A 72,089-nucleotide genomic window follows, 5' to 3' on the forward strand; every position below is an offset into this window, starting at 1 on the left:
GGCACAAAAGGGTAGTTGAGAAGTTTGGCAATTTGCTGAAGAACAACGGGAAAGCCTCTAATGCCATCAGAGTTCAGGAGAACAAAGTCAAACTTTCACCCTGGGAGCAGATGAAGGGGAGGGAACGTGGTGAGGTTAGGTGCTTCTAGAAATTAAAATTTCAATGCTTTACTTTTTGATTTTCTCTCCTCCAGGGGAGATGAGGCTATCCATTATTTCCTCTTTCTTTGCTGTGGGACCTCAACTGCTGGTAGCTATAAAAACCCTCCCCATGTGGCCCACAATGACAACAATCCTGGCTTTGTGCCTACAGCCCAGCAATGACAGGCAGCAGTAGACCTGTAAACCTTGTGAATTCCTCTGAATTATGGCCAACTAGTTACTGTGGTACTGCCATCAGCAGGAATCCTGAGGGGTTTGTTGGGTTTGAATATAAATCCTTATACTGGTATGTCTCATTTCTTCTGTATTCCTACCATCACACCTCGCACACCTCTAGGGATGTAACAGATGCTCAACAAATGAGTGACAGATACAAGGCTATTGTTGCTGAAAACTGCTGCAGCCTGGACAGAGCTCACACAATTTTACTTCCCCTTTACAAAATAAAATACCAGTAGCCTAGAAGGGTGGCTGGTGGGGAGAAGTATCTATTTAATGTGGTAGTAATAGTGCTAAAATGAACAATTCTCAACAAAACAAAACGAAATGAAAACCAAACGGCATTTTAACCAAAAGGCCAGAAATGACTCTGTAGACAAGAAGGGATGGTTTTGCTTCTAGGGAGCAGCTGTTCACTTCACAACTCATTTCCATTCCCCTGACTCTGCATCTCTGAGGGTGAACAACTTATTTTGAGGAGTCAGGCTTCTAATAACATGTGGAACATATTGATGAAATGGGTTTGGTTGGATTAGGGCTTAGTTTAGTTGTCTTCTATCCTCAAGTTCCCTAATCCTTCATTAGTCCACCTTGGAGCATCATTCCCTCTCAATTTCCTTTCCTTCCAACCTTCAAGTTCAAAGCCTTTTGATTAATAGAAATCTAACAAAATTTAAGGCAATGTCTGACCACTATCTTTTCTCTTGGAAAAAAAACATTTCTTTCACAAAAACTTTCCTAAGTTAGAGAGGATTCTACAAAGGTGATTTAGAGCTCTACTTGTTTAGAATCACATAAATGAATGTGCTTATTTAGACATTAGGTTTTTCAAGGCCATTCGTAACTATATAATCAGTTTGGACTACAGAGATTAGCAAGTAGTAAGAAGAGGACTGAGGGGCAATTCTTTTTCCCTCCTGCTTTCAGAGAATCCCACTTTTCTTGCTATAGAACAGAGGAGAGGAAATTTATCTCACTAGAAGCCAAAGGGACAAAGTACGAAGCATCCTCACCTCGGCTCTCGAGGGTGCTGTGCAGACGTTGCTCAGCTGTTTCCAGAAGCTGCTTGCAAGTTTTCCATAGTTGGCACTGGGTGCAGGCTAGGTCAAATGCAGCCATAGCTGGGGGGCTGAGGTCTTCCAGAATGTCCCTCAAGGGAGCAGTGGGTTCCATTTGCATGCTGCTTATCCAGAAGTCCTCCTGAAGGATGGGGATGGGGTCTCTAGACATGCTAAGCAGTTTGTCAGTCACATCGGAAATAGAGTAAAATATCATACCTAGACACAAACACCAAAGACTGCAGAGAAGGTTAGTGGGAAAAGCTGCAGGAGTGGAAGGAGTTCGGGGTTCGGCTTCCAGCCCCGGGGGCAGCGGAGGTGGGGCAGCTACAGCTGTTGTTACTTCCGGCTCCAGGCCCACCTGGTGGGAGGAATTAAGTGGCGGATCAGAGCAGGAGTGCAACAGCCTGCTGAAGATCTAAGCCCAGCCTGGACTGGGGGTTCTTGGGGAAGGAGGAGTGCGGCTCTGACAGAGCTGGCACCTCCCCCCCAAACGTAGAACATAGAACTCATTAGTCTACAAGCAGTCATACTCCACTGAAAAACTCAAGGGTCAAGTCAGTTGGTTGGGAATATGGCCAGGCAGCGAAAACGCGCCCAGATTCAGTCTCAGACTTTGGATTCTTTCTTTGGTGACAAAGAAGACCAAAACATACAGCCTAAAGAAGACAACAAAGTCATAGAGCCTACAACAAAAGCCTCCAAGAAAAACATGAACTGGCCCAAAAGGAGCAGTAAAATAAAAAATATAGGACATTGAAATGAGCATCATTAACCAATTACCATTTGGTAAGCACCTACTATGGGTGAGGCAACATGATACAGATACAAAGACAAAAAAGGAACAGTCCTTGTCTTTAAATAGCTTACATTCTACTGCAGAGAAACAACATGTACAGACAGAAGAAACATACAGATATTAAGTATAAGGTAGTTTTCTTCTCTGAGGGAAAGGCACTAAGAGTTCGGAAGGGGGAGACAAAGAAGGTAGGAGATTGTGCTTGAGGTGAACCTAGAAAGGAGCTGGGGATTCTAAAACACAGACGTGAGAAGGGAGAGCACTCCAGGCAGGAGGACATACTCCCACCATAACAAAACCCAGCTATAGAAAGGCAGGGAGACAACTGTAGAAATATCGTGTGGGAGGAACAGCAAGGAGGACATTGTGTGAAGGAGAGAACTGTGGACTAAGGCTGCTAAGGTATGTTAACGTCAGGTTGTGAAGTCAAGGGTAAGAGGTGCCTACTTTCCCAGAAAGCAAGTGACAGGGTCAGACCTGTGGCTTAGTGTGTTGGTAAGTAAAATGGGCTCTTAGCAATTAGTTCAACCAAGTGCCCTTGAATAGTTTGGCTTTTGTTCCCTTTGAGTAATTCATTGAGACTTACGAGGTGCTAAGCCCCAGGCCCAAACCCCTATTAGGTGTAAAACCTTTGTGGGTGTGGATTGGTAACTAAGGTGAGGCCCAAGGTGGGGCTAACTCGGGTGAGGGCCTAGTTTACACATGAGTTTGAGTGATAGGTTTGGGACATCAGAGGCTCTTAGACCACATGGGTTTAAGTCACCTCTTTGTGACGATTTTAGGTCACGTGGGTGAGTCGCATGTCACCTCTGACCCTGAGAAAGATATAAAACCAGGGGTTGGCTTTCTCTTCTTTGGAGCTCTTACCCACAGCAGTGGTGGCGCGCGTGACTCTGGGCCAGCCCTCCTTATGAGCTCCCGGGCTGAACCTAGATGTTGGTATCTATGAATCTGTATTTGGTCTGTCTGTCCATGTTTGTAATTTGTTTAGGGCTCTCATTGGTGTGCTGATGTGGAGACTCCCAGCAGCTGTAGCTAAGGGCCCTCCAGCTTGTAACCCGGATGTTGGGACTTTGTTAAACTCTGGTAACTATGTATTGGGATTTGAATCAGACAAGGTCTGTCTGTTGATGTTTGTGATTTGTTTGTATTTGTTCCGAAGTTCAGGGTGCTGGCTTTTTCCCCTGAACTAAGTGAGTTGTATTTGTATGCTGAATTAAAGTAAACTTGTCAACCCCTTAGTTGCTTTCCTTACTAAAGCAGATCAAAAGAACCTATGCTTTTGCAATGTGTTAGCAGCTTTCTGGGTGCTGGTTTTTGGTGGATCTTACACCCCCACAGAAGCTGCTAGCCAGATTGTTGAAACACTTAGGGCTAAGGCTCTGGTGGCTGGGGGAGGGGGTGGCAGCTGGGGGTCGGGGGCAGACTTGAGGCAGGCTGACCAATGAGGAGGCTACTGCAACAGTTCAGGTCAGATGTATCAAACACCTTGCAGTCAGCAACACTCCTGAGTGCAGCCCAACCAAATGGGAAATATTTAACAAAATAAATTAAGGTAAAATAAGACACAGATGTTAATGTGTGGCTTTCTAACTCAATGTGTGGACCACATGTAGGGTTTAGTTGCCTCATTTCTACCAGTTTAGTTGCCTCATTCTACCAATGGTCTAGGTGAGAGACCATAAGGGCCTGAACTAGGGCGGTGGCCATACATATGAGTGGGAGAGATGTGACGATTACACTGCTGTCATTACTGTTATTAACAAAGTTATTATCATCAGACTGACAGGGCATTCTTTGCAGGTTAGTAGATAAACACATCTCATCCATTGGTGTGAAGAAAAAGTAAGGCACCATGGTTATAATTAAGGCAGACCAAGAGAAATCCTTAAAAGAGGTCAAGAAGAGCTGTATTTTCATATGGGATCTAAAAAAGAAATCAATCAGCCAACAAACACATTAGGAGTGTATCATGCTAAGGTCTGGGGGATACAAAGAAAAGCACAAACTGCTAAAAACAGACCCTGCCCTCGAAGAGGGAGAGGCAGTATATAAATAAATAGACACACACATGATACACAGAGCAGGAAGGTGACTTCAGAGGTAATGGCCATGTTGGTAGGCAACAGAGAAAGAACCACTGGATCAGAAGAAATTAAAGATTATTGAGAGAGCGGGGAAGATGTTGTAGGCATCCTGTGCTGGAGAAGGCCAGAGGGATGTATATACAGGGGTTGGCTGATGAAAGGAGAAGGGTAACCCCTCCTTGTCAAGTCAAATAAAGATACTCTTGGAATCCGGGACCGTACTTCTACTAGACCGAACACCGCTACGTGTAAGTAGGTATATAAAAGAAGGAGGTGTGTGAAGAGATAGGGGAACAGGGGACCTGTTCAAGAAGCAATTAAAAGAGGGTCTTTTTTACATTGGAACCCAGGTTGGAGGAGACAGCTCACTCTCAGTGGGTGGCACCAGCACTTGATAATACTCTCTTCTCTAACAGCTAAACAAAATGATGTTCTTCATAAAGCCTGAACAACTACGTTGGGAAGGAAGCAAAACACTCAGGCATATACAGAAGTACTGGGACTTCCACCAACAAAATGGAGAAGGAGGATAAAAGGGTTTCTCTTTTAAGTTTAGACACAGGAAATAAGCTAAAGGGAGTGTCTAAAATGGTAGGTATTTGAAATATATTATAGGGGAGATGGAAAAGATCTGAATTCCATAGTTTTCCTCTTCCCCAAGAAAGATATTATTCTTGGGCAGGAGTTCTTAATCTAGGGGGTCCATGAATTTGTTTAATATTTTGATAACTATATCTCAATATAATTGGTTTTTTTATAATGCTATGTATCTTATTTATGCATTTAAAAACATTCTTATCCTTCACAACATGACAAATGCGGAAATGTGTTTATGTGATTGCGCATGTATAACCTGTATCATATTGCTGGGCCTTCTTGGGGAGGGGAGATGGGAGGGAGAAAAAAATTGGGAACTCAAAATTTTAAAAACAGTGAATGATAAAGACTATCTTTATATATAATTGGAAAAAATAAAATACTATTAAAAAAAACCATTCTCCTGAGAAGAGGTCCATAAGCTTCATTAAACTGCCAAAGTGTTTCATGTTCTTGAGGTTTTCTTCTCACTACCAGTGGCATGCAACATTTGCTACTTCACCTCCCCTAAACAGAAAAAGGATATCCTCACCTGCCGCAGCAGCACTGCCAATGGCCTGCAGGGCTGATCAACCACTGCTGGTTCGTAGAACAGTGGTACTGCCCCCATCTGAGATGCTGTTTTCAATCTTGTGCTCTACTTGGGCCAACTCTTGGATCATTTCTTGGTAGCGCTCCATAAACATGAGCTCACCACAGCTGGGAGAGGACTTTAGGTCAAAGATGAACACCACCTGTCACAGGGGAATAAGAGGATGGATTATTTCTATGGCTGCACTCAGGAAATTCATAAATTTGTATGGAATTTAGATCAATTGTCATGACAATTTCCTGACAGATCAGGTCCTTGAGGTCTGGGCAGCCCTGGATGTAAGAGCAGATCAGAGAGTGTTGATGCAGCTCAGCGTCATGGAGGACTCAGAAGAAATAGGCTTGAGTTCTGTCTGATCCTTACCACCTGTTTGACACTAACTTTGGGACAACAGGCAAGTCATTTAAGTTTGAATGAGCTTCAGTTTCTTTATCTGAAAAATGGAGATAAAAATATTTCCACTAATTCACATGGATGCCTTTTTATTAAGAAAAATGCTTTGTAAACTATAAAGTGTGACACAAAAGGGAGCTGTTATGATTGGCATGCAAAAGGAAGGAAGGGTAGCTGAAACATATTCAAGGGAAAAGGGACATGGGACTTCCCGTGGGTGGTGGGGAGGCTATTTGGATTAGGATTATTGTTAATGTCATTAGAGATGAGATACAAAAACGAGAATATAAAGGAGCATAAAGATGGCTCCCATCATCTGGGATTTTTCCCAGTGGTATTACTATTAGATGGACAGTCGGCAATGCTTTGTAGCCCCTGAACAACTAAACTGCTGTCTAAACCGAAGGAAGTAAAATGCTCACCCACATGCTAAAGATAAGAAGACAACACTGTGTGTCACGACAGAAGCTACAACTCAACCTGTTTAAACAAGAGGTTGACTTTGGAAAATAGGTAGACAAAAGTAAAAAGATCGATTCTGACTGTATCATTTTAGTTGTCGTGGCACACTGGACAGAGGACCAACCTCAGAGTCAGGAACAGTGGAAGTAAGTTCAGCTTCTATGCAGTTTTTGTAACAAAAATGCTGAAAAGAACCTTGAAACTGTAGCAGCCAGAAAACTCAATTTCCTTTCAAAATAGATAGATGGCAGCCCAGAACAGCAATTTAGAGCATAAGCTCATTTACAGTAGTATCACCCCAAAAACCAACAAAGTAGGGGAAAACACAAGTCTGCCAAGAGCTTGGTATAAGAGCCAACTAAATCCCATTATTCTGTGAGCCATCTGGTCAGAAAAACTGAAGGACAAAAGCAAACAAACTCAAACTGGAATAGATCTCTTAACCTTCCTGTCATGATTTATTCACAGTGATAAGAGAACTACCACATTTATATACTAGGTGGTGTATTTGTATTTGTATCTGTATATTAGGTGGTGACCTAATGCGCTAGGTGCAGGACTTAGGAAAATAAAGTCAGTAACAGTGGCTGGACCTGTCTTTGTACCTACAGTAGTACTTGGCAGATAGTGCACTCTTGATAATTGCTTACTGATAGATAAATTTGATTTTTGCCTGGTACCAGAACAGGAGAAGGGAACGCACAAGACAAGCTTTGCACAGATGATTTTCTATAGAACACATCTTAAAAGTAATGTAAGTGACAGAGAATATAAAGATATTTGTTGATTTTAAAAAAGTATTTGATTTGGTGGAAAAAAATTCATCCTTAAAAGCTCTCTGCAAACAAGGCATTTTCCATATAGGTTAAACTTATACAGAACTCCACAAAAATGACTCCAGAGCTCACTTTGCTCTATGACTCTCTGAATACTGACACAAAGAGGGATAAAAATCAGGGAGATATAAGATACCCTCTGGTTTTCACCAGTATCATAGTAGAATGCTTTATGCTGAGCCTAAGCTGGATTCCAAATGAATGCTAAGGTTCTCCAAAGTGCTATCTAAACAAGCCTCCTCCTTCTCCTCTGACTCCATACTCAATAAATGATCTCTTCATCTTAGTTTGTTTTTTCCAACCAGCTCTCCTAAGTAATAGATGTGCCCTTTGGCTGACACAATAATCTCGCATTGTACGTTTCTTTGTACTTCTCATAGCGTTTTCAATAGCACCAAGATAAGCGATCTGTGTCAGCCTTTGCATCATGGAACCCAGTACTGAGAAGGACCTGAGGGAATCATTTAGTCCAGGGGTCAGAAAACTCTCTAGCCAACAGTCTGTGAGCCAAATGGTTTATACATTTTAAATAAAATTTTATTATATTCAAATTATTTTTACATTTTAAAATAAAGTTTTATTTTAATAAATGTAAAAAAATTAATGTAAAAACTATTCTTAACTCTGGACCTTACAATAAACAGGCATTGCCCCTGGGCAGTAGTTTCCTGACTTCTGATGTGGTCTCATTTTAAGCTCAGAAAAATAGAGTTGACCCATGTGGTAGTAGTAATAAGTAGATTTAAATCTGTTTCCTCTGACTCCAAATCCTGTGAACCTTCCATCATATCCTTTGTGCCCTGAAAAACCTCAGCCTTTGCATGCAATTTGACATCACAAAAAACCTGCATAGTATTAGACATATGCCCCTCGTTGCATACTCTGTGTGCTGTGGCCTAGGAGGCTGCCTGCCATACATAGTTCTGGTCAAGGTCTGGCCTTCCCATATATGTGACTATATGATCCTTGGGATGATTCATGAGTTAGACAATGTAAAAGCCATGTCACCTCTGTAGAAAGGAGGCACTAAAATACTTTTCAAAGATCACAAGAGCAAACTGAGGTATTCTCATTCTTGGGCCAGTACTCCATCACACACCTGCAGAAATACTCTGGTCACTTGAAAATCATAATCCTCTTTGCTTCAAAAACAAATAAAACAAAATTGGTATTTTGGTAGATCAGGTTTTTTGTGAATCCATTTTTGGGGGGGGGGGTCTGGTCACCCCTTGAAATAGTTTAAGAAGGCTGCAAAGCCTGGAATTTAAACTGTGGCATGCCACCTTTCAAAGGAGCAGTCACTTTTTTAGTAACGGACTGAAACAGCCATTCAGGCCTTTTGTTTGCCCAAAGAAACAGCCTAGATCAAAGCTGTTGCCACTGGGGGGTGGGGGCAGTGAGTTTCTCTCTCTCACCTGATATGCTTCCACAAATTTCTCTGGGAGAATACAAGATGCAAGAAGTGACTCAGGCTGAGACAGCATCATAGGGATAAGCAGGTTTTGCGGTTGGGGTTGTCGCTGGACCTCTAGCTCGCTGTGCCCAGACATAGTACTCAGACTTCCCTCTATAAGGAACACAGGATAAGGGGAAAATAAGGGGCGCACATGACTTGCACTGCAAAGTCTTCAAATCACTTTCATCAGAGTACCCCATGGAGAAACCTGGAGATAGTGCCTGACCTCTCCTCTGGAGGAAGGACTATCTCCACCTCTAGATTCCTTTAGCGAGTGACAGGCACTGAGAAACCTCTGTTTATCTCGACTGAAAGTGAGCAGGCCTGACAGGGAAGCCTCTGAAAGGCTTTCTATAGAGCTAGTCTTCACTTTTCCCTCTAACTTTGCCTGGAACACGGTAAGCATGATCTCATAGTTCTCAAGCCAATATTCACACGGAGTCAGGCTGTGGGACCCCAGTTCTTTCACCACAATGAAGGAATACCTTCTCCCAGGACAAAGGTGGGGAACAGGACCCGCCCGATCAATACCTGAGGTGCTCGTGCTTAGTTCACTACTTGTACTTTCTAGTAATAGGCTGGAGACTCTGTCCCAGCCATCTAAAGGCATTAGAAAGAAGATGAAAAAAAATCTACCATCAATTTCTTGTAGCATAGGAAATGTCAAGTCCTCTCATTAATAGGAACTTGTGAAGTCTGAGAGTGGAATGCATCCATACAGCAGGCAACTGCTGCCACACATACACACATACATAAAAGCGAGCATCCGTACAGCAATACCAGCTTTAGCGAGTAACAGAGAGAAAGGACCTCAGAGGCAGCTGGCATCTCAGTGCTAGTGGTTCAGTGTGTTTTCCTCAGGAGATAAACACTGAATAAGGAAGATAACATGGAATAAAGCTATAAAGATAAGCTGGAACCTAACTAGGCTATGAGAAGATGTTTGTATTTTATTCTATAGGAAAAAATCTGCTAAAGATTTCAGGGTAGTGGTCTAACATGTTTATTAATTACGAAGATTAAATTAACAAGCCATTAAACACCAAGAACTTTGCTAGGTGAAAGGGACACAGAGAATAAAGAAAAAAACACCTATTTCCAAGAAACATTTTACAAGGGGAATGTTTACTCATTAGTATACATAAGCATATATGCAATTAAATTACATACAGAGTAAACAGGGGGTGGGGATCAGTAGATAGGGTACTAGTCAACTTAGCCACTTTGCCTTGATACACTTGAGAAGGAAATGGAAATCACTCCAGCATCTTTGCCAAGAAAACCCCATTGACCGTATGGTCCCTGGGGTCACACAGAGTCGGACACAACTGAACAACACCACGAAATAAATATAAAATTCATAAAGGGTGGTCGGGGGAAAGTCGCTAGCAGTCAGGAGTAATTGTGAAAGGTTTCTTGTAGAACAATATGCTTGGATTGCATCTTGAAAGAAGAGGGGTATCCTAGGAGACTGAAGAGTTAATGCTTTGCTTTCATGAGATGGCTATTACAAAGTACAATAATATAAGATGGAATGTCAAGCATTAGGAACTGATAAAAGAAAAAACCCAATTTAGCTGGACCAAGAGAGTGCAAGGAGAATAGTGTATGATGAAGCTATAAAGATAAGTTGGGGGCAGGTACATAGGGCATTTAAAAGTTAAAATGTGGTTAATGACCTGAAAGAATATTGAAAGGTATAGGAATGAGAAGAATGCATTTAGTAAGTTACTCATTAAAAAAAGAAAACAGGATGGAATATGAAGATATAATAAGAAGAGGTTATGGTCCATTCAGAGTTTGACATCCACAAAGTGGAATATTTATAGTTAAAGGTGAATTCCAGAGTGAGACCATCCCCATACACGTTGGAGGTGGAAAGGAGTAGATAATGGAACTGAACCTAAGGAACTAGGAGGCTGGGTTATTTAAGGAAGCATCAACCTGAATGGTGAAATCCAATAAAATAAGGGCATGGGCAGAAGTTGGGAAAGAGAAACATAGTGAGCCAGGTGCTGAACTCCTAGAGAAAGAAAATTACCTGGGGGCAGGTAGAAAACACCAAAATCTGCATGGGATGAAAGCTTCTCTTAAAAATGAATTTCTTAAAAGAAAATGCTGGATTATGGCAGTAAAGTATCTAGAAGTGACAGGTTAAGGGCAAAAAGTATTTCATCATGTAAGATACATTTGAGGAAGATCAGGAGGAAGTAACAGGAGGTAGAGGATGAGAATAGTTTATATTCTTTGATTTGTAGTCATCAAAACAGTAGTGGGGGGCAGATGATTTGGAATGCTCACAGTAAGTGAAGTCCTGAAAGTGGTTAAGTTCAACAAGAGAATGGGAAAAGGAAAAAAAAGAAATAGAAAAACAAAAACAAGAAGAATCTGAGGGGTAGAAGTAGACAAAATAAGAAAGCCTATCAAGGAAAACAAAAGAGAAAACAGTGACAGGATCATTAGGAGGGATTGGCTAACAACAGCATCAAATGATAAGGTCTGAGAAGTGTATTAGTTCTGTAAAGGAAAAGCCAAAGAACCTGTTCAGGGTTCAGTAATGTTCAGTGATGCATTGAAGGTAGCAAATGTAGGCTATCCCTTCCTAGAAAACTGGCACTAAAATCGGAGAGTAACTGAATGACAGTCTGATGGTCAAAGAGGTTTCTGGTTTTTTGGTTGTTTTTCATATAAAACTGAGACAATACGGCACTAGATTTAAAGGGATAAAGACTTCCTTTTGAATTCTACTTCAGATTCCTCAATAGCTATGCATTCCTAGGCAAGCCACCTAGCTTCTAAGGGACTCAGTCTATGCAGAACAGGGATAGCAATAGCACCTTCTTCCTAGGGTTATTATAAGAATAAAACATGATAAATGTAAAGCATTTAGAACTGTGCCTGGCACATGGTGGGTGCTATATGAATACTGTTGATGATGTGAAGATCAAATCAGCTAAGATATATATAAAGCGCTTTGAAATATTAAAGCACTATGTAAATGTTGGCTATTTATAGACATCAAAGAAGGACACAGCAGAGAGAGAAAACCTAAACCTTAGAGAAACAGTGGCAAGCTCACTAAAAATATGTAAAGGCACAGCATTAGAGCACAAAGGAAAGCATTAGCCTTGAAAAGAGAAAAGCTAATCCACCTTCTGAATGAATGAAAGAAAAAGCATTTGTGTAAAAATTCAGTGTCAAAACTCAAATGTAACCAGATGATCACTTTGCGTCTGATTATGACCCATTTGCTGTATTCTTGGCAGAGCTACTGAAGTTGATTTGCCATTTCTTTCTCCAGCTCTTTTCCCAGGTGAGGAAACTAAACCTATCACACAGCTAGGAAGTGTCTCAGGCCAGTTATGAACCTGAATCCTCCAAACTCCAAGATCAGTGCTCTATCCACTGTCCCACATAGCTGCCCATAATATTGATTTACAAAACTACAAATTAACATATTATCTATGTTCTACTGCATTTTCATTTATCTTGCTACATTATTCCCAATTACATTTCCATCTGGTTTGGGCCACACCAAGGAGTTTTGCAAGCCATATGTAGCCTAGTTGGCCATGTGTGACACCTCTGGTATAAAGCATTATACTAAACACTGGGGATACAAATTAAAAAAGCAATACAATTCAAGCACTTAAGAAAAGTAGCCGGTAATGTGTTCTTTAGTGTCATTTCCATTGACAAAAATCATATCTAGGGGAAAAGACAAGGTACAAATGAAAGGAGTTTGCATTAAGGTGATCTCAAACTCTCAAACTTCTTCATAAAGCATCCAGTTAAAGTGGTCAGCTAAGAGACATCAGGCATGCAAAATTATAAGGTGATTGACTTCTATAGCACAAATAGGGACATCTGCTCACAAACTTTAGTATCAGGAACTACCAGTAAACTTTCCATCTTGCCCCTCTCAACAACTGGAATACTCCTGCTTATATGCCTTTGTTATCAGATGATGAGATGACCGACCCTCCTCGTCTCACTCTCAGCTAGGTTTTTTTTTTTTGTTAGGCTAGAAATAACCTTAGGATAGATATTTTTAGGGAGGGGAAGGGAGACAAACCAAGGAGGGATTAAAGAGTGACTGACAAATCAAAAAAGGTCCTAGGAGATGAGTTATGGGATTTAGAGCACCAACCAAAAGGTAAACTGTATAAGGGGTTAAAAAAATGGGAAGATGAATCCTGTCTTCAAAAGTACTCAATCTAATTCAGGAGATAAAAAAAATTCTTGTGAAATATCAGATTTTACTAACCCATTTTTATCTTAGCTTTAGCCATGTAATTAATGTTTACCGATTGACTACTACAAAGTATAGAGAAAAAAATCTTTTCCCTTACCTCTGTGAGTGAGGCTCGAGGCACACCTCCATGTAGGGCTTCATCTAAGCTGGTAAGGGTTGTCGCTAAGAAAGCTGAAGAAAGGTCAGACTTCTCCAATTTCATCACATAAGCATAAATTAACAAAAATAATTAAGAGAGCTCAGATTCAACTGGTTAATGAAAACCCTTTGCTCCAGACTTTCATTTTGGCCCTCAAAGTGAAGCAAATTATTCTACATCGTTTTTATAAGATGCTAAGTCTGAATACCCCTACATTATACAACACAAATAAAATTTTTCTGCTACTTTTCAATGAAACTGGGGCACTTTTGACTTCCTTGTTTTGTGATGTTTCTATACTGCATGATATTAACACTTTGGGGAATAATTACTCTAAGGTTACCTTGTGATTGGTGGGATGTTAAAGGTTTGTTCAAGGATAAAAAAAAAAAAGACAACCACTTTTCATATATAGGGCTTCTTGAAAAAAAATTGGAAAAATGCCTTTTCCTAAAAAATACAACCTAATTTTTTTGTTTGCACAAGTGGCTGTTTCATTACAAAATCAAAAGTCTCCCTGAAACCGTCATACCATTTGCCATTTGCTCTTGTTACCATTCCACTTATACCATAAAAATGATATGCAAAAGTAAAATGAGCAGAAGCAGGACAATTTATAACAATACAACACTGTAAAGACTATAAACTTTGAATGACTTAGGAAATCTAATCACCAAGAAGCACAATTACAGAGGCCTCATGAAGAAATGCTATCCACCTCCAGATAAGGAAATAAAGATTAAGGCTAATGGAATTTTTTTGTCTTGTTTGGACATTTTTTCTGGACATTAATATGGTGGGAATTTGATTTGCTTGCTTATACATGTTAGTGACCAGTTTCATTTTTCTTGCTTTCTTGCTGGGGCAGAGATGTAAATAAATCACAGAAAATTCTGAGCTGAAAATTAAATAAAATTGAATTTTTAAAAACCATGTAACACAGCTCAAAGTACAACACTCTCCTCTGAAAGCTCACAAAGCTGCCGATATTACTCTTCACCTGCCACATGAAGTAGCTGGAGCCATAGTGGACAGAGTGCCGGGCCCAGAGTCAGAAAGTTCATATACAACCTCAGACACTTTCTAGCTGTGTATGATCCTGGACAAGTCACTTAACTTTTGCTTACCTCAGTTTCCTCATGTGTAAAATGGAGATATTAATATCTACCTCATATGGTTCTTGTGAGGATCAAATGATAGTTTTATTGTTTTTAAAAAAGCAGTTCAGCATACATGGTAGGTGCTACATAAATGCTTTATCTTTTTCCCTTCCCTTTCATCTAAGTAGATGAGGGACTATCTAATTAACAATAATAATTCCCATTTTATAGATTACACAATAAATCTTGTGGAACAGGCCTGGAATTCAGGTATTGAAGAGGTGAAAGGTTGAGAGGTGCTCGAACACCCCAAAATACTGACGCACCGGGTCCTGCCGAAAGAATTCGACTCAAGCCTTCTCAGCCAAAGGAAAAGACAAAGTTTATTCGTGTATGGGACAGAATTTTTAAAATAATAGGAGAGACATCTTTAAGAGAAACAAAGTAAATTTATTCTACAAACCTTGCAAGACTCGGGCACACCTCCATAAGGGAGGAGGCAAGGTAAAAGGGAACCTGCCTTAATTTATACTCTTAATGAAGAAGATTCCCACCCACCTCTATCCCTTCTCACCATTGGCTGGGGTGGGTGGGCTTACAGTCTAGGCGCGAAAACTACACAGAGGACCAAGATTGATCCGGTTTGTCCAGGTTTTTCCCTATCAGAACTCAACTGCCAGGGTGGCGTCTGAAAGTCTAGGAGGAGAAATGGGATGGGGGAAGGAGAGACCCTTCCTGGAGCAGAGAACAAATAGCTCACAGGAAGTTCATTATCTTCTAATATCTGAGGGAGAAAGGGGGAAGGGCGTGCCTTCCCAAAATTACAAGGCCAAATCCCAGAACCTCTCCATTAGACATACCCTGTGAAGTCTTCACAATTATCCAACCCACACATTAGGGACCAGCTACACTGGCCAGATCCTCCAGCAGCCCCGCCATAGGCTAGACTCCTAAAGAATCTGAGCGCCTCGTGGAAGCCGGATGGGATTTAAATACAGAAAAGATTGTGGGAAAGATTGAGAGGTCATCTGGGGTGACTGGTGGGGGGCTTCTGGGATGGTCCTGAGGGGAAGTCTAAGGAAGATAAGGTGGAGTCAGAGTCCAGGATCCAAGAGAATGGCATCAAGGGCAGGAAGTTCCAGAAGGAATATCAAGGTTGGGAAGTAACTGAAGGCATGCGTGTCTAAAGTAACAGTAGAGGGAGAGATTTGGGCCTCGTAAGAATTCGAGGCTATAGCCTCAGGCTAAAACCGAATCAAGAGGGGAAGAGTCAAGGAGAATTCAAGGTAGGGGTTTCTTCCAGGGCCTAAAGACAAGTGGGCTTTTTTTGGGGTTAGGAAGAAAAGGTCTCTGGGCCTGTACCCCATCAGTATGACTTCCAACTGCAGTATTATGACCCTGGGGAGTCTATGTTCATTAGGATGACAAGTCTCACTTGATAATCTCCTAAGGCAACACTTATGAGACATGGTTTTTCACTAGTAGGTCTATTCCTATCCTCAGTTAAGGTGACACTGGAGGGAGAAGAATTTGCCAGCACATAAAATCAGCTAACTGGTCAAAAATGAAGCATTTAATTCATTATTGCCAGTAATATGACAGAAAGATGTAAATTGGGAAAAAATTCTTTCCTATTGCTCTTTGAAATCCTTCTGATTCTGCACTAACTGGTCAAAATAACCCAGAAATACAAACAGGAAGAGATAAGAAGGGTCTGGAACAGAAAGCAGTACAAGGCCATGGGGAAGATGTACTGAGGCTTGCAGATCACAGTTATGCAGTCCCAGAATTCTCTGAAAAAAGGTAACTGAGAACTGGCTGTAAATGCTTAATCAACAATGCTGAGCTAACTTTTGTGCACACTTCCAAACTCAAAATTTTGTTTGAGATAAAGTTGCTTAGGTTATCTTTCAATCCATACTCCAATTACTTTGAGGAGTTTCCATGGAAATCAGTATTCAGATTTGCTCGGAAGAGACTTATTTCGTGACCATTTAGACATATTAAAAAGACAGCTTTATTTCTAAGAATATTCAGTCTTTGCATTCATGAAAAATGCTACATGAAATGAGGCCAGGAGGATTTAGACAAAGGACATAGGTCAGAGTCTGCCCTGTTCACTGCCTGCTTCTTCTAAATAACCCCGGCTGTCTCTTCCAGCTCATCCTTCAACTTTCCCACTCTTAAATCCATCATCTTTTAAGAGAGCTACAGAAATGGGAAAGAGAATTCAAAAATATAATCCAACTTGATCTGCTGTTAAAAAAAAATAATGATGGCTCAAAAGTCGAAAAGTTTTTAAAAACACTATACCTTAAACTTACACTAAGATTTTTAGGACACTATATAAACTTTACTCAAGAATGGGAGTGAATTTTTTTTTTTTGCTTTTTTTTTTGGCAGGACAATTGGGGTTAAGTGACATGCCCAAAGTCACACAGCTAGTACATGTGTCAAGTGTCTGAGGCTGGATTTGAACTCAGGTTGGTCATTTAGGTTACTATATTTCATCAGCACAGGAAACAGTTTAGAATTAAAGAGATTTAATTCTAATTAAAAAGAATCCCAGATTTCCATACAATGTAAAATAAAAAAATAATAAATTTATTTACAACTACTAGAAAGAAAAGTTTATCTGTGGCCATTTGCTGGATATGTTAGGGGAGAGCATCAATGAGGTGAAATGAGTATTTCACAAGCACAATACAAAAAGAAGCTGGCTAAAAATGCCATGTGATCCCACCACATCATACCATAACACTGAGCAATTGGTTCTGTTAAAAAATAAATTGGAATGAGGATCAAATAGCTCTCCATTCCCATTGTTTAACATGAAAACAAGGCTTTGCGCATTGAATTTTCAAAGTAAAAATGAAGAGTGCTAATACCTCTTAAACGGTAATCATTTTATGAAATATTTCACATCATTGTTGTGTGCAAGTTGTTAAAATACAATTAGAAGCAAGACATCTTATAGTAAATAAAAATAAATAGCACAGCAATTGTTAAAACAACAAATCTGTGGACCAAGTCAAGACATCCTATAACAATATGCAGAGAAACAGTTTAAATCAACATGAATTATTACAATGGAGGCTGGAATTTTATGGAAAGCATTACTTTGAGTGTGCCTATAAACATTCTATGTTGACTGACACGATAACATTCCAGATTTATCCTTCACAGCAGTATTAACTCTATGAACAAATATTCCGCTATAACAAAAACACATGGTGCCTGATTCTTGTCTTTTGGTTATCTAACGCATTTAAAGAATTGGAAGGAAAGCAGGTAATTAGGAAAAAAATTTGGAGCACATTTTTCTGATAAAGGTTTGATATTGAAGCTTTATAGGGAACTCTTAGAAATATATAGTAATAAGAGCCATTTCCCAATAGGTAAATGGTCCGAGGATGTTAAAAAGCAGTTCACAATTGAAATCTAAACTATCAAAAACCATATTAAAGAAAATCACTTCAAATCACTAAAGAGATACGAAAATTAAAATAACTCTGAGGTTCCATCTTATGTCTAACTGGTTAACAAAGACAACAGTAAGTCAAAAATATTTGCCAGAGCCAACGTGTTTATTCTTTGACCCAACAATACCTGTCCTAGGCATATACTCCAAAGAGATAAAAAAAGGTGAGGAAAGAACATCTCAGAAGATATTTATAGCACTTTATATGTTTATAGTACTTTCTTCTTTCAAAAGACCTAAAAACTAAACAGATGCCTATAATTTGAGGAATTGCTGAACAAATGATGGTCTCTAAACGCAATGGAACATTATGGCACTATGAGAAATTACGAAAGACCCTCAATTCAGGAGAAACCTGGAAAGCATTGCAGTAACTTAGTTAATAAAGCAGAATCAGAACTATTTATACAAAAACATTGTAAGTAAGTGACTAAGACTTAATAATTCTGGTCAATGGTTTTAACAACTCCAAAAACCTGGCAGTGAAGCATACTGGAACATAACGAGTGATACATTTTCAGGCACAAACAAAAATATAAAATGTTTCTTTGCTTGATTATGTTAATTTGTTAGGGCTGCTAGGTTATCCAGTGGGTAAACTGTTGGGTCTGAAGTCAGAAGACTCATCTTCCCAAGTTCAAATCTAGTCTCAGACACTCACTGTATGACCCTGGGCAAGTCATTTAACCCTGGTTGTCTCAGTTTTCTCATCTTTAAAAGGAACCGAGGAAAATGGCAAACCACTGCCAAGACCTTTTCCAAGCAAACCCCACAGGGGGTCAGAAAGAGTGAAATACAACTGAAACTAATTTTATGGAGGAGCATGAGTGAGGAATATGTGGGAAATAGACTAGTGAAGCAACAAAGAACAAGAAATAAAAGAGCAGCAATGAAAACACTAAAAATATAAACAGACGATCAAAGAGAGATAGACAAGTTTGAATTGAATGTGTTCTTTTAAAAAAACAAGCTATTTGTAACAGATTCAGTTTTGCATACGATTGTATCTTCCTGGCTTTCTTTGTAATATAGCAATATTCATATTCAGTGATGATTTTCTAATTCGTACGAAAACAGATTTTTAAGCCTTGATCTTTCTATAGGGATTTCTGTAGAAAATGCGAATGAACATAAAGGCAGGCATGGAGCGAACTATGCTTCAATCTACCCTCGAAGTTCATTGGTTCTCTCTCTAGAGGTGGCTAGCATTTTTCACTATACGTCTTTTGGAATTCTCCTAGATCACTGATTTGGTCACAAGGGATAATATTTAGAATGAATGAAAAAAAAAATGCACAGGATTAGAAAGAAAAATAAATTGTATTGAATTTCCTATGAAAAAATAAACTTTTTCCAAAAACAATTTTTCATGGTCCCCGGGTGAAAGGCCCTTCTGCTAAAGTTATGATGCCACCTATGCTATAGCGCCCTTTCTGATGAGGGCACAGTATCTGGGAACCCCTTGAACCCTTCTTGAATCTTCCCACTCGACCTGGCCTTGGCCTGAGGCTATAACCATTAAGCCCAAATGCCTACCTTGCCCAGTCCTCTATTGTCCAGCTGTTTCCCACCCTTAATCCTGTTTCCCATCCTTAATCCTGATCAAAATATCTATACCCTAGCTCTGTTACCCTAGCCCTTTATGGTCTGTCATTTCCATATAGCCTTCAGCTATTTCCCCCACCCTGGAGTCTGACCTCATCCTTAAGTCCCTCCCTAGACCCCTCTTCTGGTCACCCCAGACCACCCCTCAATCCCTCCCACAACCTTTGTGTATATAATCTCCATCTTGCCTCCATGAAGGTGGTCAGAACCAATCTAGCTCAGATGGGTCTGGCCCTTTTTCCTTACAGGCGTCGCAAGGGGTGGGATCTCTCGGGGCAGGCTTATTTGGCTAACTCTTAATAAACTTTATCTTTCCCCTTGGCTGAGAAAGCTTGAGTCGAATTCTTTCGGCAGGACCCGGCGTGTCGGTACTTTGGGGTGTCGAGCACCTCTCCACCTTTCACCTCTTCATTTTTGGTTCCCTGACACCGGGAATACTGCTCATCTCAAGTTTTTCTCCAGCCAAGACTGGAAGGTAAGCCTCTCCCTATCCCAAACCCCTTCTCGCTCTCCAAGCATTTTGGAGGTGCTTTTCGGGCCTGACTCCCCAGGTCCCCAGTAGGTCAGACAGCTGCTCGCTGTCTCGGACTCAGCCTGACGCTCTCAGGTTCTCGGTCCAGTGGTTTATGTTCAAGGCCACGGACCCGGGCACACCTTCTGAAGCATAGAGGACAAGGACGGACGCCCTATCCGGAAGTGCGCCCCAATTTTCCCAATTCTCTCAAGCGCTAGGGAATGGGAAAATCTCAGGTACCTTTTTGAGTTTAATTTTTCCCCGTCTTGTTTTGTTCTTTTTTGAGGCTTACCCCCAGATCCTCCTAGCAGAAGAAGGGACTTCCAGCCACCACCCCAGGCCACAATGGGTCAAACCTCCTCGATTCCCAAAAATTCGCCCTTAGGTTGTCTTTTACAAAATTGGAAGAAATTTAAGTTCTCTAAAGAACTTAAAAGGAAAAAGCTGGTATACCTTTGCAATACTGCCTGGCCCCAATATCGCCTAGAAGACCACGAAGAGTGGCCTATTTTTGGGACTTTACAATATAATACTCTTTTACAGTTAGAATTATATTGTCAGCGGGAAAGAAAATGGACAGAAATTCCTTACATAATGACCTTCATCGAGCTGTCTCAGAACTCCGCTCTCAGAAAAGATTGTAAGATGCTCATAGCTAGAACTGCCTTACAGAAGGGTAATGGGGGTCAACTGGACATCTTGGATGACCCCCTTCTTATGGCTCCTAGGGCCTCAGCCCTCCATTCTTCTTTGCCTCCGTTCCCAGTACCTCCTCCACCCCCATCACCACCCCAACCTCCCTCGACCCCTCCAACCGCTCCCTCTCTGACTCCTACCACTCCCCAACCTTCCCCAGTACCCCTTCTTTCTGGTACTCCCCCTCCTAGCCCCACTTCTCCGTGGTTTCCCTTCCCTTTCCCCTTAGCCCAACCCCCGCCTTTCCTGCTACGTACACCTTCCAGGTCTCCTACCCTGCATCGCCTCCCATGGCCCTTCCTCCTGGGAAGACCCCTACTCGGGTTCTGGCCTCCGGGCCTGCCACTGCTGCAAGTCCTGCAGTATCTATCACCATAGATCCTGATCCTGAGACCATCCAAACTCAGGCCCTGGATCCTCTTTCTGAGGCAGCACCCACTCAGGTTCTGCCCTCTGGCTCAGCCCCTAAGGCAACACCTCAGTCCCTGGTCTCTCTTTCTGAGGTGGTGTCCACACAGTCCTCAGTCTTGGGCCCCACTCCCACAGCAGTCTCTTTAGTCTCTCCTCCGGTGCCAGCTGATCCCCTCCCTTGCCAACTGGGTCCCCTAGCTAATACAGATCAGCCAGCACTCCCTAGCCCTTCCCTCACAAGAAATGGGACTTCCTATCTCCCTCCTCAAAAACCATCAACGCTTTTCCCTTTAAGGGAAGTACCTGTTCCACCTAATGGAACAATGAGAGTGTATGTTCCATTCTCCATTTCGGATCTCGCTCAGGTTAAGGAGAAATTAGGGCGGTATTCAGAAGACCCCACTAAGTTCACTGAGGGTTTTAGGGACCTTTCCCTACAATTCGAACTTTCTTGGGCTGATTTGCATATCCTTTTCTCCACTTGTTGTACCACTGAGGAGAAGAGAAGAATCTGGGAACAGGCCCAAAAATCTGGGGATCAATTCGCTACTAATGACCCCATAAGATACCCCCCAGGAACAGCTGCTGTTCCAACTAGTGACCCAGGGTGGGATTACCAGAAGAGTGAAGATAGGGCAAAGAGAGACCATATGATAATTTGCCTGCTAGAAGGCTTAAAGACTGCATTTCAAAAGCAAATAAATTTTCAAAAACTTAGGGAGATTACTCAGGGAGAGAAGGAAAACCCTGCCCTCTTCCAAGACCGCTTAGTGGAGGCTATTAAGAAATATACAAATTTAGATCCTGATTCTACAGAAGGGATGGCAATTTTGAGCATGCATTTCATTAATCAGTCTGCCCCAGACATCAGGAGGAAACTGCAGAAATTGGCAATGGGACCCCAAACACCTCAGGCCCAATTAATGGAGAAGGCTTTTGGAGTTTTCAACAATAGAGACTTAATTAAAGCAGAGGAAAAAGATCGTAGGGAAAGGGCTAGAGACAGAGAACATGCCCGATTCTTGGCTGCTGCCATAGCCGGGAAAAAGCCTGAGGGTGCTTCTGGCCCTTCTGGCAAAGGGGAAACCTGCTTTCGATGCAACAAGGAGGGCCACTGGTCCAAGGAGTGCCCTTCCAGGGCGCCCCCCCAGAGGAAGCCTCCAGGATCCGCGCCTCCAGGTCCGTGCCCAGGGTGTAACCAGGAGGGACATTGGAAAAAGGACTGTCCCCAAGGATGGAAACGTGGTAGAGCCACCTCCCAGTACCCTGTCCTCCAGTCTTCACAAGACTCGGAATGACGGGGGAGCCTAGAGCTTGGCAGTGCTCCCACGTTTTCCATCTCTCTTGCTGAGCCTTGGGCAGATATCGAGGTCGAAGGTAAGGTTACCCGATTTATAATTGATACGGGGCAACATTCTCTGTTTTAACCAATTACTCTGGCCCAACCCGCCCCTCGACCCATAAGGTCATGGGCATCGAGGGGAAGACTAAGGGATGTCGTGAGACATACCCTCTCCCCTGCTTATTTGAGGATCTGTTGTTTGAACACTCCTTCCTTATTATCTCCTCTTGCCCAGCCCCGTTGTTGGGAAGGGACCTGATGGTGAAATTGGGGAGCCAATTTTCTCTAGTTAAACCTCCCATCTCCCTTTTCCCTCTGCTCACCAGACCTTCCCACATTCCTTCAGAGGTGTGGGAGGCAGTTAAACCAATTGTTTGGGATCAGGGAATCCCTGGGAAAGCTACTCATGCCACTCCAGCCCTTGTTGGCCTCAGAGATGCTAATGTGTTCCCCGATCGCTAACAGTACCCAATTAAGCCTGAGGCTAGGGAAGGACTGCAACCATTAATTGAAAAATTTCTAAAGTTTAAAGTCCTGGTCCCCTGTCAATCACCATGCAACACTCCAATTCTTCCCGTAAGGAAGCCTAATGGAGAATACCAAATGGTCCAAGATCTTAGGAGTGTTAATGAAGCTACCATTCGGGTGCATACCATCGTTGCCAATCCTTATACCATACTCACCCAGATCCCTGGGGATACTAAATGGTTCTCTACCTTAGATCTTAAAGATGCCTTTTTCTGTATACCTTTGCACCCAGACTCACAACATATTTTTGCCTTTGAATGGATACTTCCTGGGGAATCAAGCCCCTGTCAATTAACATGGACAGTCTTGCCCCAAGGGTTTCGGGATAGCCCTCATTTATTTGGCCAGGCTTTGGGAAAGGATTTAAGGGATCTGAAATTAACTGATAGTAGCTTAATACAATATGTGGATGATATCCTTATTTGTAGCCCCACTCGGGAGGCCTCTCTGGCTGCGGCCACAGAAACCCTGAATTTCTTAGGTACTCGAGGCTACAGGGTCTCTTTGAACAAAGTTCAGATAGCAAGCCAGTCTGTAAAGTATCTGGGCCATGAATTAACGCCTACCTCTCGATCCCTAACCTCTGAGAGAAAGAAGGCAATCTTGTCTATCCCTATTCCAGCCACCAAGAAACAGCTCCGAACCTTTTTAGGCATGGCTGGATACTGCAGACTCTGGATCCCTAATTTTAGTCTTATTGCTAAGCCTCCTTATAACTCTACTCAAGGCCCTGACTCACTCCCTCTGGAGTGGGGCCCCGACCAGGCTCAAGCTTTTGAGACTCTGAAAGCTAAATTGACCACCGCTCCAGCATTAGCTCTACCCAATCTAGAAAAACCTTTCACTCTCTATGTTGATGAAAGGAGAGGACAGGCCTTGGGAGTCCTAACCCAGGCTTTAGGACTGGACCCCAGACCTGTTGCCTATTTTTCAAAACAATTAGACTCTGTGGCTGCTGGATGGCCTGCATGCCTCAGGGCAGTAGCTGCTACAGCCACTCTAATTGAGGAAGCTTCTAAGCCTCTAGCAGACCAGCCCCTAGAAGCTCTGCCTTGCCAGAGCACCCTGGAAGCAGAGGGCCACCAGTGCCTGGCTAAGTATAGGCTCACCAAACATCAAACCTTGCTCTTAGATATCTCCGACCTAATTTGGATGTGCTACACACTCCTGAACCCCGAAGCAGAACAAGTGGTTAGGGGAGCTAGGTATGAAATAGTCATCTTTAATTCCCACCAGGGATATTGTCCTTTCTCTGTACTCCTGTACTGTCTGTTTTGTTGTTTGCTTAACTTCCTTGCCAGGTTTGTCTCCTCCAGTCTCCAAGCCATCAACTTCCAGATCACTGTGCACCCCTTGAACTGGACCCATCAAGCCAGCTCTACTACACCCCTTGTCAGCAGGAAGCAATTCCAGAAGCTGAGACCTTCATCCCTGACCCCAAAAGAATTTGGGTCCCATTTGTTTGAGGGGGGAATGATGAGGGCACAGTGTCTGGGAACCCCTTGAACCCTTGAACCCTCCTTGAATCTTCCCACTCGACCTGGCCTTGGCCTGAGGCTATAACCATTAAGCCCAAATGCCTACCTTGCCCAGTCCTCTATTGTCCAGCTGTTTCCCACCCTTAATCCTGTTTCCCATCCTTAATCCTGATCAAAATATCTATACCCTAGCTCTGTTACCCTAGCCCTTTATGGTCTGTCATTTCCATATAGCCTTCAGCTATTTCCCCCACCCTGGAGTCTGACCTCATCCTTAAGTCCCTCCCTAGACCCCTCTTCTGGTCACCCCAGACCACCCCTCAATCCCTCCCACAACCTTTGTGTATATAATCTCCATCTTGCCTCCATGAGGTGGGTCAGAACCAATCTAGCTCAGATGGGTCTGGCCCTTTTTCCTTACAGGCGTCGCAAGGGGTGGGATCTCTCGGGGCAGGCTTATTTGGCCTAACTCTTAATAAACTTTATCTTTCCCCTTGGCTGAGAAAGCTTGAGTCGAATTCTTTCGGCAGGACCCGGCGTGTCGGTACTTTGGGGTGTCGAGCACCTCTCACCCCAAACCCTCATCATTTATGGTTCCCTGACCGGGAAGCACTGCTAATCTGAAGTTCTTCTCCAGCCAAGACTGAAGGTATGTGAGCCCCCCCCCGCCTCCCAATCCCCCTCCTCGCTCTCCAAACATTTTGGATGTGCTTCTCGGGCCTGACCTCAGCAGGTCCCAGTGGGTTGGACAGCTTGGTCCAGTGGTCTCAGTGAGTCGGACAGTCACTCTGTCCTGGTCAACCTGACGCTATCAGGTGGTTCTCGGTGGGTCGGACAGCTTGGTCCAGTGGTCTCAGTGAGTCGGACAGTCACTCTGTCCTGGTCAACCTGACGCTATCAGGTGGTTCTCGGTCCAGTCGGACAGCTTGGTCCAGTGGTCTCAGTGAGTCGGACAGTCACGCTGTCCTGGTCAACCTGACGCTATCAGGTGGTTCTCGGTGGGTCGGACAGCTTGGTCCAGTGGTCTCAGTGAGTCGGACAGTCACACTGTCCTGGTCAACCTGACGCTATCAGGTGGTTCTCGGTCCAGTGGTCATGTCGAAGGACATGGACGGATGCCCCATCCGGAAGCATGTGCCAGATTCTTTCAATTGTTTCGGCGCTGGGAATTTGGGAAAGTTTCAGGTACTTTCTGTATATTTTGCTTTCTTGTTTTATTTTGTTTGTCTCCCAACAATTACTCCTAACTTCTCCTTTACTAAGGAGGAAGGAATTTCCAGCCGAAGGGACCCCACGCCCTGCCTCTACTGCTGGCCCTGCAACATCTATCACCATGGGCCCTATCCCCAAGGCAATCCCTACTCAAGTTCCAGCCTCGGGCCCTGCCCCCACGGCAATATCTCCTCCCCTAGCCCCTCTCTCTGAGGTAGCACCCACTTGGGTCTCTGGGGTATCTTCCCCTCTGACCTCTACCCCTCCTCAGGTACTAGCTGATCTCCCTTGCCAGGCAGATGCCCTGGCCTTGCAGTCTAATCTACTTCAGCCCCAAGCTCCAGGTCCCACAGCGCCTTCAAGGCTTTTTCCCCTGAGGGAAATGCCTGCCTCCCCTGCTGGGACAAGGAGATTGCATGTTCCATTCTCCATTTCAGATCTCATCCAAATTAAAGAAAAACTGGGGAGATACTCAGAAGATCCCACTAAGTTTACTGAGGGTTTTAGGGATCTGTCCCTGCAATTTGAACTTTCTTGGTGTGATTTGCATATCCTCTTCTCTACCTGTTGTACCACTGAGGAGAAGAGGAGAATATGGGAACACGCTCAAAAATTTGGCTAGCAATAACCCCATAAACTATCCCCCAGGAACAGCTGCTGTTCCAACTAGTGACCCAGGATGGAATTATCAAAGGAATGAGGATAGAGAAAAGAGAGACCATATGGTAATTTGCCTGTTAGAAGGTCTAAGAACTGCATTTCAAAAGCAAATAAATTTTCAAAAAATTAGGGAGATTACTCAGGGAGAAAAAGAAAACCTTGTCCTTTTCCAAGCCCGGCTAGTAGAAGCTATTAAGAAGTATTCAAATTTGGATCCTGATTCTATTGAAGGGGCGGCAATACTTAACATGTATTTCATTAATCAGTCTGCCCCAGATATTAGGAGGAAACTGCAGAAATTGGCAATGGGACCCCAAACACCTCAGGCCCAATTACTGGAGACAGCATTCGGAGTGTTCAATAATAGAGACTTAGTCCAGGCAGAGGAAAAAGCCAGAGACAGAGAACATGCCCAATTCTTGGCGGCTGCCATGGCCAGGAGATTGCCGGAGGGTGCTTCTGGCAACTTTGGCAAAGGGGAAACCTGCTTTCGATGTCACAAGGAGGGTCACTGGTCTAAGGAGTGCCCCTCTAGGGCGCCCCCCTGGAAGAAGCCTCTAGGATCCACGCCTCCAGGACCATGCCCAGCATGTCCCCGAGGCTGGAAAAGTGGTAGAGCCTCCTCCCAGCACCCTGTCCTCCAGTACTCGGGAGGAGGGGAAAGCCTGGGGCTTGGCTGTGCTCCCACTTTCTCCACCTCTCTCGCGGAGCCTTGGGCAAAATTGAGGCAGAAGGTAAGGTTACCCACTTTATCACGGCTATGTTCTCTTGCTTTAACTAGTGGCTTTGGCCCCACATGCCCCTCGACCTATCAGGTCATGGGCATCAAGGATCTGTTGTCTGAACACTCCTTCTCTGGCCCTGCCCCCTTTTGGGGAAGGGACCTGATGGTGAAATTGGGAAGCCAATTTTCTATAGTTAAACCTCATAACTCCCTTTTCCCCCTGTTTCCCAGACCTCCCCATGTTCCCCCAGAGGCGTGGGAGAGGGTTGAGCCAATTGTTTGGGATCAGGGAATTCCTGGGCAAGCTACTTCTGCCACCCCAGCCATAGTTCCCCTCCATTGCCTTCAATATCCAATTAAGTCCAAGGCTTGGGAGGGGCTGCAACCATTAATTGGCACTCAAGGCCCCAACTCACTCCCTCTAGAGTGGGGCCCCTACCTACCACAAGCTTTTGGGACTTTGAAAACTAAACTGACCACCACTCCAGCATTAGCTTTACCTAATTTAGAAAAACCTTTCACTCACTCTGCTGAAGGAAGGAGAGGACAGGCTTTGGGAATTCTAATCCAGTCCTTACGATCTAACCCCTGTTTTCCAAAACAATTAGATTCTCTGGCTGCTACAGCCATTCCAATTGAGGAAGCTTCTAAGCCTCTAGCAGACCAGCCCCTAGAAGCTCTGCCTTGCCAGAGCACCCTGGAAGCAGAGGGCCACCAGTGCCTGGCTAACCACAGGCTCACCAAACATCAAACCTTGCTCTTAGATATCTCCGACCTAATTTGGATGTGCTACACACTCCTGAACCCCGAAGCAGAACAAGTGGTTAGGGGAGCTAGGTATGAAATAGTCATCTTTAATTCCCACCAGGGATATTGTCCTTTCTCTGTACTCCTGTACTGTCTGTTTTGTTGTTTGCTTAACTTCCTTGCCAGGTTTGTCTCCTCCAGTCTCCAAGCCATCAACTTCCAGATCACTGTGCACCCCTTGGACTGGACCCATCAAGCCAGCTCTACGCCCCTTGTCAGCAGGAAGCAATTCCAGAAGCTGAGACCTTCGTCCCTGACCCCAAAAGAATTTGGGTCCCATTTGTTTGAGGGGGGAATGATGAGGGCACACTCTCTAGGAACCCCTTGAACCCTTGAACTCTCCTTGAATCTTGCCACTTGACCTGGCCTTGGCCTGAGGCTATAACCATTAAGCCCAAATGCCTACCTTGCCCAGTCCTCTATTGTCCAGCTGTTTCCCACCCTTAATCCTGTTTCCCATCCTTAATCCTGATCAAAATATTTATACCCTAGCTCTGTTACCCTAGCCCTTCTTGGTCTGTCATTTCCATATAGCCTTCAGCTATTTTCCCCCACCCTGGAGTCTGACCTCATCCTTAAGTCCCTCCCTAGACCCCTCTTCTGGTCACCCCAGACCACCCCTCAATCCCTCCCACAACCTTTGTGTATATAATCTCCATCTTGCCTCCATGAGGTGGGTCAGAACCAATCTAGCTCAGATGGGTCTGGCCCTTTTTCCTTACAGGCGTCGCAAGGGGTGGGATCTCTCGGGGCAGGCTTATTTGGCTAACTCTTAATAAACTTTGTCCTTTCCCTTGGCTGAGAAAGCTTGAGTCGAATTCTTTTGGCAGGACCCGGCGTGTCGGTACTTTGGGGTGTCGAGCACCTCTCACCCCAAACCCTCATCACTTTTACACCTGAAAAATCAGCAAACACTGCCAAACACGGTTTGATTTATCGTTTTGTTGACTTTAGAAAGTGTTAATAATGCAGATTGAACACTAGAGTGCGTGTGTGTGTCTGTGTCTGTGTTTTGGGAGGAAGAGACATGTGGTTAAACATTTGCCAGCACATCTCTAGTTTACTCCCTAGTATGCGATGTCCTGTCACGGGTAAGAAGCTCAGCCTGGCGCTGGGCCGGAAGTCTATGGAGTAGTAAGATCCCAAACTTCCTGTTGAGTTTTCCAGGTTCCATTCTGTGGTTTCCAATGCCCCCCAAAAGTATGGAGTCTCATTTGCATATTTCCGTCATTCCACCAATCGGGGCGAAAGCCGCTGACTCCTCTCCCTTCCGGGAGAGACCTGTCACCTGACAACTCTAAACATGGCGGCTGTGGCTTGGGCACCGTTCTCTGTGCCGGGAGTACGTGAGTGCTGTGCGCTCCACGGGAGTAGGTGGCACCCTCCTCGACCCCCGGAAGAGGGGCGGTCCCCGAACTCCCGCTCCCGGCTCAGACAGGATCCCTCCGGCCCTGTCACAGACCCGGGCTCCACATTCGCTGTCTTGACCGAACAGTCCAGATCACAGGGGCTGCCTGTCTCAGCCGTTTCCCCCCCAGGGGAGTGGGAGGGGAGTGATTTTTCCTTGGGAGATTTGGAGCCTGGAAGGAGCAGTCATTTTCAGCCGGGGTGGAGAGAGGAGTTTGTGAATCCGCCTTGGGCAATGATAATGGATGGTCCCTGCCATGGAGTTAGTCTCCTGTCTCCGTGCCTTTGTACAGGCTGTCCACGTGCCTTTTTAGAATGTTTCTCTTCCTGCAGCGCCAGTCTCCGATGCTGCCTTCTCTGTGCAGCCTTCCCGCAGTCCCACCACTCTAATCTTTAGCTCACCTGACTCCCCTCAATTACAGTGTGTTTACTTAATTTGTGTATATTTGGATATCCTTCGGTAGATTCTTTATGTATTGCTTCCCTGGCAGGTAGCACGATGCCATGTACAAATTGGGAAGTTATGTTGGAGAGCCTTGTTTTCAAATGCTACCTTTCTTTGATGGAACTCGCAACTGCTCATTATTCTAAGTCCAACTCCTTCTGTTGCTTTTCTGACTCTCCCTCTTTGATTTTCCATTTCTAGGAGGTGCTCCAAGAATGGAAAGATGGAGAGCAGTTTGTGCAGTATAGCTCACTTTCCTCTATCCCCTGCACTCTGCGCTGGGAAAATGCATCCATTTGGAAAAGAGGAAGCTGCCTCGGTGTTGCAGCTCTTTGGGTTTGTGTGGGACGAGTGAAGACCTCTCATAAAAGGGAACAAATTAGATAAATAGAAATAAGTAGGATAGTGAGTCCCATTTCTCTGCTTAGATATTTTCCTTTCTGTAAAGCCATTTCTCCACTTAGATGTTTTCCCCTCCACAAGCTTAGCTAGTGACCGTAAGGCCCCCGAGGTTAAGAACAGGACACAGGATGCTCGCATCCTGTGTATTTACCTAATGGCGAGAGGCCTGAAAGAAAGAAGGGTTGAGGTGAATAAGTCAGCAACCATAAAATCCTCTGAAAGCAAGGATAGGACACAGGATGCTCACCCCCTGTGTACTGACCCCAGGATAAGGGACCCTCAGCTCAGCAGAAAAATGAATGAAAAGCCGGGAAGCCAGGTGCAATGTAGACGTGCAAGACCAGTCAGGTATGAATGATGGGAGACAAGGTGTAAGGGTGCTGGGGATATCCGTCACAGATGTATGGGTGATGAGAAAGGCTAGTTTGCCACAGATGTGAAGATGAGGTAACCAACAACTGGCTTCTGCCTGTCACAGATAACCAAACTATTTGTTCATTGTTATTGTCATTAAGATAGATTTATCACTTCAGATTGATTTGAGAATGGTGGGAAGTTCATGTCCGTCACCTGCTTGTCAAAAATAACCATACTGTTTGTTCCTTGCCATTGTCCCTGGGTAGATTTATCGCGTCCAGATTGTACCCTCAAAGCTTACGTCTGCAAGCTGAGAGGAAGGAGGTTGGGAGGGGGAATTGCGGTTAGGGACCTATATAAACACCCCAATTTTCTGTGTCCAGTGCGCTCTGACACTGAGAGGACCCCCAGTCCTTTCGATGTCTGGGTTGCCCTTTCCTGCAGGATCGTAATAAATTTTCCTTTCTACTTTCACCTTGAGATGCCTCTGTTTTAATTCTTGGATTCGTAAAATCCATCCCACACAGGTTTTTTTGTGAGTGCCTGAAACGTGGAGAATGGGAACTGGCACAGGCCAGTGTCCCTCAGCTACACAGAGGACATGGGGATATCCCCAAGAAGGGGGAAGAGATCCTGCAGGCTCTGGTGGTTTGTCCCAGCCTGATGAGGTAACTACTCTTAAGTGTTCCATCACCAGCACTGCCCATTCACAACTTAATTAGTGTATCAATCTTTGCATATAGATGCCACTTAAGTTTAAGATAATTTAGGAGAGTGAAATTTCAGGTTTTGTTTAGATATTTTCCCACATTCAGTAACTAGAGGAGAAATTTCCTTTAATAGTGAATAGAGAGCTAACTTGGAACCCAGAAACACCTGAGTTCTAGTTCTACCTCTGATACATACTTGGCTATGTGTCCCCGGGGAAGTCACTTAACTTGGACATCTCAAACTATATGTTACATAGACATTTTAAATTAAATATCCAAAACCGAACTTAATATCTTTCTCAGAAAACTCTCCCCTCTTCTTAACTGTATTATTGTTCTCAAGGCAAGCACCATCATCCCAAGTCTCAAAGGGTCAAAAACCTTGGTGTCATCTTCAACTTCTCACTCTTACCAGCTCCCTCCCACCATATCCAACCAATGATCAGGTGCTGTCATTTCTACCCTCATAACATCTGTCATGTACAACTCTTTTTCTTCTCTGACACTGGCTCCACCATAGTGTGAGAAACGTGGTTTTGGGGATCACTGGACTTCCTAGGCAGGGCCAAAGTCCTGAAGAAGAACCCTGTGATAATCCCTAGGGAAGGCTGTACAGACCACAGGACTCCCAGAGGAAGACCAAGTGGTAGCCATCCCTTAATCTGTGGGGATCACAGGGCCTCCTAGGGGTCAGACCCTAAGGAAGACCCAAGTGATAGCCCCTTAGGATGGCAGTAAGATCACAAGGCTCCCGAGACAGGGCCGGAAGTCCCATGTGATGTCCCCTTAAGAAGGCCGTGCAGACCACAGGGTTCCCCAAGGGAATCCAGAGTGGTAGCTCTCTTAACACCAACACCGCAGTGGGGATCACAGGACACCCCAAGACAAGATCCAGGAGTAAGCCTGGTGAGCTTCCGCTGCCTGTTGCTTCCCTTCACTTGACTTTAGGAAAATCCATGTGATCTGCCCATTCACACCCAAAGAACTCAGGACCAGAGCGGGCAGAGGAAGGCATTTTATTACGCTCCCCGAGAGAGCAGGTGTAGTGCTCGAGGGAACGCTCACACTGATACAGCTGCAGGAGCAGGGGTAACCATTCCCTCCACTCCTGCTAGAGTCATGGTTAGTTTACAATCTTTGCTTTTTACATAGTTTTCCTAGGTTATATAGTTTATATAAATAGGATAATAAGGATACAGAAGCAAAAGTGAAGTTAATTAGATTTTCCTTGTATTAAACTATATTCTTTTACTTCTCCTACTTTCCCTCTTTAACATATGCAAATGATGCAAATCAGTAGGCCTGAATTCTTGACCAAGACCAGACCCTAGATAAGCTTGAACTGGTTCAAGTGGGTTTGGCCTCTCTAATTCCCCAGACTGCCTTCTCAAAAAGCATGCACATGTGTACAAGCCTCTGACCTCTCACCTGACTGACCTTGAGGCCTGGTCTCTGCTAAAGCTGGGGTGGGGGAGGGCAGGGAAGCACACCTTTAGTTCTGTGGAAACAAAACTCCTCCTCCCATTTCTTACAATTGTACAGGCCTTCACTCCAGTCTTTCCTTTGACTCAGCTGTCAAAGTGATCTTCCTAAAGTGCAGGTCTGACCATATCAAACCCCTATACCGAAAATTCTAGTGGCTCCCTGTCATCTCCAGGATCAAATACAACATCTGGTTGGACTTTTAAAGAGCCTTTTCCTAGCTTTCCACTTTTCCTACACCTTTTTTCCCCTCCAAGTACTTTTTGATCTGTGTAACTAGCCTCCTTCCTCTTCTTTACATGAGAAACCCCATCTCCTGACTCTCTGCATTTCACTAGATGTACCCCATGCCTGGAATTCTTCCCTTCCTCATTTTTACCTCCTGGCATCTTTCAGGTTCTCACCTCGAATCCTACCTTGTGCAAGAAGCTTTTCCTGGTCTTCCTTCATACTAGCACTAGTGCCTTACTCCTTAGATTGTCTGCAATTTATCTCACACGGATCCTGTTTGTATTTAGTTAGTTGAATGTTGCTTTCTCCATTACATTGTGAGCCCCTTGAAGACAGAAACAGCTTTTGCCGTTCTTTGTATCTATAGTACTTAGCACAATGCCTGGCATAGGGTGGGAATCTAATAAATGCTTATTAATTTGACATGACTTAATTTCTCAGTGGTCTAAGTAAAGTCTCTTACATTCTTAAGTTGCAGAGAAGGTGCTCACCTGCATTGGTAGAGGGAATTCCTGTTAATGGTTCGCAAAGTATGATCCAGGGACCACTTGGAGTCTTCTAGACCTTTTTAGATCAATCAGTAAATATTTATGAAGTGCCTGTTATGTTCCAGGCACTGTGCTAAGTGCTAGGGATACATCTTGAGGTTAAAGATAATCTTGTCCTTAAAGAGCTTACAATATAATGGTGGTGATAGCACACAAACACTTATGTGCAAAAAAGCTATACTATATTCAGGATAAATTTGAAATAATCAACAGAAGGAAGGTAGGAGAATTGAGGGAGATAGGAAAAGGCCTCCTGTAGAAGGTGAGATTTTTAGCTGAGACTTAAAGGGAAGTCAGAGAAACCAGGCATGGGAGACAGCCAGTAAAAATGCCCAGTCCGGGAGGTGGAAAATCGTGTATAAGGACAGCAAGCAGGCCAGTGTCACTGGATCACAAAGCATGTAGAGGGAAGGAGAAGTGTGTAAGGTGTGCGAAGACTGTAAACATAAGTGGAGACCAACTTATGAAGGGCTTTGGATGCAAAACAGGATTTTATATTTGATCCTGCAGGGGTAATATGGTCATACCTGTGTTTTGCAAAGACCACTGTGACAGTGTAGTAGAAGATAGACTAGAGTTGGGAGAGACTCGTGTCAAAGAGAACAACCAGAGGACTGTGACAGAAGTGAAAGAGTGAGGTACCTGTAGCAAGATACTGTCAGTGGAGAAAAGAGGGCATATACAAGAGATATTTCCAAAGTAAAATGGATAGTCCTTGGCAACAGGGGGGGTCCACAAAGTTAAAACTATTTTCATTGTATTACTGAGACGTTATATGATGGGGTATGTTGTACCAGAAGCGAGCGAGACACACCACAGAGTATAAGTTTTAAGTGGAGAATTTATTAGCCGGCGGCCATCGGGGTACGGCACCACAAATCAATGGCAAATGTGTTGGGGTGATGGCTTGGCTTATATAGGATATGGGGGTACAGAGTAGGGGGGAAGAGGAACAAAGGTCCTGGCTGATCAAAAGATTCAGTCAGGTTATCGTACTAGTGGGATAATCTCATTTACATTCCTTGGTGGAGTCACAGAGTCCCAGGGATATCTCCCAGGAAGGGTCTGTCAAGTTATCTCTCAGTGGGATGGTCCTATCTATTGACATTCCAGGAAGGAGCCATGGAGTCCCAGGGGGTTTGCTAAATACCAAAGATATCTGAGTCCATTCTTTCTGGGGGGGCTTGTCAGTAGCTAGGGGTTACTCAGGGGTTCCTAATTTTACTTGTATTACATTCCCCACTTTTTTTCTTCATGGGAATTTCAAATCCTTTAAAAAAGGAACGACCTGATGGGGCATAGCAATAAAATTAGGAGGCCAACCAAAAACGCAAAGCAGGGGTGACAATAAAAGGAACGCTAGGTCGTTGGCCCCAGGGGAAGGTCAGACCTAGCTGGAAGACTCAAGGAGAGTCCAAGGAGCCTCCCTGGGTACTGTACTCCAGAAATTTAAAAATGGTATAAAACATCCCACATTTCCCCCTTTTTTTTGGTCAAAGGCAAACTGAAAGTTTCGCCTAAAGACCAATTAAAGGTATGGAAAAAACTCTATTTTCCACAAGGTGAAGTTTTAAAATCCCTATCTAGGTGGAGTCAGGTTTTCCCTTTTCTGTATTTGGACATCCCCAGGGACGGGCAGGAATTGTAAACTAATTGTAAGTAAGCAGAGGGAACATAATAAAAGTTCAGGAAAAACAGTTTTGGGAACACAAGGACGCAGAAGGGAAAAAAAAACAGGTCTTTGCTCAGGTTCTGGTTCCGGATCCCGTGAGAAAGCCGTCCGCGTCCGGTGCTGTCCCTCCCAGGCTCTTGGAACCGCAGGGCGAGGTCTTCTATAGGCCCAGATGTCCACTCCTCACAATGTTCATTTAAAGCAGTATTTTAAAATCCCAGATGCCTGATTGTAGTTATCTGGTCCCTTGATAGTAAAAGAGAGTTCTGCTTCTCTGGTTCAGATCTAGAAATTCTCAGACAATTTTAACTTACTATAACTTACAGATACTTTACAAAGGGGATATATTTTCACTTGTACCATTATCTTATACAATTTTCTTGTATTAGCATCCAAATTTAAGATCTTATTACCAAAACACACTTAACAGCTCGAATTTCCAGAATTGATAAATTTTTAGAGCCAATCATACACATCTGTACATAATTCTTAGGGGAATCAATCAATTGCCTTTTTTCAAAATTCGCTATCCCTTCCTTTTATTAGACATTTATCACATTACATCTTTGCCTTATTTGATTTGCCTAATCATTTTCCCCTTTTGGAGGATGTTATCCCTATATTATTTCAATGTCTTATTGGTCATGAACCTAAGTTAAAATTGTAAGCTATTCATACCTGTATCCTATTATAATAACTCAGAGATATTTCAGTATTCATCTATCTATTACCTAACAGATTTAGCATAGTGCTTACAAAACTTCTTGATAATTTAAATTTGCTATGAAAGAAACGAGGGACTATGTCATATATCTTAACAGAAGGAAAGAACTTACTTCCTTAGCTCTGTTTGATTCCAGGCACGAGTCATATCTGATAGCCAATCTTATAGTCACCAGGTGCTGAAAGCAGGGCTTAGATGTAACCAGGTGGGGACTTTCCTTTTCAGAAAGGAAATAGCAGAGTTGGGAAATAAAGTCAGGAAGATCCTACCTAGGCTGTGTCCAAGGTCGTCTTCACGACTGCTCCCAGGCAGACCCACCTAAAAAATTCTCAGCTTGTAACGCCTGCCATGCCATTACTGGCTTCATGTGACCTAGTCCTGTAATCAGAGCTTAAGACAATATTAAATTGTAGTCCCATAAAATCTTAAATAGCAAATAAATATCCTTCAGATAAGACTACCCAAATTTTATTGAGCTAATAATTATCAAATCAAGCTACATAACTTTTCCATCTTCTAAATACTTCCTCACACTCATCTCCAACTTACTTTGACCTTCTGAAACTATCATTCTCGGGACAGGAGAGGCTTAGCTAACTCCCATTTGTCCCCAAACTTTCTTATCTGCCTTTCCTATTTTCCCTCAACCTTAATTCACCTTTCCAAATCTTTCAAACCTAGTACTAAGTCTTCTTTACATTTCAACCATAAGACAAAACAACTCATAAGTTAGTACTTTCATTGTCATAACTGTGTATACTGGAATCCCATTCCAGCTTCTTAAACCACAAAGACACAAAAAAAGGGGATTTGTTTTTCGTGATAACTCATTCTAAAAGAAGGAACACTTATTAAAAAGATCTGCCATCTCATCTCCCCCTGAAGGTGGGTTCTTCTCCATCAGTTGGCAGACTTCACTAATTAAACTACTAGGCCAAACCCATCTCAAGTCTTAGTCTAATCTTATCAGTTTTTTTTTTTAAAAAGCCAGGTTGGAGGCTTCTGGGCCCCCACCGTCCTCTTATTGCTACCCCTCCCCTTTCCTTACCTTCCGACAGGTGGGCTAAGGTGAAATTCTTTTCTTCTTATCTAAACTAAGGGCGGGGAGGAGTAAGGAATTCAGACTGTCTTTTGGAACCTCCTTACTAAAAAAAAAAAACTTGAATAAGACATTGAATGGGCGTTTCTATAGATAAGCATCAATTCTAATAATTCTAATAAGGATTTTTTATCCAGATGTTAAAAGGCAGGCTCCCTAAACTTTCCTGAACACAATTATTTAGAAGGTTTTAAAATGATAGACATCTCCTTTTTCCTTAAAGCAAATTAACCCTTAAATGCTGGAATTCATTAACTAAGTTGGTGCCAAATGTCCTCACTCTCAAATATTGCACAGAATTCCTAGACATTACAAAGTTCCTTAATCAAAAAGTGTTATAATGGGAGGACACTTAATTTCTATAAATTACATACTCAATTAATTAGCCTTATCACAATAATAAGGTTTACCAGGACTTAAAAAAGCTTTTTCCATAAGAATTCCTCTACACAGAAAACTCACACAAGATTGATAAGAATTCATGACTAGATGGTTTCAAAAGTTCTTGTTTCAGTTAACAACCTCAATTTCTTAATTAACTACGATTCTTAATCTAACAACATCCAGATTATAAGAGAAATTATTCTTTAACAGCACAGGTAATGCGATGTTAACCAATTTGTATATAATAACTAACTTAGAAATAAGTATACCACAAGCAATTATCATATATCTAAAACTTGAAAGAGATTCCAATTAATTACCAATCTAGTGATCATAACTGAGTTGGATAAGCAAATCAAATCTGATTCATAACCACTAGTGGTAACATTTTAATTTCTAAGGCCCAATATTCTCTGCATTGTAAAAGATTACCACATTTTTCAATATTGCTGATACATCTGTTTGTCAAATTACACAATTTATAAATGTACCAGTGCCCTAAACATAATTATGCATTTTAAAACTTGAAACAACCCTTTTATCAATTTAGGTGAACACATTTCTAGATCTCCTTGCACAGAGAATCTTTCATATCATTATTTGAAACTATAACTTTAAATCACCAGATATATTCTCATAATAGAAAACTTTTTCACACAGAAAGTCTGTTCTCATGGTTAAATATCAGTATTATTAATTATTTACTTGTTATAACCACATATAACAGTTCCAAATTTTATCACATCCCTTTAAAAAAAAACCCAATTCACATATATCAAAATCAGATTAAAATTGCTATAATATCATTTCTTACCACACAATGGTCTTCTCAAATTTCACAATCTAAGAGAATTTTTTTTGGAACACAATGCAAGTTTAGAAATACAGAAACAATAATTTTCAGATGACATCTATTGCATTTCCAGATTTCCACATATAGAAATTATTCAGCTTATTACTTTTGGTATTATATATTAATGTATTAATATATAATACATGTATCACATATACTAATACATTAACATCCCAAATACACTTTATTTAGCTGTATATTCTTCAGCACCACTACCTCTGGTCCAGGTATAGGAACTTTTGCCTGGCCATGAATGAACTTATGAAAGAAAGAGAAACTTAATTTTGTTCCAAGCTTCATCTTATACAAAAATGCCTAAAAGGATTTTTTTCGGACTCCCAAGGAAGATAAGAGCAGGAAAAAATCCCTTTTAGTTTTCTAAAGGGCTCCTCCCTAGGTGGGGCCTGGCAGCCCCTTGAGGGCAAGGAGCCTACCCTTCCAAGCACTAACTAACCAGCCCTATTTCTTTACAAGTTTCCTTTAGCTTCATCTCTGATAACCTTTCAATGTGGAGGGTGGGGGAAGGGTGAGACCAGGAGCAGCACATGGTAGCCAAGAGGAGCACATGGACTCCTGACTAGACAGGTAATCTCAAGCTGCTACTCTACCACCCCCTAAGTTCCTTATACAGGTTTTCTATCTCTCTCTTTCACAAATTCACCTTTTAAACTTTACCACAAGGACGGGCTACAAAAGTACTCAGGGGCACAGGACTGACTGTCAGTCTGTGAATTTCTATCCCTCTCCTCATTGCCCGGTGGGGAGGGCGATTTAAGTTTTTCCCTACAGTTCTCCTGCATTCTCTTCTAATCTGATCTGGGAGGAGAGGAGTTTGATTTAACTGCTCTAACTTTTACGGCAGCCCTGGTGAAAAGATCTCAATGATTGTAATTCAAGTAAAACTTCACCCCCTTGCTCACTCCCAAAAACCTCTTTTGTACTTGAATCTAAGGGAATCAGGGACTGGGACAAATGCGAGAGTCCCACTGAAGACTTTAACTGAGGTTTTAGCCAGAAGGCATTCATTGGGAGGAGGTGTTTTTTTAGCAAGAGTGAGCTCCTGGAATGACTTTACAATTTCAGGAGTTCTTTCTTCCCAAATTCAACTAACCAATTTCCAAACCTTTAACAATTTAAAAACCAGAATTTGCCAGATTTTAACCTATTCCCCGTAGTTCCACGCTGGCCAAACGGGAGCCACAAGGAAGGGAGTCTGTTTCCCTATTGACAGCCTGATATCTCTGGCTGCCTATGTTTCAGATTTTTTTTCTTTTTTTTTTTCAACAAAACATAGACATTTCACAATTAACACAGACACGCGAACAGAGACAAACTCAAAACACAACAAAGTTCACGGTGTGGATCGAATTGAAGGCTAAGCAGGTCCCCTCAGAGGAAAGATTTCCTCCTCAAAGATACGACCCCCAATCTTTCTCACACCTCAACACAAAACAGAGAACCACACAGTGTGGGTGAAATCGAAGGCTAAACAAGTCCTCTCAGAGGAAAGATTTCCTCCTCAAGGATACAACCCCCAATCTCTCTCACACTCCAACACAAAACAGAGAACCACACAGTGTGGGTGAAATCGAAGGCTAAACAAGTCCTCTCAGAGGAAAGATTTCCTCCTCAAGGATACGACCCCCAATCTCCCCACACCCAAAACACAAAACAGAAAACCAAATGGCATGAGCTGATTGAAGGCTAAACAAGTCCTCTCAGGGGAAAGATTTCCTCCTCAAGGATACTGTTGTACCAGAAGCGAGCGAGACACACCACAGAGTATAAGTTTTAAGTGGAGAATTTATTAGCCGGCGGCCATCGGGGTACGGCACCACAAATCAATGGCAAATGTGTTGGGGTGACGGCTTGGCTTATATAGGATATGGGGGTACAGAGTAGGGGGGAAGAGGAACAAAGGTCCTGGCTGATCAAAAGATTCAGTCAGGTTATTGTACTAGTGGGATAATCTCATTTACATTCCTTGGTGGAGTCCCAGAGTCCCAGGGATATCTCCCAGGAAGGGTCTGTCAAGTTATCTCTCAGTGGGATGGTCCTATCTATTGACATTCCAGGAAGGAACCAAGGAGTCTCAGGGATATCTGCTAGACAGGATCTGCCAGGTTATCTCTCAGTGGGATGGTCCTATCTATTGACATTCCAGGAAGGAACCAAGGAGTCTCAGGGATATCTGCTAGACAGGATCTGCCAGGTTATCTCTCAGTGGGATGGTCCTATCTATTGACATTCCAGGAAGGAACCACTGGATCCTAGGGGGCTCATCAGTAGCTAGGGGTTACTCAGGGGTTCCTAATTTTCCTTGTATTACAATACGACCCCCAATCTTCCCACACCCCAATAGGAAGGGTGGCGTCCCAGCTTCCTAGCTCTGTACCACAGCCTCGTCAGGGTTTAGCATGGTATCAGAGATCCAAATGGCTAGCCCCAAACCAGAAAAACCTTACCAGAAAACCTTACCTCTAGAGGTCTACAAAACCAGAATTCTCCGTAGGCCGAAAAGGGACAGGTCAGCAAAGAGCCCATTCTCCGAGACCATCACTCCACATCAGAGTCCTAGGAAAAGAAATCCCCAGGAGCCGGCCCTCTGAAGTGAGAGAAGGTGGATCGGGGGCAGAGACTCTCTGTTGAGGTCCGGAATTCTGTGTGTGTCTCCAGGGCGGTAACACGAAATACCGCCTCATCTCGCTGGGGCCTCCAAAATGTTGTACCAGAAGCGAGCGAGACACACCACAGAGTATAAGTTTTAAGTGGAGAATTTATTAGCCGGCGGCCATCGGGGTACGGCACCACAAATCAATGGCAAATGTGTTGGGGTGATGGCTTGGTTTATATAGGATATGGGGGTACAGAGTAGGGGGGAAGAGGAACAAAGGTCCTGGCTGATCAAAAGATTCAGTCAGGTTATCGTACTAGTGGGATAACCTCATTTACATTCCTTGGTGGAGTCCCAGAGTCCCAGGGATATCTCCCAGGAAGGGTCTATCAAGTTATCTCTCAGTGGGATGGTCCTATCTATTGACATTCCAGGAAGGAACCAAGGAGTCTCAGGGATATCTGCTAGACAGGATCTGCCAGGTTATCTCTCAGTGGGATGGTCCTATCTATTGACATTCCAGGAAGGAGTCACCGGATCCTAGGGGGCGTCAGTAGCTAGGGGTTACTCAGGGGTTCCTAATTTTCCTTGTATTACAGCTGAAAGAAGGCTTGGGTTGAATTCATTCGGACAGGACCCAACGTGTAGGTGTTTTGGGGTCCCGAGCACCCCTAAACCTCAACATGTAGATGTAAACTCCATGAACAAAAACTTTTCAGGGAGTCCTCAATAATTTTTAGGAGTATAAAGAAGTACCAAGACAAAAAAGTTTGAAATCTGCTGCCTGCCTTATATCACTGAAAAATCGTAAGTGCAAATTCTTTCTAAGACTCTTTTTATCAGGTATTTACTAATTTATAAGCAATAGCTTATGACATCATATAAAACTTGGTACAGAGCCTGTCCAGGGAAGTACCCCTGAGACAGTCTTTGTCTTCTTTACAATTAGTCTCTTTGAGAGGGGATAGATAACAACATACTAGACTGTATTTTCTTTCATTCCTTCAAAAATATAAATCCTGTATCCATATGGGGGTGAAGATTTTGTTGCAGCTTAAGCAAAATAATGAAAGACAATTCCATCTTGTATTCATAATATTGTTCCTGCTAATAACAGCTATTGCTAAAGACGCTGGATATATTATTCAGTCTTTTGTTTTTTATATTCCACCTTTTGTACCTCAGCTTAACAGAGAAGCAAAACTTAATAGATTCCTTTCTTCCTTGGGTTTTAGATAAGTACTTTTCTTACAGTTTTTGTTCTAGGCTGTGGCTGTTGGATTTGAGTTGCCAGCTACCAAAAGAAAAAAAGTCAGACTCCCATATCTTTTTCTTTTTATGCAAAGAAAAGGAGGAAAATGATCTGAAGGAACAATATACCTGAAAATAAATGCATGATTTAAGGAAGCAAAAATCAATTTCAGTTCAACAAGCATTAAGTTCCCACTTTTGGAAACACTGGGCTAGGTGCTAGGAAAACAAAGACAGTTCCTCTCCTTAAGAAATTTGCACCTTACTAAAGGCTTGGCTTGGGGGATTTGCAGATGAAAGGGGAGATTAAAGGGCCATTAGTTCAGTACTCTTATACCTATAGAGTAACCAGAATAGCTTGAATTTAATAGGTACTCCAAGCACTTTATTTAGCACAGTTCCACTTAGCAAATTTAATTTCTTCTGGAGATTTCTATAACAAACCACCTCTAATGGTTCCTTACTAAGTACCTACAGATTCAGTCTTCTTTATCCTAAATTCTTCCCTTATCTATCCACCCCAACTTTAACTTGCTCATCTTAGTTTCTTGACCTCCCATTCAACCACAGCTTAGACCTCACCATTCTCAACAAACTCCCCTACTTCCTCAAAACTTTAAAATTAACACTTTTCCGCCTTCTCCCTTAAATTCAGCCTGGACTGTCCCTAAAATTACTGTATTCTTTGAAACCATATCCCTTGGAGGCCTCGTTCTTTGTTCCTCATTGCCTCAGGGTATTTTCTCTAAGTATGTTCCCTCCCTTTTTTCCCTTTAGAAGCCTATGCAGTCCATCTATACCTGCCTATCCTCATTCTCATTGCTGTCCTTTACTGATCTCTAGGTGTTTCCTGGGTGGCACCTTGGGGAAGTGTGAGGCCTAGAGTCAGGGAGACATCTTCCTGCGTTCAAATCTGGTTTCAGATACTTAGTAGCTGTGTGACCCTGGGAAAGTCACTTCACCCCATTTACCTCAGTTTCCTCATCTGTAAAATGAGCTGGAAAAGGAAATGGCAAACCACTCTGGTATCTTTGTGTCTTTGCCAAGAAAACCCTAAACAGGGTCACAAAGAGTTGGATATAACTGAACAACAACAAGGTCATTGCTAACTTCTTCAGTTATTTTGCTAAAGTTGATGGCTCATCCTCTTTTATGTGCCATCCTTTCTCATCATCCCTGAAGACTCTGGTATATATGTTGAAGGACCTGACCTCTTCACACAATTCATCACCACTCTCAATTCCCTCTATTCTATTATTGACTTCCAAGCTCATTCTACTCAAGGACATAATCATACACTACTCTCTCACAGCAGATGGATTTGACCTAATGACAATAAGGAGGCAACATATTATAACTTGTGAGGTGCAGCTGAACGGTTTCATCAGCAAAAGAGAGAAAGGTTTAGCCTTCGCCAAGAAGATCCAGGCCATCTTCTTGTCACTCAGCCCTCCTTCATTCCTCAGAACTTCTCAGCATCGTCACCTACCATCTCTTTCTTTCTTCTGACCTTAGAAGAGGAGATTTTGTTAATCCTCCTACTCCATCCCATTGCCTCCTGCTCCCACCTTTTCTAGGACCTCACTTCTGCAGTCATTCCCTCTGTTTGATGTATCTTCAGTTTTCTCCCTACTGGTTCCTTCCTGTCTGCCGACAAACATACTTTAGTCTCTTCAATTCTAAAGAATTGTTCTTTTGACCACTCTGCCCCATCTGTTATATCACTCTCCTCTCCTTTGCTGCTAAAATTCTCGAAAAGAGTTGTTGATGCCAGGTGCCTTCACTTTGTCACCACATATCCTCAGCCTTGATCATTTGAACTTTTACCTCCAAAACACTTCTGAAACTGCTGTTCCAAGGTCACCTCTGACTTCCTAATTGCGAAATTCACCAGGTTGTTGTTTTTTTCAATCATAGGATAAATGAAAGAATGAAAATGAAAAAAATATCTATAAGTAGTTACTATATGCTAAGAGCTGTGCTAAGCATTGGGGGTGCGGATACAAAATCAAGGTTGTCCTCTGCTCACAGAATTCACCCTTCTCATTGGGGAAGATTACATTTATAGGAATAAGTGTAGTTCTGTGGTAGATAGCAAAGCCCACAAGTCCCTAGGGCTTAGCAGCAGGGCAGATTGTAAGGCTTGATGATCCTCCGTGTCACTGCAATCATTTTATTGGTGCTGCATGAGTGACCACCTCAACCCAATGGTAGCACCAGCCACCCAGAAAAACCTTCCTCTTATCTTTGACTGTTACTTCTCCATCACTTCTAATTTCAAATCATTTACCAAGTCCCAGTAGTTTTACCTCAGATTATCTTTTGCATGTATCCCTTCTAGTATAGGACCTCATCATCACCTCCCCTGGACTATCACATTAACTTAACTTCCCACTCCTCTTTCCAACCCATCCTTCATTACCAAACCTAGGTCTGGTTAGGTCACTTCTCTGCTCAGAAATCTTTAACAGCTTCTTACTGCCCATCAACTAGAGTTCTTACCACCTTGGTTGGCATTCAAGGCCTACCAGAATAAGGTGGGTGCTGAGGTGTATCCCAGCATTGTCTCATATTATGACCTTCTGCATTCTCTAGGCCTCAGGCAAACTTTCCCTCTCCAGAATATACCCATTTCCCTCCTACTGTCATGTTGTTCATGTTTTCCTCTGTTCCTGGAATGTCTTCCCTAGCCTTCCTCATCTTTTGAATTTCTTCCTGTTCTTTAAAAGCCTAACTCATATTCTTCTACCTCTGTGAAGTATTTGCTGATGCCCATCCCTCTTCCTGTCACATAGCACTTTGAACCACTTTGATGCACTTAACCATGTAATATTTTGTATTACATGTATGTATATCTTATCCCTAGACTCCATAGGACCTACACTACAAAGGCAGGGATGATGTCTTATCTAAATGTTTTATCCACTCTCCTGGCTTGTGCAATATCGCGTACATAATAAACATGTGTGGGATGGATTTTACGAATCCAAGAATTAAAAACAGAGGCATCTCGAGGTGAAAGTAGAAAGGAAAATTTATTACGATCCCGCGGGAAAGGGCCACCCCGATACCGAAAGGACTGGGCATGCTCTCAGTGTCAGAGCGCGCTGGACACAGAAAATTGGGGTGTTTATATAGGTCCCTAACCGCAATTCCCCCTCCCAACCTCCTTCCTCTCAGCTTGCAGACGTAAGCTTTGAGGGTACAATCTGGACGCGATAAATCTATCCCAGGGACAATGGCAAGGAACAAACAGTATGGTTATTTTTGACAAGCAGGTGACGAACACGAACTTCCCACCATTCTTATTTCATTCTACTATCAACCTCAAGGTAGTAAATCTGTCTTAATGACAATGACAATGACGATTGAACAGTTCGGTTATCAGTAACAGGCAGGAATTAGTTGTTGGTTACCTCATCTTCGCATCTGTGGCAAACTAGCCTTTCCCATCACCCTTACATCTGTGACGGATATCCCCAGCACCCTTACACCTTGTCTCCCATCATTCATACCTGACTGGTCTTGCACGTCTACATTGCACCTGGCTTTCCAGCTTTTCATTCATTTTTCTGCTGAGCTGAGGGTCCCTTATCCTGGGGTCAGTGCACAGGGGGTGAGCATCTTGTGTCCTATCCTTACTTTCAGGGGATTTTATGGTTGCTGACTTATTCACCTCAACCCTTCTTTCTTTCAGGCCTCTCGTCATTAGGTAAAGACATAGGATGTGATCCTGTGTCCTGTTCTTAACCTCGGGGGCCTTACGGTCACTAGCTAAGCTTGTGGAGGGGAAAACATCTAAGTAGAGAAATGGGACTCACTATCCTCCTTATTTCTATTTATTCAATTTGTTCCTTTTTATGAGAGGTCTTCACTCGTCCCACACAAACATTTGTTGAATTTACTTAACCACGTAAAGGAGGTTCTTTCCATTTTTAAAATGAGGAAACTTAGATTCATTAAATTGTGAAACATTTGGCTAATATGTCAGTGCTAGCACTTAAAACGAAGTCTTATGACTCCCAAGACCAGTTCCAAGAAATTTAGATCCCAAGGTCATGCTGCAGAAAGGAAAAAAAGATAAATCTTGGGTGTTGCATGTATGGGGGGCTGGGGTTCTAGCAATTTACTGCTAACGCAGTACTTTGAGTCCTAATCTTTAGATCTTCAGACATTACCTGAATTTCCCTCAAGGCTGCTCTCATTTTGGACTTCATTATACCACCGGGATAAGCTTATCACCTTAAATCTTATCACCATGCTGTTCCTAAGTAAAAATTTCTAGACTTTTGGCTGCTTGTTGCTTGTTGAAATCATCTTGCCTTTTCAGGTTTGACAGAAATGGAGTCACAGAGAAGTCAAAATAAACTGTTGTGAAACCCTGAACAGCTCTATTTCTTCTTGCCTTTTCAGGTGCAGGCAGTACAACAGTCCCCAAAGATTGGCCTGGATTTGGCTTCTGACACTAGAAAAATGGCTAGAATGGAACCGGGGGGGGGGGGGGGGGTGGGGGGGGTAAGGATCTTCTTTACAATTGAAATGAGCCTCTGAGGTGGAGATTGAGAATGAACTGTTAGTAGTGGAATCCTCTTGGTGGATTCTATGTTTTCTATGTTGGTGATTTCTTTTCATCTGAGATTAACCAAAATTTACGTAACAGTGCTTCTTTGAATGGAGCTTCTTACAGGCTGTGTGAGTGTGGACAACTGTTGAACACCACTATGGATGTGAAGGAGAAGAGAGAAAAAAGGTCATAATATTAATAATAAAGTTAAACTACAATCAGTTGTTGATTATGTCATGGTAGTGGGCAAATATGTAAATAACTGAAGTTCAGAAATATTTTTAAAACCTCGTTGTAATACATATGGGTTAGGATGCAACTTCTCTCACACACATGCACAGGCATGCATAATTAAAAGAATATTAATCCTATTAAGGGTACAAATAGGGTTTTTAAAAATTTAATTAGAACATTTTTTTCCTTCCCTTTAGAAAGTTTACATACTAAATCAGTCAAAACATTTCTTAGCATTACTCTGAGGCAATATTGATTAATATTTGTTAGCTTTTACTTAAATTACAGTGTACATTAAAAGTTTTTTGTAAGCCTACATTTATGTACCAAGTCTTCTCATCAGACCATTCCTTTCTTCATTCCAAATTCCTTTTTATTCTGCTTTTATTGTCACCAGAGACCAAATCTTTTCAGCAGAGATGCCAAAAAGCAACCAACATGGTCAACTTAAATTGACCTCTTACTCTTTGCCATCTTTCTGGGGAAAGTACTAATGCACAACATAATGACCAAAATCAAGCAAGAAAAGGGAGACATGAGAAGCAGAGTGCCTGCATAAGCAGGGATTATAGTTTATTTTTAGACTTATGGAAGGAGTTTGAAATAAAGTGTTTAACAGTTTCTGAAGAGGAAAAGTTTATTGTTCCCACTTAGGGATCTTTCTATCTTAAACATTGAATTTCTTGAACCAGGTAAACTTTCACCTCTCATTTGCTTGCTTTACGAACGCTTGCTCAACTGGATCAGGAGTTTTCTTGCACCGGGGGATTTCATTATCCAGTCACCCTGCCCAGTCCTTTTCCTTCATTTTCACTGCACAGGCTGAGCATAACTTTTGTCTTGGTTTTTCCAAGATTAAAGTAAATAGTTTTGCCCCTTAAAACCACAGTCACTCTGTTTTTTAAAACAACTTCAAAGATGTGATGAGTCCTCTGGGAGCTGATTAAACTTACCCTAAAACCCACATGGAACCTGCAGCATTAACCTCTGACTTTCCTTCTCAAGGTGCTTCAAAACCAGACAAAAAAGTCTGGCTTTCTTTTAAACTGCTTGCTGTGGTTCCTTTTCTAAACCTCCTAACTTCTGGTAAAAGTTTCCTTTTTGATTTTCAGATTAGTGTGTAACCTTCTCCTTTTCTTTGTTCCATTTTTGCTTTTCTCCCTTTCATTTTGTTGTGATTTTTCTAGGTATTATTTTCAGGGTGGATCTTGTACTTAAGATGGTTGGCATCTGTGTTTTAGATAAAGTACATAAATTCTTGACTGTTGAAGAAAAATATGAATATGAAATCTGCTTATGAATCTCTGGATAATGATTGTCACATAATGAATAAAATCAATGTTAGTCAGCTTGGCTTTAGAATTCTAAATGGAAGCCCTAACCTGTTCCTTTCAATTAAGAATATGCTGTCTGGGTAACTTAATTATTTCTCACAGACCCAGGCAGCTATACAAGCCTCTGTCTTCCTACATGAATCCTCTTCCTTCAACAATCATAGTCCTTTCCCGCTTTACTCCCTCCTGAAAAGACCTTGACACACAAATTAATGAAAATGTCATAACAATATAAGGAATTATCTCATCAAAAATATTAATGGAAACAATATGTAAGTTTAGCAGATTTGCAGGACATGAAATCAGTCTGCCAATATCATCTGCATTCTTATTCACTAGTTATAAAGATCAAGAAGGGATAAAGCAGAAATCTCATTTATGATGAAAGGAAGCCCATCAAATATGTAGGAATTGACCTACCTAGAATACTTAAGATCCCTGTATAAGGGCTATAAAACTAGAGTGACCAAAGTAGAGGAGGACCTAAATAACTGGAGAGACATTTGGTATTAATAAAATAGGCCAAATTAATATAGTAAAAATTACAAATTGCCCATATAAAAAGTTTGAAAAACTGGAATAGTTATCTCTTTTGTAAAAAGAGAGTAAATATTCTTCTGTGCCACAAATAGAAGGGATCATTAGGGACAAATCTATATGCTTGACTACATTAAAATAGTGAAAGATAATACATTAGGGGAAATATTTATAGCAAATGGGATGGATAAAGAAACTTGACATTTTAAATATCTAGGGAGCTGTTCATAATGTGCTGTGGTAACTTTAATTCCACAGCAGGTAAATGACCAAGGGATAAGAATAAGATCATTTTCAGAAGAAAAAAAATTGTCAATAATCACTTCAAAAACCTTCAACTTCTCTAATAATCAAAGAGATGCGTATTAAAATAACTTTGAAGTACCACTTCATACCCATCAGACTTGTGAAAATAATGAAAGGCGGTGGAGCTTAGTATTGGCAGGGCTGTGGAGGAAAAGGCCATAATAAAGCTACAGCAATAATCAATCATCCCCTTTGACCAAGCAAGTTCATTTCTGGAAATATACTCTGGAGGTATTGAAATTTAAAAATAAGAAAAAAATTACCCATTCCAAGATTATCATAGAAGTTTGAAATGCAGTTGTAATAAACCTGAAGTAACCTAACTGGTCTTGAGGTGAGAAGGGAACAATTGAGCGTATTCTCCCTATATAATACAATTTGTGTTAGTGGACATTTATTGCAGCAAACTGTGTGATATCCAACATTGATTTTGAGACTTTTACTGTCTAATCCTAGGAGGGTATCTGAAAAGAAAATTCGGCCAGTTCGAATCAGCTGATTGAATCACAGAACACTTGAGAAATCGCGGGATGATCTCTTTAAAAATCAACTCACCCAGTAAAAGCTGCTCCTTATTGCATCATAGAACACTTGTGATGTTATCATTCTATCGCCAAGGTAACTAACATGGGCAGAGGGTGCTAACAGCATGTACGGGACTTAGAGAGATCATTCCTGCAAAGGAAACAAGGAGGCAGGATGTGGGTGGTGTTTGGGACAGTGGTATTTTGACATAGTATGTAATGTTATGTTATACAATATTGGCTGCGGATTATTGTATTATGCTGTGATTTGCGATAGATTACTATGTGGCACTGGGTCTGGGTTTAGAATTGGCTTCTTGTGGGTTAGTGGGTTACTGTTAATGCCACGACTATTTTGTTATGGAAATTTCAGTGGTGGAATGATAGTTTTGATATTCTATAATACCCTCTTTCAGATTAGTTGCTAATTTTCTCATGGCTCATTTACACTTCAAGATATTTATATTTATTTTCAATACTTAGAGAACTCGTTGACTTTTGGAGCCAATGGCACAAGACCATAAGATTCGTCAAGGGATCTCAGAGATGTCATAAGTTTACCCACCCACTTCGCCATAGGCAAACTTTGGGATCCACAGAGGAACAGTGAATAGTTTAAGATCCCATAGCCTTGGAATTATTTTGTTGAGAATTTCATACCTTTCAAAACGTTTTGTGTGCCAGAGATACAAAAATTCATCTGTTGTTCACATCCTTAGGTTGAGGGCCGGAATGTACACTTGTAATCAATCTATTTAGAGACAGTTTTGACATTGGGTGGAATATTGTTCAGTTTCTTCATTTATAAAATGAAGATAGTAATACAGTCAATTTCCTGGAGTGGTTGTCATATGCAGATAGGATATTCGGAAAGCACTTTGGTAACCTGAAACTATCGTACAAATGAGAGATATTATTATCATTATCAGCACTGTTTTTCCCATTTATTACATGCTTATCACTACTGTGACCTCTTGGATAGAAAACCATGGTCTTGAGGTGACAAGGGAACAATTGAGCGTATTCTCCCTATATAATACAATTTGTGTTAGTGGACATTTATTGCAGCAATCTGAGTGATATGCAACATTGATTTTGAGACTTTTACTGTCTAATCCTAGGAGGGTGTCTGAAAAGAAAATTCGCCCAATTCGAATCTGCTGATTGAATCACAGAACACTTGACAAATCGCGGGATGATCTCTTTAAAAATCAACTCACCCAGTAAAAGCTGCTCCTTATTGCATCATAGAACACTTGTGATGTTATCATTCTATCGCCAAGGTAACTAACATGGGCAGAGGGTGGTAAGAGCAAGTAAGGGACTTAGAGAGATCATTCCTGCAAAGGAAACAAGGAGGCAGGTTGTGGGTGGTGTTTGGGACAGTGGTATTTTGACATAGTATGTAATGTTATGTTATACAAATATTGGCTGCGGATTATTGTATTATGCTGTGATTTGCGATAGATTACTATGTGGCACTGGGTCTGGGTTTAGAATTGGCTTCTTGTGGGTTAGTGGGTTACTGTTAATGCCACGACTATTTTGTTATGGAAATTTCAGTGGTGGAATGATAGTTTTGATATTCTATAATACCCTCTTTCAGATTAGTTGCTAATTTTCTCATGGCTCATTTACACTTCAAGATATTTATATTTATTTTCAATACTTAGAGAACTCGTTGACTTTTGGAGCCAATGGCACAAGACCATAAGATTCGTCAAGGGATCTCAGAGATGTCATAAGTTTACCCACCCACTTCGCCATAGGCAAACTTTGGGATCCACAGAGGAACAGTGAATAGTTTAAGATCCCATAGCCTTGGAATTATTTTGTTGAGAATTTCATACCTTTCAAAACGTTTTGTGTGCCAGAGATACAAAAATTCATCTGTTGTTCACATCCTTAGGTTGAGGGCCGGAATGTACACTTGTAATCAATCTATTTAGAGACAGTTTTGACATTGGGTGGAATATTGTTCAGTTTCTTCATTTATAAAATGAAGATAGTAATACAGTCAATTTCCTGGAGTGGTTGTCATATGCAGATAGGATATTCGGAAAGCACTTTGGTAACCTGAAACTATCGTACAAATGAGAGATATTATTATCATTATCAGCACTGTTTTTCCCATTTATTACATGCTTATCACTACTGTGACCTCTTGGATAGAAAACCATGGTCTTGAGGTGACAAGGGAACAATTGAGCGTATTCTCCCTATATAATACAATTTGTGTTAGTGGACATTTATTGCAGCAATCTGAGTGATATGCAACATTGATTTTGAGACTTTTACTGTCTAATCCTAGGAGGGTGTCTGAAAAGAAAATTCGCCCAATTCGAATCTGCTGATTGAATCACAGAACACTTGACAAATCGCGGGATGATCTCTTTAAAAATCAACTCACCCAGTAAAAGCTGCTCCTTATTGCATCATAGAACACTTGTGATGTTATCATTCTATCGCCAAGGTAACTAACATGGGCAGAGGGTGGTAAGAGCAAGTAAGGGACTTAGAGAGATCATTCCTGCAAAGGAAACAAGGAGGCAGGTTGTGGGTGGTGTTTGGGACAGTGGTATTTTGACATAGTATGTAATGTTATGTTATACAAATATTGGCTGCGGATTATTGTATTATGCTGTGATTTGCGATAGATTACTATGTGGCACTGGGTCTGGGTTTAGAATTGGCTTCTTGTGGGTTAGTGGGTTACTGTTAATGCCACGACTATTTTGTTATGGAAATTTCAGTGGTGGAATGATAGTTTTGATATTCTATAATACCCTCTTTCAGATTAGTTGCTAATTTTCTCATGGCTCATTTACACTTCAAGATATTTATATTTATTTTCAATACTTAGAGAACTCGTTGACTTTTGGAGCCAATGGCACAAGACCATAAGATTCGTCAAGGGATCTCAGAGATGTCATAAGTTTACCCACCCACTTCGCCATAGGCAAACTTTGGGATCCACAGAGGAACAGTGAATAGTTTAAGATCCCATAGCCTTGGAATTATTTTGTTGAGAATTTCATACCTTTCAAAACGTGTTGTGTGCCAGAGATACAAAAATTCATCTGTTGTTCACATCCTTAGGTTGAGGGCCGGAATGTACACTTGTAATCAATCTATTTAGAGACAGTTTTGACATTGGGTGGAATATTGTTCAGTTTCTTCATTTATAAAATGAAGATAGTAATACAGTCAATTTCCTGGAGTGGTTGTCATATGCAGATAGGATATTCGGAAAGCACTTTGGTAACCTGAAACTATCGTACAAATGAGAGATATTATTATCATTATCAGCACTGTTTTTCCCATTTATTACATGCTTATCACTACTGTGACCTCTTGGATAGAAAACCATGGTCTTGAGGTGACAAGGGAACAATTGAGCGTATTCTCCCTATATAATACAATTTGTGTTAGTGGACATTTATTGCAGCAATCTGAGTGATATGCAACATTGATTTTGAGACTTTTACTGTCTAATCCTAGGAGGGTGTCTGAAAAGAAAATTCGCCCAATTCGAATCTGCTGATTGAATCACAGAACACTTGACAAATCGCGGGATGATCTCTTTAAAAATCAACTCACCCAGTAAAAGCTGCTCCTTATTGCATCATAGAACACTTGTGATGTTATCATTCTATCGCCAAGGTAACTAACATGGGCAGAGGGTGGTAAGAGCAAGTAAGGGACTTAGAGAGATCATTCCTGCAAAGGAAACAAGGAGGCAGGTTGTGGGTGGTGTTTGGGACAGTGGTATTTTGACATAGTATGTAATGTTATGTTATACAAATATTGGCTGCGGATTATTGTATTATGCTGTGATTTGCGATAGATTACTATGTGGCACTGGGTCTGGGTTTAGAATTGGCTTCTTGTGGGTTAGTGGGTTACTGTTAATGCCACGACTATTTTGTTATGGAAATTTCAGTGGTGGAATGATAGTTTTGATATTCTATAATACCCTCTTTCAGATTAGTTGCTAATTTTCTCATGGCTCATTTACACTTCAAGATATTTATATTTATTTTCAATACTTAGAGAACTCGTTGACTTTTGGAGCCAATGGCACAAGACCATAAGATTCGTCAAGGGATCTCAGAGAGCACTGGGTCTGGGTTTAGAATTGGCTTCTTGTGGGTTAGTGGGTTACTGTTAATGCCACGACTATTTTGTTATGGAAATTTCAGTGGTGGAATGATAGTTTTGATATTCTATAATACCCTCTTTCAGATTAGTTGCTAATTTTCTCATGGCTCATTTACACTTCAAGATATTTATATTTATTTTCAATACTTAGAGAACTCGTTGACTTTTGGAGCCAATGGCACAAGACCATAAGATTCGTCAAGGGATCTCAGAGATGTCATAAGTTTACCCACCCACTTCGCCATAGGCAAACTTTGGGATCCACAGAGGAACAGTGAATAGTTTAAGATCCCATAGCCTTGGAATTATTTTGTTGAGAATTTCATACCTTTCAAAACGTGTTGTGTGCCAGAGATACAAAAATTCATCTGTTGTTCACATCCTTAGTTTGAGGGCCGGAATGTACACTTGTAATCAATCTATTTATAGACAGGTTTGACATTGGGTGGAATATTGTTCAGTTTCTTCATTTATAAAATGAAGATAGTAATACAGTCAATTTCCTGGAGTGGTTGTCATATGCAGATAGGATATTCGGAAAGCACTTTGGAAACCTGAAACTATCGTACAAATGAGAGATATTATTATCATTATCAGCACTGTTTTTCCCATTTATTACATGCTTATCACTACTGTGACCTCTTGGATAGCAAACCATGGTCTTGAGGTGACAAGGGAACAATTGAGCGTATTCTCCCTATATAATACAATTTGTGTTAGTGGACATTTATTGCAGCAATCTGAGTGATATGCAACATTGATTTTGAGACTTTTACTGTCTAATCCTAGGAGGGTGTCTGAAAAGGAAATTGGCCCAATTCGAATCTGCTGATTGAATCACAGAACACTTGACAAATCGCGGGATGATCTCTGAAAAAATCAACTCACCCAGTAAAAGCTGCTCCTTATTGCATCATAGAACACTTGTGATGTTATCATTCTATCGCCAAGGTAACTAACATGGGCAGAGGGTGGTAACAGCAAGTAAGGGACTTAGAGAGATCATTCCTGAAAAGGAAACAACGAGGCAGGATGTGGGTGGTGTTTGGGACAGTGGTATTTTGAAAAATTTTGTAATGTTATGTTATACAACATTGGCTGAAGGGGACAGAGCCAAAATGGCGGCTGGAAAGCAGGGGCTAGCATGAGTCCCCTGCCGAGTCCCTCCAAAAACCTATAAAAAATCGCTCTGAACCAATTCTAGAATAGCAGAACCCACAAAAGAGTAGAGGGAAGCAGGGCTCCAGCCCAGGACAGCCTGGATGGTCTCTGGGTAAGGTCTATCCAACACGGAGCTGTGAGCTGGGAGATGGGAGCTGGGAGCGGAGCAGAGCAGAGCCCAGCATGAGCAGCGGGGACCAACCAGACCAGGATCCCGTCAGAATGTGCCCTACCACCCTGAATCAGTGAGCTGCGGCGGTTACCAGACTTCTCAACCCACAAACACCAAAGACAGCGGAGAAGGTTAGTGGGAAAAGCTGCGGGAGTGGAAGGAGTTCGCGGTTTGGCTACCAGCCCCTGGGGCAGCAGAGGTGGGGCAGCTACACCCTGCTGTTGCTTCCGGCCCCATGCCCTCCTGGTGGGAGGAATTAAGTGGCGGATCAGAGCGGGAGTGCACAGCCTGCTGAAGGTTTTAGCCCAGTCCGGGTTGGGGGTTCTTGGAGCAGTGCTGGTCTGCAGAGCTGGCGCATCCTCCCCCAAACATGGAACATAGAACTCTTTAGTCTACAAACAGTCATACCCCACTGAAAAACTCAAGGGTCAAGTTAGTTGGTTGGGAATTTGGGCAGGCAGCAAAAGCGCACCCACATTCAGTCTCAGACTTTGCATTCTTTCTTTGCTGACAAAGAAGACCAAAACATACAGCCAGAAGAAGTTTGTGCAAGAGCCTAAAACAGAAACCTCCAAGAAAGCATGAACTAGTCCCAGTCCATGGAAGAGCTCAAAAAGGATTTGGAAAAGCAACTTAGAGAAGTAGAGGAAAAATTGTGAAGAGAAATGAGAAGGATGCGAGAAAATCATGAAAAACAAGTCAATGACTTGCTAAAGGAGACCCAAAAAATTATTGAAAAATACACTGAAGAAAACAACACCTTAAAAAATAGACTAACTCAAATGGCAAAAGAGCTCCAAAAAGCCAATGAGGAGAAGAATGCCTTGAAAGGCAGAATTAGCCAAATGGAAAAGGAGGTCCAAAAGACCACCAAAGAAAATACTAACTTAAAAATTAGATGGGAGCAAGTAGAAGCTAGTGACTTGATGAGAAATCAAGATATTATAAAACAAAACCAAAGGAATGAAAAAATGGATCACAATGTGAAATATCTCATTGGAAAAACCACTGACCTGGAAAATAGATCCAGGAGAGATAATTTAAAAATTATTGGACTACCTGAAAGCCATGATCAAAAAAAGGGCCTAGATATCATCTTTCAAGAAATTACAAAGGAGAACTGCCCTGATATTCTAGAGCCACAGGGCAAAATAGAAATTGAAAGAATCCATCGAACACCTCCTCAAATAGATCCCAAAAAGAAATCTCCTAGGAATATTGTCGCGAAATTTCAGAGCTCTCAGATCAAGGAGAAAATATTGCAAGCAGCCAGAAAGAAACAATTTGAGTATTGTGGAAACACAATCAGAATAACCCAAGATCTGGCAGCTTCTACATTAAGAGATCGAAGGGCTTGGAATGCGATATTCCGGAGGTCAATGGAGCTAGGATTAAAACCTAGAATCACCTACCCAGCAAAACTGAGTATTATGCTCCAAGGCAAAATATGGATTTTCAATAAAATAGAGGACTTTCAAGCTTTCTCAGTGAAAAGACCAGAACTGAGTAGAAAATTTGACTTTCAAACACAAGAATCAAGAGAATCATGAAAAGGTAATCAAGAAACAGAAATTGCAAGGGACTTACTAAAGTTGAACTGTTTTGTTTACATTCCTACATGGAAAGATGACATGTATGATTCATGAGACCTCAGTATTAGGGTAGCTGAAGGGAATATGCATATATATATGTTTATGTATATATATAAGTGAATGTGTATGTATGTATATATCTATGTGTGTGTGTGTATATATATATACATATACATATATATATACACACACATAAAAGAGAGAGAGAGAGAGAGCAGACCCAGGGTGAGTTGAATGTGAAGGGAAGATATCTAAAAGAAATAAAATCAAATTAAGGGATGAGAGAGGAACATACTGAGAGAGGGAGATAAGGAGAGATAGAATGGGGTGGATTATCTTGCATAAAGGTGGCAAGAGGAAGCAGTTCTGTGAGAGGAGGGGAGAAGGCAGTTGAGGGGGGTAATGAGTGAATCTTGCTCTCATCAGAGTTGGCCTGAGGAGGGAATACCATACATACCCATTTGGGTATCTTACCCTACAGGAAAGAAGAGGGAGGAAAATTAAAGAAAGGGGGGGATGATGGAGGGGAGGGCAGATGGGTGTGGAGGTAATCAAAAACAAACACTTTCAAAAGGAGACAGTGTCAAGGGAGAAAATTCAATAAAGGGGGATGGGTTGGGAAGGAGCAAAATATAGTTAGTCTTTCACAACATGAATATTGTGGAAGGGTTATACATAATGATACACATGAGGCCTATGTTGAATTGCTTGACTTCATAGGGAGCGTGGTTGGGAAGGGAAGAGGGGAGAGAATTTGGAACTCAAAGTTTTAAAAACAGATGTTCAAAAACAAACAAAGAAAAAGTTTTTGCATGCAACTAGAAAATAAGATACACAGGCAATGGGGTGTAGAAATTTATCTTGCCCTACAAGAAAGGAAGGGAGAAGGGGATGGGAGGGGAGTGGGGTGATAGAGGGGAGGGCTGACTGGAAAACAGGGCAACCAGAATATATGCCATCTTGGAGTGGGGGGGAGGGTAGAAATGGGGAGAAAATTTGTAATTCAAACTCTTCTGAAAATCAATGCTGAAAACTAAATATGTTAAATAAATAAATTTAAATTAAAAAATAATATTAATAATAAAAATAAGATTATAAAAAATACAGACATTGGCTGCGGATCACTGTATTATGCTGTGATTTGCGGTAGATTACTATGTGGCAGTGGGTCTGGCTTTGGAATTGGTTGCTTGTGGGTTACTGGGTTATGGGTAATGCCACGACTATTTTTGTTATGGACATTTGTGCTGTGGAATGATAATTTTGATCTTCTATAAGACATTCTTACAGATTATGTGCTAATTTTCTCATGGGCCATTTATTCTTCAAGATATTTATATTTATTTTACATACTTAGAGAACTCGTTGACATTTTGAGCCAATGGCACAAGACCGTAAGATTCATGAAGGGATCTCAGAGATGGCATACGTTTACCCACCCTCTTCTCCAAAGGCAACCTTTGGGGTCCACAGAGGAACAGTGAATAGTTTAAGATCCCATAGCCTTGGAATATTTTGTTGAGAATTTCATACATTTCAAAAAGTGTTGTGCACTAGAGATACAAAAATTCATCTGTTGTTCACATCCTTAGGTTGAGGGCCTCAATGTACACTTGTAATCAATCTATTTGTAGGCAGTTTTGGAATTGGGTGGAATATTGTTCAGTTTTTTCATCTATAAAATGAAGATACTAATCCAGTCTGTTTCCTAGAGTGTTTGTAATATGCAGATAGGATATGTGTAAAGCACTTTGGAAACCTGAAACTATCGTACAAATGAGAGATATTATTATCATTATCAGCATGTTTATACCTATTTATTATATGCTTATCACTACTGTGACCTCTTCCATAGAATACCATCGTGTTGAGGTGACAAGGGTGCAATTGAGCATATTCTCCATATATAATACAATTTGTGTTAGTGGATATTTATTGCAGCAATCTGTGTGATATGCAACATTGATATTGAGACTTTTGCTGTCTAATACTAGGATGGTGTCTGAAAAGAAAATTCGGCCAATATAAAGCTGCTGATTCAGTGACAGAACACTTGAGGAATCGCGGGATGATCTCTGAAAAGAATCAACTCACCCAGTAAAAGCTGCTCCTTTTTGCATCATAGAACAATTGTGATGTTGTGATTCTATTGCCAAGGTAACTATCAGCGGAAAAGGGTGCTAACAACAAGGAAGGGACTTAGAGAGATCATTCCTGAAAATGAAACAGGGAGGCAGGATGTGGGTGGTATTTGGGACAGTGGCATTTTGATAAAGTATGGAATGTAATGTTATACAATCAACCCTGCGGATCATTGTATTATGCAATGTTTTGCGGTAGATTAGTATGTGGCAGTGTGTCTGGCTTTGGAATTGGTTTCTTGTGGGTTAGTGTGTTATGGTCAATGTCATGACGATTTTAGTTATGGACTTTTGTGTTGTTGGAATAATAATTTTGATCTTCCATAAGACATTCTTTGTGATTCAGTGCTAATTTTCTCATGAACCATTTATTCTTCAAGATATTCATATTTATTTTAAATATTTAGAGAACTCGTTGTCATTTTGAGCCAATGGCACAAGACCATAAGATTCATGAAGGGATCTCACAGATCCCAGAAGTGTACCCACCCTCTTTTTCAAATAAAACACTGGGATCAACAGAGGTGAAGTGCATACTTTAAGATTCCATAGACTTGGAATATGATTTTCTTCATTACATTTTTTTATCTTTAGTTTACAACACTCAGTTTAACATGTTTTTAAATATCAACTTTTCTTCCCTTCCCTCCCTTCCCCTGTTTCCCAAAGATGGCATGCACTCTGATATAGATTCTACATAAACCTTCGCATTAAACTTATTTCCACAATAGAAAAGTTGCAAAGAAGAATTATGACGAATGGAATGAATTATGGGAAAGAAGAAAGAAAACCAAAATTAACAAAAACTAAAGAGAAAAAACGGCGATCACACAGTTTACCTCAATTTGCACTCAGACTCCATAGTTCTTTCTCTGGATATAGATAGCTCTCTCCATCATGAGACCATTGGAGTTGTCTTTCAACCTTGGACTGCTGAGAAGAGCGAACTGTATAAAGGTAAGCTATCGCAGAATGCATATGTCGGAAGTTGTGTCAAATGTTCTCCTAGTTCTGATCCACTCCCTCAGCATTATACTGAGTAGGTTTTTCCAAGACCTGGAATATTTTGTTGAGAATTTCATACGTTTCAAAAGGTGCTGTGTCTAAAGATACAAGGAATTCGTCTGTTGTTCACACTCTTAGGTTGAGGGCCTCAATGTATACTTCCTGGAGTGGTTGTGTTATTGAAATAGGATTTTCGAAAGCACCATTAAAACCTGAAAGGATCATACATACGAGAGCTATTCTTATCATTATCAGCATTGTTATTCCTATTTATTATATGCTTATCACTATTGTGACCTCTTCCATAGAAAACCATGTAATGCTTTTGAGATGACAAGGGTGCAAAGAGGGTATTCTCCATATATAATATAATTTGTATTAGTGGATATTGATTGATGCAATCCGTGAGATATGCAACATTGATATTGAGACTTTGGCCGTCTGATCCTAGGATGGTGTCTGAAAATAAAATTCGGCCAGTAAAAAGCTGCTGATTGAATGACAGAACACTTGAGAAATCACGGGATGAATCCACCTTGACTCCCGCCTCATTGAATGCGTGCCGAGACAAGGCATTGGTGGACAAGGACCTCAACAACTGGTGCCCAACGCGGGGCCCAGAGAGAGGAGGCACCAGGAGAAAGGACCCCGCGCCCCATGAGGCCCCTCTGACGCATAGAGGGAAGGACCGCGTCGGCGAGCACACAGCCGAGCCCCTCATGCAGGACAACAACACCCAGCTCGCTGTAACCAGAATGGCTTTTGTTTTCTTTGAATGACTCAGTTTACCTCATTGAGCTTCCCTGGACGCTGGGGCTTGCTCTTCCGGGGCAGGACCAGAACTTCCTGTGTGATGAGTCATGGGGCTGGCTGAGGGGAGGTGTTAACGGCTATGCTAGGGGGAGGGGCCAACTCAGGAACCAATCGGCCCTGGTCATTTGGGCGGAGCTTGATGATGTCAAAAACCCTATAAGAGGGGAGAGGACAGCTTGAAGATTCTCTCTCTTCCTTTTCCGGTTGGAGCCAGCGACAGTTACAACGACAGTTACAGAGGCAGTTACGACAGTTACGTCAGTTACAGCCACAGCGACAGACACAGCTGAAGCAGGAGCTGCCAGTAGCAGAGCTAACCTACGGGAGAAAGCTGAACAAAGACTTCAGGCCATTACAGCGACAGTTACAGCGACAGTTGGAGCCAGAGGCAGTTACAGAGGCAGTTACGACAGTTACGTCAGTTTCAGCCACAGACACAGCTGAAGCAGGAGCTGCCAGTAGCAGAGCTGATCTATGGGAGGAAGCTGAACAAAGACTTCAGGCCAGTGGGTAATCTTATTACCATCGAGGGGGAAGCATGATTTTGCTTTAGTGTTTACAAGAAGTTGGGATTCAGTCAGGGGCATCACTATCTAGGCAAAGCTGGATAGTGTTATCAGCCTACCGGCTAGTATACGAAAGATTGAGATTAAGTGAAAGACATGGGGGCACTCCTACCCCACAGGAAGAAGGGAAATCTCAGATAGCAGGAGACCAAACTGACTCAAATGAGAACTTTTCTATTAATGTGGCTAAGAGCAACAGGAGACCAAAAAAGCCCAGAGTGCATTTCAACCCAGCCCAGAAAGAGCCGGCTGAGGCACAAAACACTACTGGGGTTCAGGATGTGCCTCACACAGAGAATAGGAGATGGTTAAATGATCAGACAAGGGCTCGACCCATACAAAGGAGGAAGACAGAAACCCGAGGTGAAGATTCAGTTACAAGGGAACGCAATCATGCTTCTCTGTAGCCTCCTGGTTACTCTTGCAAGGCGTACTTATTGGGCCTGGAAGATTATGATCAACATATCAAAATGGGGCTTCTGGTTCATGGGTTGGTTACTGTTGAGCCTAAATAAATGTTTTGATTCTTCTGCCTTCTACTTTGAGAGTTTCTTATATCCGGCGATTCCGAACCTTTCAGACATGTTTATGATCCTCTTCGAGATTATAAACTCGGCCCTCCTGATACACTCGCCCGGGAGAGACAACCGGACGAGACACCGGACGTGACCTGAAGCTATAAGAAATGCTTTGTAGAATCCTTTCCATGATATTTAGAAGGCCCACTAAAGTTCTATTTGTAAGCTAATGTGTTGCACCAATTTGATACTGATGACAGCGATGTCCACACCTACTGTGAATTTTTCAATTTTACTTAACTTTCATTCCTAGTTTTATTATGTGTTCGTATCAACCTTGCATAAGTATGCTCAGAGAAACAGCAAAGGATAGCAAACAGGCCCAAGGTTTTTTCTATTAACCCCCTCCTGGGCACCATGTTACTTCTACTTAGTTTGTAAAATTGCCAAGGCCCTTGGAAACTATCTGCACAGGCAAGGTCATCAGCCCCAGAAAAAGAACATGTTTGAATTGCGCAAATTCCAAACAATGAACGTGGCTTCCTGAGAAATTGCAAGTTTATGTACAATAAATAGAAAAGATTCTAATGGTTGGTTTTTATACCAGGACAAGTTCAAATTTGAGAGAAAAAAGATATTAACTGGAATCTCATATATATGTGAGTCCTGGCAAATCGTTATTACTTATTACAACTCCATGAGAACAAAAATTACTGCATGAACTATAACTATATCCTGTCATAATTGGCTATGTCACCATCTGTCCCTGCTTTTTCTTTTTATAGCAACTTTTTGTGATCAGAACAAGTAGTTAATATACAACTAGTACGTGTGCAGAAATTTATACAACTTGCTTAAGACTCACCTTAAGATGTTCGCTGCTACTGGTGTGAGGTTCCATTGCAACACTTTTTGACTAAGAACCTTTGTGATATTTAGGAATTCTGCAATAACTAGAAACTTTGTAATGTTCCTTTGGATGCACCGATTTAGTAAAGCTTTATGAAGAAGGGTAGAAATGCATATGAGCCACATAGGGCTCGCTTTGTAAATGTCCCTTAAGCAATGTCAGAATGTTATTTTGTTACTCGATTAATATCATGCTCGTCTAAAGTTTTGTTGCAATTAATGATGCCGATAAGAAGGATGTTTTGTGGTTTATTTTGTGAATGCCATCAAAGAAACATAAAGATTAGGAATGGTAATTTACAATTGTGCTAAGATTACTCTTGTAGGAGAATGGACAGAAGGCTGGTTCCTGCAAGAAGAGAAGAAGAAGATGCTGTGCTGAGATGACTGGAACAGGTACCAAGGACCAAGAGATGTCAGTGACGATGTCCTCTGCCAGACAGCTGCATAAGAAAGAACTTTTTGGATCTCCAAGAGACGATTACATGTTTATTTCTTTTTGGACTCTATGTATCTGTATTCACAAAGGGGACTGCCCCCTTTGACTTGTGTATCAGGAGGGCAGAGTTTATAATCTCAAAGAGGATCATAAACATGTCTGAAAGGTTCGGAACCGCCGGATATAAGAAACTCTCAAAGTAGAAGGCAGAAGAATCAAAACATTTATTTAGGCTCCACAGTAACCAACCCATGAACCAGAAGCCCCATTTTGATATGTTGATCAAAATCTTCCAGGCCCAATAAGTACGCCTTGAAAGAGTAACCAGGAGGCTACAGAGAAACATGATTGCGTAAAGCAAAATCATGTTTCCCCCTTTATGGTAATAAGATTACCCACTGGCCTGAAGTCTTTGTTCAGCTTCCTCCCGTAGGTCAGCTCTGCTACTGGCAGCTCCTGCCTCAGCTGTGTCTGTGTCCGCAACTGAAGCTGCAACTGTAACTGACGATGTAACTGTCGCTGTAACTGACGATGTAACTGTCGCTGGCTCCAACCGAAAAAGGAAAGAGAGCTCTTCAAGCTGTCCTCTCCCCTCTTATAGGGTTTTTGACATCATCAAGCTCCGCCCGAATGACCAGGGCCGATTGGTTCCTGAGTTGGCCCCTCCCCCTAGCATAGACATTAACACCTCCCCTCAGCCAGCCCCATGACTCATCACACAGGAAGTTGTCTGCTTCCCGGCATGCTCCCCGGGCCTCCTGCCCCGGAAGAGCAAGCCACAGTGTCCAGAGGCTCAATGAGGTAAGCTGAGTCATTCAAAGAAAACAAAGGCCATTCTGGTTACACTCCACCCCTTGTTATAGGATACATAATCTAATCAGCCATGTATCCTAGAACATACATTGTGATCCAATTACAAAGGAAACTAAAACATATCATTCATTATAAAGGAAAACATATCATTCAGTGACATTCCCAAACATTGGTTAACGATTCAAATGCGATCCACCCCTAGATCCCAGCAAAATAATCTCTTCAATCAATCATCCCCAAAATAATTATTAATAATTCAAATGTCCACCCCTAAATCCTTGTATCCATTACATAGGATCAATAATATCATAACAATAAAACAACACAGCAAGGATAACACAAAATAAGTAAACAGAACACTATCATCATTTCCACCCCCCTTGAACGATTGGGGCTCAAAATCTTGGGGTGAGGGGTGAAGGTCTCATTTTCCATAGCTTCTTCATGCTGAAATTGGATGTAGAGATGGCCCTGCCCCCAAAAAGTCCCATTCCAGAGGTCATTTCTTTAACAAGCTGGCAGGAATTCCAAGAATGCTACATGCTTAGGCAGTCACCGGAAAGTGCAGGGTGCTTAAGCCTGAAGGAAACAAAACTAGCAACAAGGTTAGCCAAAACAAAGGACAAAAAGAATAGACAAGTATGGACTATAATTCTTCAAATAAAATCATCTCAAGTTTGGTTGAGATTTCAGTTATGCAAAGATCCAACATCAGAGCCAAACTCAGGTGGGAAATGTTTCTTTTCAAAAGGAACATAATGAGGAAGCCAAGAGGATCCCACCCTAGATATAGACTAAGATTGTCCCCCCAGCCTTTCCCCAAATGTACAAGTTTTCATCCGTTAATCACACAAGGTCACCTTCAGTCTGAGTGGCTTGTGGGCTTGCAGGAGCAGTTCTTATTTCCCTATTTCTCGTGTTATCAAGTCCTCTATACATTCTGTATAATTCATTGGTTGGAATTCCATCTATCATTTCAAAACCTACTCCTGCTCTCAATAAAGCAGTAAACATTTCTTTCCTTGTTACTCTCCTTTGGCGCCAAGTTTGCTGGTTATTCACTCTTCTCTCTCGAGGAGATCTATCCCTTCCCCAGTCACCTAAGTCATATAACTGTAAAATCTTATTTATCACTGTTGTAAGACGGCTCCCTACTTCTCCAAGTAATAAATTCAAAATTAGTTGTTTATAAGCAGGGGGAGCTGTCCTAATTATTAAATTCCTATGAGACAGTTCCATTGAATCATTGTAATATTTGTCTGCAGTTCCTGTCATAATGGCAGTCTTCATTACCTCCTCCTTTAGTCTCATGATACAATCTCTAAGTGAATACCAGGGTCTGTGCTCAGTGGGCCACATAGAATCAGTAGCATATCTCTTATTGCATCCCACAGCGGCTAATGCCAACAGAGTAGTCCTGCTATCACCATCTCCTTGCTGATGATGTTCCCTAAAAGCTTGTTGAACTAGAGGATCATGGCTGATACCTATGAATCTCATGCAGTCTGTCCCATCTACTGATATTCCACCGGCCCCTTGATCACTGAGTCTTACCATCCAAGATATCAATGGTTCTCCTATTCTTTGGCTGAATCTACTCAAAATATCTGTGACCTCTTGCGGTGAGAAATCTTCCTGAATTTCCCTTGTAACTGAATCTTCACCTCGGGTTTCTGTCTTCCTCCTTTGTATGGGTCGAGCCCTTGTCTGATCATTTAACCATCTCCTATTCTCTGTGTGAGGCACATCCTGAACCCCAGTAGTGTTTTGTGCCTCAGCCCCTAACATTGTCTCATTCTCTCCCCACTCACTTCCTCTGCCACCATGGCTAGGACGAAGCAGGCAGTCAGGCTCTTTCTGGGCTGGGTTGAAATGCACTCTGGGCTTTTTTGGTCTCCTGTTGCTCTTAGCCACATTAATAGAAAAGTTCTCATTTGAGTCAGTTTGGTCTCCTGCTATCTGAGATTCCTCTTCTTCCTGTGGGGTAGGAGTGCCCCCATGTCTTTCACTTAATCTCAATCTTTCGTATACTAGCCGGTAGGCTGATAACACTATCCAGCTTTGCCTAGATAGTGATGCCCCTGACTGAATCCCAACTTCTCGTAAACACTTTTCCAAATCCCTAGGATCTCCTCTCCGTAGCCTTGGTTCCCAGTTTTCACAGGGTCCAGCTTTTTTAGCCAATTCTTTTGCTAGGGAGGAATAAAATGGATCCTCCCATCCTGGGATATTCATCTCTTCCTCTGAAATTGTTCTGCTTCTAAATAGAGATCTTATACCTAGCGATCCTGTTCGTGACGCCAAATGTATCAGGAGGGCAGAGTTTATAATCTCAAAGAGGAACATAAACATGTCTGAAAGGTTCGGAACCGCCGGATATAAGAAACTCTCAAAGTAGAAGGCAGAAGAATCAAAACATTTATTTAGGCTCCACAGTAACCAACCCATGAACCAGAAGCCCCATTTTGATATGTTGATCAAAATCTTCCAGGCCCAATAAGTACGCCTTGAAAGAGTAACCAGGAGGCTACAGAGAAACATGATTGCGTAAAGCAAAATCATGCTTCCCCCTTGATGGTAATAAGATTACCCACTGGCCTGAAGTCTTTGTTCAGCTTCCTCCCGTAGGTCAGCTCTGCTACTGGCAGCTCCTGCCTCAGCTGTGTCTGTGTCCGCAACTGAAGCTGCAACTGTAACTGACGATGTAACTGTCGCTGTAACTGACGATGTAACTGTCGCTGGCTCCAACCGAAAAAGGAAAGAGAGCTCTTCAAGCTGTCCTCTCCCCTCTTATAGGGTTTTTGACATCATCAAGCTCCGCCCGAATGACCAGGGCCGATTGGTTCCTGAGTTGGCCCCTCCCCCTAGCATAGACATTAACACCTCCCCTCAGCCAGCCCCATGACTCATCACACAGGAAGTTGTCTGCTTCCCGGCATGCTCCCCGGGCCTCCTGCCCCGGAAGAGCAAGCCACAGTGTCCAGAGGCTCAATGAGGTAAGCTGAGTCATTCAAAGAAAACAAAGGCCATTCTGGTTACAACTTGTCAATGTGTTGATCGATCCCTCCCATGTTTACTTACGAGGCGATAATTACAAGGAAAAATGCAGATGTACCACTATAGGTGAGGTGTTTGCAAAAGAAAAAAGGAGGGAGTATGTGGAATACTGATTGAGTGGAATATTGACGTACCTGCGCACTTGTAGGCATATCCCTTCTTGTATCCCTCCTTCTTTCTTTGTCCCTTTTTGTATCCCTCCTTCTCTCATCCACTGCCCTTGCCCTGTCCGCATCCCATATGCAAAATCAGATTGTCCAAGCTCATGCTCTCCAGGACCTTATGCATAATGTCTCCTTAGGTTTTGAAACACAAGCCCATAGCATAATGTCTCCTTAGGTTTTGAAACACAAGCCCATGTAGATAGAGAATTTCATCAGGCCATCAACATCCTTCAAAATGCAGTCATGGCACTAGGAGAGGACCTGAAGCTGGTGGAACGTACCCAGCAGTTAAAGTGTCATTACCGCTACCCTTCATATTGCGTCACGCCCAAAACGTACAATGCTGCAGAATGGGACTGGGATAAGATAAAAACCAGTTAAATGGGCTCTGGCATGCAAATGTATCCTTGGATATCATGGACCTCTATGAGCTTGCCACTTCCATCAGTTAGGCTAGTCGCCAGGACCTGTTCCCCAATAAATTTTCTAAAGATTTCCTTAATTTCTTCCGGCATCCCTGGTCTCCTTGGGGATGGCTGGGGCATACATTGATCAGCGTTGCCTTAAGCATTGGTTGCATAGTCCTTTTGTGTCACCTTGCCTTCTGCATCAGCTCCTGAGGGCAATGACATCTTCCTTTACAGCTCTAACGCATGATATCTGGAGACTGTGCAGTGAGCCTCCTCCTGGAGATGTCGAGTTGCAAAAACAAAAAGGGGGAATTATAAGGGGTTGTAGCCAACCCCGGGGCTGTTAGGAACCTAGCACTTGGCTTGTTTCCTGGGTAAACCAGACAGGCTTAGTAGGATTGGAACATCAGGCACCTGGAGGAAGGGCCTCCGCCCTTGGGAAGCCACTATAGTCATCCTACACATGCAGGCAGAGCTTGTCCATGAGGGACACACGAGCCCGGAAGGAGGGACCCAGTTGGCCATTGCCTAATGATCTTGAACTGTTGCCTTAACACAGTGCTTTGTTACTTTACTTACTGGGACATCTCTTATACTTTATGGGGACATCCTGCCTCGTGTCTTACGTAGCCCATGTAGCCTGATACCATATTGCCATTTTCCCGACCCTTCCCATACCCTTGTAGATACCATAGTGCAACATACATTGCTACAATCCAGATCCTTCCCATGCCCATGCCGAGACCCAAACTGAAACAAAGTGCAACAGTATACCCATACTGCAACGTTGCTATCCTTTCCCACTGCAACATTTCTGGTCTTTCCCATGCTGTCATCCTCATACCCATTGGCCACTTGCTTACGCTCACATAGTGCAAACCCTATAAAAATGGATGATTTCTCCCAATAAATTGGAGGCCCTTCCACCTTGACTCCCGCCTCATTGAATGCGTGCCGAGACAAGGCCTTGGTGGACAAGGACCTCAACATCTGTGTATAACATCATATCTGCAAAGAGAGAGTTTTGTTTCCTCATAGACCTTTCTAATTCCTTCCACTTCTTTTGCAGAATATTTTTGAAAAGTAAGGTTTTAAAGGGACAGGATTTGAATGGAATCATCTTTGTCCTTTTCAATTGCTGCATTTTCAAGATATACGCAGTGACTAAATAAAAAATATTTTCAAAAATTTTAAAAGAAACAAAAGCCTAGAATGTCAGATTCAGGTGGGGCCCTAGACTATAGAATTTCAAGGCTGTTTAGGAGCTTGGAATGTAGAATTTCTAGTCTGGGAAGTGACACAGAGAATAGTGTTAGACTTGGCAGGTCATTGAGAAGAAGGTACATCAGTGACAGGAGAGCCCTTACACCATAGAAGTTCAGAAGGAAGAGAGGCTGGAACAGCACAGGATGGTGAGGATTGAAGGGCCCTCAGAATATAGGCACTAGTTAGTATTACTAAGGGACTTAAGGTTGGGAAAGTCTTTGGCTAATAAGATCTCCTGTTATCCTCACCAGAAACCAGGAAGGTGAGTGCTCCTAACATCATCACTGGGGAAGAGAGGAAAGGGAGGCAAAGAAGGCTGAATATCCTCCACCATTGTCACAAACCTGGGAAGTATGTGAGCTCATGTTTGGGCTCAGCTGCTTCTGACTCCAGGCCCAGGTCTCTGAGCCCTCTGCCTGCTTGCTCCCCATCTTGAGGCATGGGGCCTTGGAATTCAGGATTCTTGGAACCTCATTTTCCATTGTAAAATAGAGCTAATGATACCACCTAGGGAGGGTGAGAGAATCAGATGAGATCCTGCATGTTTAGCCCAGGCTTGGAGCTGCTCTCCTAATCCACATTCACAATTGCAGCTCAGGTCACCAGAGGGCTTCCCTGGCATCTCTCTTCAGGGTTTTAGAGGCAGCCCTTAGGCTTTGTGGAGTAGGGGGTGGTAATGGCTCAGGAAAGCCCCACAATGTGCTTCCTCCAAGATTAGAAACTGAAATAATTAAACCTCTTGACTTAATTAATTTTTTAAATACTTATGTAGTACTATCATAGTACAAAAATCTCATCTCCTTGGTCAACCAGCACACCCACCAGTCCCAAGTCTATGACACACTCCACCCCCCTCCCCCATACTCTTTGGAAATCTTCTACCTCTAGCATGGTCCTTGGGGAGGTGCAGAACACTGGAGAAGGACAGTGATTTGTCTTGGCTCTTCATGGGCTAAATCAACCCTCCAGCTATTTATCAAATGGTTTCAATATGCCAAGTAACGAGCTCAAGCACCACTCCTCTGTGACTTATATTTTTCATCACCTGAAATAAAGCCAGTCTTATGTTTGTTTTGTTGTGAGCCTGATGGTTCTCATGGAATATGAAGTTCCTTTATCCTTTTTTTGTGTTGTCCTCCTAATACAAACCACTATAGCTGTGCCCTGGGAAAGAATGAGTAGAAGGTGAGGCTCCCCTTGTTGTTCACTGCAAAGAAGACTGGTAGCAGTGTTTTCTCAAGTCCTGTGTTCAGGTCCTGCTTCTTATGCCTTGTACCTAGATGACCTTGGGCCTCCCTCCCTATGAGTCAGTTTGCTCAGTTGTAGAATGAGTAGATTGGACTAGATAGCCCATGAATTCATTTGCAGTTCTAATGCCTGATCCTCTGCCAAGCCTAGCTAAGTGCAGCCTGAAGGATGCCCACCAAGGGCACAGAAACTCCTACAGCAATTGTGAGATGCTCTTGGGGATATATAGTTACAGGTGGTATCTACAATGTATCTTAGCATTGTAACAATGTCGAATGTTTCTTTTTGGCATCTTATTTATTTATTTATTTTTAATTTTTAATTTACAAGACTCGGTTCCTCAAGTTTTTGAGTTCCAAAATTTGTTGCCCTCCGTCTCCTCCCCCTTAAACACCAAGAAGCCATGTGATCTGATATAGGTTCTACATATACCTTCCCATTAAACTTATTTACACAATAGTCAAATTTTAAAGAATTATAACCAAAGGAATGAATCATGAGAAAGAAGAAACAAAATCAAAAAGAAGGAAAAAGAAAAAGAGAACAGATAGTTTCCTCAATTTGCATTCAGACTCCATAATTCTTTCTCTGAAGGTGGATAGCTTTTTCTTTGGAGCTTTCTTTGAACTTTGTATTGCTGAGAAGAGCCAAGTCTACCAAAGTTAGTCATCACAGATACTGTGTGTCTGTAATCTTGTATAATGTTCTCTTGCTTCTGTTTGCCTCACTCAGACTCAGATCATGTAAGTCTTTCCAGGTTATCATTAAGTCCATCTGCTCCTCATTTCTTATAGTACAATAGTATTCCCTTACATTCATATACCACAACATGTTTAGCAATTCCCTAATTGATGGGCATGCCCTTGATTTCCAATTCTTTGCCACCACAAAAAGAACTGCTATAAATATTCTTTTGTGCATGTGGGACCCTTTCTTTCCCACTTGTGTGATCACTTTGGAATGAAATATCTCATTGGAAAACAGCTGACCTGGAAAATAGATCCAGGAGAGATAAACTGGGGTTACTTTCAGTTCCTAATACTGGTCAGAGTCTTAGCAAGGAGTTCAGAGGTCATCTATTCCCCCCTCTTCCCAAATATCCAGATGATGAGGGCAAGGGAATAGAATAACTTCTCCAATTACATATTAAAGGACATGTAGCTGGAAGGAACATCCCAGGCCATCAAATTCAAAGCTCTTTATATAAAGTGAAAGAGACTGAAGACAAAAACAGTGCGTGAAGGAGGGATTGGCCCTCAGGTATTTGTGTCTCTAGTGTTTAGTGATGTTCTTCTCTTCTCAAAATCGACATCTGAAATCTAAGGGATTAGTCTCTTTGATTTTTCTTCTTCTCTTATTTTCACATGTATTCTCCGCCCCGTCATTATGTGACATTTCAAAAGCTCATGAGGTATAACTTCTGGGTAATTCAATCATTTTATTAATGACCCATGTGTTAGAAACAGTCTTTACTTTTATTCTTTAATCATCTTACTTGGCACACTGATGTGTATGCCTGCCGTCAAATATGTTGAGCTAGGTCAGGAGGAGATATTAATTTTTTTTTTTTTTGCCAAACACTGGAACACAAAAATTTGTCTGCAAAAAACAGGGCAATAGCACTACCTTGTCACCCTAGGCCCCCTCTGGTGCATGTGTGAGTATTATAGGATATGAGTTGTTCCAATGTTAGGGTACCTTTGGACCTTTGGACCATGATTGAGACTGCATGGGTCATCAAAAGGCAAAGCTGGGCTCAAGGAATTCACTTCTTCAACATAGATTTTATTGTAGACAGGAAGCCAAAGAATTCCTTTCAGACCAATAAGTATCTCTTGAATGTTTACTAGATAAAACTTTAAATTTGGTGAGGAATTCTGTTTCTTTTCAAATAAAAAGACAACCCTGATCACTTCCACTTCAGTTTTAGAACATTTAGAGAGAGGAGAGTATAGGGGGCAGCAGGATGGAGTGGCTACATTGCTGAACTTCAGAGGTACAAACACCTGAGTTCCAATCCAGCCTAAGAGCAGTTGTGGGATCTCAGGCAAGTCTCATCAGCTGTCCTGGCTTTTGTCTTTTCCTCCACAAATTGAGGGGCTTAACTACATTACCAGGAACTTCCCTCTCAGCTAGGATCTTTAGTATGAAGTGGGCAAATGACTTCCATGCCCTGGGCCTCAGTTTCCTCATCTGTAAATTGAGGGCCTTAATGAAGATGATTCTGAGGTCTTTTCCAGGTATAAACCAATGATCTTTAGAATAAATAGCAACTCACTTCACCTCCCTAGGCCCCAGTTTCCTTTTATGGATAATTGAGAGAAATGATTATTAATAACCAATGATTTGGGGAGATCAGTGTT

At 42.1% G+C, this 72,089-nt stretch overlaps 1 protein-coding gene across 3 annotated transcripts; it reads left to right on the forward strand.

The window, feature by feature from the left end:
• Window positions 1-49,100: 49,100 nt before the first annotated feature.
• On the forward strand, window positions 49,101-58,507 carry LOC118833248. 3 transcript variants are annotated; one of them, XM_036740605.1, is made up of 6 exons: window positions 49,101-49,385; window positions 50,467-50,574; window positions 51,657-51,764; window positions 52,847-52,954; window positions 54,296-54,403; window positions 58,372-58,507. In XM_036740605.1, exons 1-6 carry the CDS (start codon window positions 49,298-49,300, stop codon window positions 58,476-58,478), a joined length of 627 nt encoding a protein of 208 aa, XP_036596500.1. In that variant the 5' UTR covers window positions 49,101-49,297; the 3' UTR covers window positions 58,479-58,507. The 3 variants fall into 3 exon arrangements, 2 of the variants coding, with proteins under 2 accessions (XP_036596500.1, XP_036596502.1); XM_036740607.1 differs by having other exon boundaries at window positions 50,413-50,574; window positions 58,372-58,506; XR_005009305.1 differs by lacking the exons at window positions 52,847-52,954; window positions 54,296-54,403; window positions 58,372-58,507 and having other exon boundaries at window positions 50,413-50,574; window positions 51,603-52,792.
• Window positions 58,508-72,089: the final 13,582 nt, after the last annotated feature.

The sequence above is a fragment of the Trichosurus vulpecula genome (genome assembly GCF_011100635.1).
Source record: "Trichosurus vulpecula isolate mTriVul1 chromosome X unlocalized genomic scaffold, mTriVul1.pri SUPER_X_unloc_6, whole genome shotgun sequence".
Taxonomy (NCBI): domain Eukaryota; kingdom Metazoa; phylum Chordata; class Mammalia; order Diprotodontia; family Phalangeridae; genus Trichosurus; species Trichosurus vulpecula.

What these genes read in the sequence shown, in the direction of transcription:
- LOC118833248 (XM_036740605.1), top strand. Translation starts at nt 49,298, where the DNA reads ATGATCTCTTTAAAAATCAACTCACCCAGTAAAAGCTGCTCCTTATTG. An exon ending in GTTATCATTCTATCGCCAAG is followed by an intron (nt 50,575 to 51,656) that starts GTAACTAACATG and finishes ATTGAATCACAG; the next exon opens with AACACTTGACAAATCGCGGG. An exon ending in GTTATCATTCTATCGCCAAG is followed by an intron (nt 52,955 to 54,295) that starts GTAACTAACATG and finishes ATTGAATCACAG; the next exon opens with AACACTTGACAAATCGCGGG.